This window comes from Haliotis asinina, chromosome 7 (assembly GCF_037392515.1).
Source record: "Haliotis asinina isolate JCU_RB_2024 chromosome 7, JCU_Hal_asi_v2, whole genome shotgun sequence".
Lineage (NCBI taxonomy): Eukaryota > Metazoa > Mollusca > Gastropoda > Lepetellida > Haliotidae > Haliotis > Haliotis asinina.
In genome coordinates this window covers 65809787-65865295 of record NC_090286.1, presented here as the reverse complement: position 1 = coordinate 65865295, position 55509 = coordinate 65809787, and the positions used below count along the sequence as shown (strand labels likewise).

At 41.3% G+C, this 55509-nt stretch overlaps 2 protein-coding genes across 2 annotated transcripts; one reads left to right on the top strand and one right to left on the bottom strand.

Annotated features, from left to right (window-relative positions):
• Positions 1–213: 213 nt before the first annotated feature.
• Positions 214–46413, bottom strand: LOC137291584 (protein FAM110B-like). The gene is made up of 4 exons (XM_067822964.1): positions 46373–46413; positions 37359–37798; positions 18288–18414; positions 214–5460 (listed from the first exon to the last, which is right to left on the bottom strand). Exons 2-4 carry the CDS (start codon positions 37465–37467, stop codon positions 4590–4592), a joined length of 1107 nt encoding a protein of 368 aa, XP_067679065.1. The 5' UTR covers positions 37468–37798; positions 46373–46413; the 3' UTR covers positions 214–4589.
• A 5607-nt stretch (positions 46414–52020) lies between these two features.
• Positions 52021–55089, top strand: LOC137292132 (mucin-19-like). The gene is made up of 2 exons (XM_067823673.1): positions 52021–52105; positions 52478–55089. Exons 1-2 carry the CDS (start codon positions 52021–52023, stop codon positions 55087–55089), a joined length of 2697 nt encoding a protein of 898 aa, XP_067679774.1.
• The last annotated feature ends 420 nt before the right edge of the window (positions 55090–55509 follow it).

Sequence of the window (55509 nt, the reverse complement as noted above, 5' to 3'; positions counted from 1 at the left end):
AGATGATATGACGTATATGTCGGCTACTTTTTATGTTCAGCTGATCGCTTGCAGTCCAGGTGAAAGTGTTCATTACACTCAGGATTGATTAATCAAGGTATGCATTGTGAAGCTTTGTTACCCTGTGGTGATTGCATCAAACTCACTCAAGACAGTTTCTATGTAGTGAAGTGACACAAGAAAGTTAATATTTATGCAGTAATGACAGACACATTTCTTGATTTCCTGATAAATTTATTTTGTGCAGCAAACCATTCAGCATCTCTGGCTAACAACTGAAACAGAACAGTAACGGCATGGTGTCTATAGCATACATGTAAAAGACTTAACGTATATGACCAATTATCTGAAGAATGATCTATACCATAAATGACAAAGGTCTTTACTCCATGAGATGTTTTCATGTCAGGAAATATTTTTGTTTATATAACAGGGGATGTGAAGTTACATCCTTGCCTTTACAGATGAAAATCTAGAATAGCAAATTCATATTTCATCATTGGAAAAAGAATAACATCCTCACTACTCCTTGACTGTGTGTCCAAATATGTACTAGATCCAGTTACAAGACTTGAGATTATAGTCATAGTCTTCCAGACAGTAACCTTTTTCATCTCTCCAAGAATTTAAATGTACTGGCACCTCAGCAATAATCCAGCCATTTAGCAACATTTACCACAAACATAAGACTTCCTGCATATTAAGTTTTAACTGAGACACAAAAGCCCAAAATAATCACTTATGTATACATTAAATTACTTTCAACAGTGTAAGGTAGGAATAATATTTCAATGTAGATTGGGTTGTTTCAATGACTAACATTCCCGTTATGAGTTTGCCACATCCATATTATGTGAACAAGCATGTGAATATACACAAGTTGTACAGAAAATCTTCCTTATTCACAGATTAGTACAGGCACTTCCAACAAATATGAGTTCTTATGTTAGTCTGGATGAATGTAAACTGAAGCCTCATATACTTTAGGCTCATTTCAACTTAAAGATCAAGCACTATAATCAGGCCTTTTTACAGAGTTACCCCAAATTTGTTAGCTGTCACAAAAAGATGACTTCTGTATACGTGGCACTCCATTCATGAAAGTAAAATCTTAAACATTTGTGAGAACATGAAGACTGTATGAGGAATGATTTCAGCAGTCTGTGCACAACCTTACTTGTCTGTAAATCAGTTTTGCATAGGCATTTTGTGCATAACTCTTTATGCTACGCACATAAGGTAAAGATACATCCCAGTCAACTATTTTTTTATGAAGTTGCAGTTTGCAAAAGCAGTGTTGTTTCTCCTAGAAGGTATGTTTGGCTGGTATATTCAAATTGTTTGGATGAATGGGGGAAGAAAGTATGCATCTTTGGTCTTAAATAAATGAACATAATCAAATGCTTCTAAAATGAAGTCATAAAAAATATCATCACAATAAATGTTGTCAATCTAAAGGTCTGTCTGTTGGCTGAAGGAATGTTTTTGGCAACTGATAAACTAGTTCAACTTTCAAAACCATGAAGTGTATACCCAAATGATTTACATGTCATAAACAAAAATATTTATTCTACCACAAATTTGGAAATAATTCTGATTGGTGAGTAAAGTTACCTTCTGTATGTAGTTATGGGATATGACTATATGGATATGTTCACATTCTACAACACTTTTGTCAGTGTGCAAGTGAGTTCAGTTTACTCAGCAACATTCCAGCTATATGATGGTGGTCTGTAAATAATCAAGTCTTGACCCGACAATTCAGTGATCAAGAGCATGAGCAGTGTCAAGAAAGTCAGTAATCCTGACCATCTTGATTCCTTTAGCCACTTCTTACGACAAGATCAGTTCTAACCGTAAACATCATGGGTATGAGACTTAAAGGGTTTAAATTATATCACATAATCCTGTGTTATTGTGAAAATACCATCAGTGTCCTGTGTAAGAATCTCACCATATGGAGGATAAGTACAACTTCAACTTACATTTCACTTGCACCAGTCATAGCAGAAGGGAATAACCATATAAACTGTCAAACCAAACAAGGGAGAGTTGCATTTGTTTCCTGCTAGCCCGGGAAAATGTTACTAGTCTTATGAAATGCAAGATGAATTTCACATCACATAAAAACATTCACATACTAAGACTCAGTCACTGTGCTGGCTTCATGATGCAGGTTTAAGTGAGAAAACAACATTTACATCATGATTCAAAAAAATTATAGTCCATGCAAGATATTACAATGATAGTTTATTAGTCAATGGTAACATCTATTAGCATTAGGGCTGTAGATGAGTGTTACTTTCAGTCCCTGCCATAGAAGTGACCTCTTTATGCTGGTTCAAGGACTTAGCTTGTCGTGTCTGTCCTCAGGCTCTAACAGTCTTCACAGTTACCTGCACAGGAACTATGTATCCCAGACTGCAAGGTATATACAGTCATGCATGTTTTCACTGCAGATTTAGATATATGAACCACAGCAACATGAACACCTAAATAATTGCTCTGAAGCATCCCTGTTTAGGACAAATATTTCATGAACATTTGTAGAGCGTCACAAGTCGATTGAATCTTAGATGACAGTTAGAAATAGAAATTTGGACTAATATGCGGTTTTGAGGTAATTCAACAGGATTATAATGAATGAACAGATTTTACAACTGACTCTTTATGCCAGTAAAAAATATTGAACTGGTATGCAATAAATAAATTATATACATTTCATATATATTTATTAAAAATATCACTTTATTTCATCCACTAACCTTTGCATAATATATGAATTTACAGAATTCAAAATAGCTGAAGAATTGCACTTTTTGTACTGTTTAAAACTGGCAATTAATTCATCAGACCATTTATATAATCCATGCTCAAATAGCCATATTTCATTAAATTGCAACATCATCTCCCTTGGACTATGAACACACAATTCATTGCATATATTATTGCACATTCTTTTAATGTTTGAAAACAAACCACTGTCAAAAGATGATAAATATATCAATAATAATCTGTAAATACAATATGCAGTATTACCACTTTTCTGATGTAATGCTTACATATATCTAAACATTAAATGATAAGAACCTCACCATTCTAGCTTAGTAGCATATTTATTAAATATGCAAACTCTCAGCTTCTGTTAACTGTGAATGGGTTAATCTGGCTTATCTCTGGCTGTTCACTAAATATGTGGAGGAATTGTTAATACAATAATACTTATCATTACTATGAAAAATTAAATAGATATAGGCATTTTGAGATTATCAAATTCACAATCAAACAACACCTAATAGCCTCATGTTTGCCTTTTCCCTCAACACATATCCTCTAACAAGGTCTGACATAGTGAGGTATGTACAGTTTTTCAAGAGTATGGACTATTCATATGTACAGGTTCACAGAAGCAGTTTCAAATACAGCAGACACATAATCTTCAAAAAAGTCCATACTGCATGTCTCATGCTTTTATCTATAACTTGAACAATCATCAGCACTGCATAACATTCAACTCAATATGCACCCAAGCCATGTGTAATAGCAAACACTAACTCTGACAAGTACTCACACCTCACAAACATCTGATACTTCCTGCAAGGCTGCTTCCAGTACACTCAAGTCAAATGTGCTCCCCTACAACTAACATACAAATCTGGAAATTAAATATTCTTGAGTCAAACTTGTAGTAAATGTGCTTAAATCATAATTTCTACAGTGTTGCAGTGTGGTATGAAAGTCCTCTGAGAATGCTGTTAATGGTTTGTCACTATCACAGGTTTGACATCAAGGTGACGCTCCCACTCCTCACACAGACATTCTACATTTAAAGAGTTTAGAACTTCGTTAGGATGGGGACATGAACTGTGACCAGACATCATACAGTACACATACGGATGGACCAAAATTGAAATTCATTTTAAGAGATTCTTTCTTTCATTTTCTGACTTGTGGAAGTGGAAACTGGAAACAACCTTTATGATCTCATTAACTACTACTGCAAGGTATGAATGCAAAAATCACATCTACACTGAAAGCACCTGAGGTGAGTACAGATATGTATAATCCTTCAAGTCCTGCATCCAGCACTGTAGGACCAGGTCTTCTATGGACTGCGGTCACAATGAATTACACTAACAGCTAGTCTCTGAAATGAACATATTTTACTGAAAAAAAAAAAAAAAAACGTTCATAGTGAAAAAAAATAATATAATGAAATGGAGCCCTGAGACTTTCTTCATTTTGAACTGAAGCTATGGAAATCTAGACTTGCCACATTTTCTAGACTTGCATGGGCTTTCTTGGATATATATATTTCAGGATCTGAACGACAGACTAACAATGAATGGGATCTGGCACTCAAAATATCGCACAGATACCATTGCTAATAACACAAAGTGATCATCTGCATTGTGACCATTTTGTTGTCAAAAATGAAAACAAAACAAACTTTTGATTTTAAATGATCACATATGGTCTCCAGAAGGATTTGTTTGTTGCTCTAAGTGGTGTAATGAAGTGGCCCACACACTGGACCTAGCAACACATGAAGCAATACACCAAGCAAGACATCAAGCAACACAACATGGTTATGTATGTCCTGGAACATTTGTCTTTGCCTTCTTTACACTGCACAACCACTTAATAATTCGTGCATTGCGTTCTACTACTGATGTACTGAGTGTCTTGTCTGTTGCCTCAGTGTCAGAGTGGGCTTTCTCACTGCGTGACACTCCACTACATATGCTTCTTGTGTCAGGGGAATCTAGTGAACTCACACTTTCAAACATTTCAAACTCTTTCTTGCCCTGAACTTCTTGCAAACGCAACATGGGGTCTAACACATTTCTCTCAAGTCCCATTTGATTGAAGAATTTTTCTAAATCAGCACTTGCTCTAGAATACCGTGAACTCTTGTCTGAGGCAACAGAGCTATCACGCACATGCCGACAATTTAAATCAGAGTGCGAGCGGTGCACAGGTGTGCATGTGCTCTCCATGTTGACATCAGACTCCACTTCAGCCACATCTGCTGGGAGAGTCCCTGGAGTTGTCACCACCTGAAGCACCTTGTCTCCCGCCATCTCACCCAAGTTCTGACAAGAGAGACTTGTGCGGGTATCCCGGGTATCCCGTGACCTCGACACACCAGAACTACCACATTTACTTGCATTGCTTTCGACACATTGTGCCCTTCGGCGTGGGGAGGCGTTGGAGATTTCAGAGGCTCTCTCAGACATATTGATTTTCACCGGTACTGCTTCAGTGGGTTTGTGTGGTGTGTGTCTGCTTGCTAGCGGATTACACTGTTGCTGCTGCCATGGAGAACCTTCATCAGGATTGGCATCACCATCCACGGTGTCCTTGCCACCATGACTGTTACAGTCATCTATCAGCTGGTGCAGGTTGTACTCTGACTTCGACCGAGGAGGCTGGGTAGTTGTCACCTGACTTGTGCATCTGAAACAAATGAGTTAGAGAATGGATCAATAAAAAGTCAATAAAAGTCAATTAGACAAGCAGTCCAAATACTGTTGGATAAGTAGATCCAGATACCCATCCTTATGAAGTTTGTATTTCGTTTGTCATCAATATTATACTATTCAAGAACTTCAAGAACCAAACCGCAGGTAAAAGTCATTTTACAATTCACAGATGACCAAAAAGTCCTTATATATGTACTGATAATCATAATTTCCAAAATTCAGTTCCCTCTCTTGTTCTGCTTGTCAATATTTATTCTCTTTTCCAGTCATTTATGGTAGAGCTCATTCACCAATAACCAAGCTGACAAGTGTCAGAAGCCCTTAAACAAAACAAACACTTTCAATAAAATTACTGTACGAAATATTCATTGACTCCATTGAAACATGATACAGTGGAAAGGATCCATGTTACTTAACAGGTGATAATATCGTTGATGTAATCACAGGTGCACTCACTCTGTAGGAATCAAAACAGCATCAGAGTCTTGTTTCCCCTCAAAACAGAGGTTTCTTTCTGAACACGTATAACAAAGAATGTCTTTAGAGCAGGGCCCTTTATCCATCCCCCAATCTTCAATACACAGACTCTAATGTAGTAGTGCAAATAAACACAGGCCAAGACCAGCAGTGTATGAAGCACCATTGGCTGTCAGGAATTGAGAGATATTACACTGTGGGATTCCAGGCAGGGAGTATTGGCTTTCTACAGGGAAAACCTATTTGAAAGATTTCATAGAAAATGTTTCACAATGTTAACAGGAACTGATAGATCTATGCTCAGAAGGACAGAAATAGCAAATGTTCAATCAATGGAGGATGACTGCAAGCTTGTACCTTAAACACTATTTACAGATTTGTGCTAACAAAACTATCTGATTAATGGGGCTTGATTTAAGTTTCCTGACAGGAGACATTGCAAAGATGGAGTTTAACGCAGTGCACATCTATATCAGAGCTATGCTTAACTTGTACTTGTTACAAGCACTGAGAAATAATCTGTCAGTTTTTAGTAGAGAACCCACATCTTTGGAGTATCATGACATGTTGATAAAGGCAGGGGAGTAAAGTCCAACAATTGGAAACTCTGCAAGACAGGTATGTCGAGTCCAGCAATTGGTACTCGCCAAGACAGGTGTGTGAAGTCCAGCAGTTGGTAACTCTATACAATCAGTGTGTCTAGTTCATCAGCTGAATCTCTGGTTTGCAAGAACATGTCTCCTTAATCTTTCTGTTCAACAATAAAATAACCAGTGCATTTACTGCGTGCGAAGATAGCGTAAATAATGTCATACTGCACTTAAAAATGCACTCCTCAATCAATCACAACTGATGGAGAGTCTCATGCATAATTGAAACATTATCAATGAAACATTGAGCAATTTCTCTCCCATCAATTATGTGCGATTTGAACGCACTCTGTGTCTATGACCCTAGATTGATTTGAGTCTACTATGTGCATAAATGTGCAGTTGCAACAGATCTACTGGAGGTCACTATTTGATAAAGGTCATCTTAACAAGCCAGACCGAGGTCACATCAGGCATATGAGGGCTGGAAAAGCTGGTATGTTGCATGAAACGACATCAAGCCAGATGTACATGTCACAACAGTCCACTGGAATAAATCATAGAACTCTTTTTCAGACACAACCTCCCTGAAATAGCTTCAGGTTAAACCTCCCAAACACAACCTAAGATACAATATGTGCCACTCCTGAGCATGCACTGGTGTTTCTGTCTCTAATATAAAACTGCAAAGGTTCTAATATTTGTCTCATGATCTTACTGCAGTGCACCTGCACCTGTGGATGTCACACCCTATTACACAAAAAAATATGGTTGAAAACCTAAACATTCATCGTCACCTATCTCAGTACGTATTTTCAACCAACAGGACCTGTCACGTAGCAAATCTACTTTCCAAATCCTCAACTGATGCACCAGGATATCCTTAAATGTTTCTAAATATGATCTTGGGACTGTACCATTCTCTGTGTGCCACGGTCTATCTGTCACATCAGTAATGCCCCTTTTATGGACACGAGAACGTGCCAGGAAGACCGACTGATTGAGTTAATGACTCACTTGCATGTCACACATAAGATCGTCAGAGACTGCCAGACGGGATGAAAAACTTGTTGATACTGTTCATGAGGTGCATTATAGCACAGTATTGAGATCAATAGTAGCACTATCCCACTGTAGTGTGCCCTGATGGAGTTACACCCAGTCACTTCAACTCCCTTCCTTATCACCTCTCCATCACTGGCTCCTCGCAACTCCAAGACAGATTAATTTCACACAGTTGATATTGTGATGGCAAGTGCTTCTTGTAATTTTAACACATGTGGTGGTTTTCAAAGGTGAGGGTGTGGCAACTAGCTGAAATCCTGTGCTAGCAGGTACAGGACAGAAAAAAAATGATCAGGGTCATTTGTATTCACACCCATTATCACTGGGTCCTGGTACGGATAAGGGCTGTAACTCCGATCCTACCCAATTGTACCCCCTACGCTGCAGCAAGTGAGGCACTTTGGTTAGTAATGCAAGAAGGCATACAGATGTGATCAGTTTAGACAATAACTGATTTTCTACGGAAGCATATTAGGGCCACGGTGAAAACATTTTTTGGTGTCAATATCTCCTACGTAGGACAAACTATCTCCTACGTAGGACTTACTATCTGCCACGTAGTACATAATATATCCTTTTATTTAAAGTTTCGGACTATGAAGTGTGGTCATTAAATTGAGAAATGTTTGGTCATGAAGATGTCAGATAGTAGAAATGCATGTCAATGCATATTTATGACACTACCGCAGTGTTACTACACAGTTAGTGTGTGTGTTAGCGTGTGTGTTAGTGTGTGTTACGTTTGGGTGACGTGGACCTTGATCTAATTGCAGTTATGGGTATTCTGAGACTCTCTCACACACAGATACACAAACGTCCTCACACACACACACAGACAGATACACATACGCTCTCACGCGCACACACACAGACAGTAGGGGGGAAAAGTTTCTGATATGAAATTCTTGTTATGTCACGTCCTCGAGGCTAGGTTGGCTCAGATATAACCCTCGTTTGAGGTTTATTTTTTTATAATTGTTTACAAGTTGACTTGACTCATGTGGAAAAGTGTTGAATGTGGCGTAAAGCAATACGGAATTAAAAAAGACAAAAGATTGTCATTATAGTCGTTTGTATAAGTATAAGGATATAAGTACGCATAGATTGCCACACAGATTATGACTAATGTGCAACAACCTCTGAAGTATCCAGCGGCATAATAGAAAAATGTAACAAAGTGCAACATGTAACAGTGAACAGTGAACGCGTAACAATAGGGCAAACTGAACGCGAGGCAGTACAGTCGGTCCAACACATGAATGAAATATGCAACAAGTATACTACCCATCAAGTCTAGACTCACTTAAAACACCCACTATATGCTATATATGTATACATGGTTACAACGAAGATGAATTTCTCCAGCAACTTGGGGGAAACAACTGCAAACCGTATGCAGATTAATTGCATGAGGATGATTCATCAACTTGCTGAAAAGCATGTGCAAATATTGTGCATGCGAACTGCTGCGTTTTGGTGGAAAGTTTTGATAAGAATTTGACAATAATCTTGTCAACACTACGAATTTGTTTTATTATTATGAGTTCATGTGCAAAGAGTACCTTCAAACAGTATGGAATATTTTGCAAAATCTACTTCAGAACAGTTGATTGAAGTATGCAGCTACATTAACACTAGTGAGCCTAAACTTTTGATGGGAAGTATAGTTCAACACTAGAGTCTAATGGTGAAGGAAACAGTAGACTCTTAGAGTAAATGAAACATATGATAGTAGAATCCAGTGGTAAATATAACACATAACTGTAGACTCTAAACGAAAATGAAACACATGTGTTTGGGGGAGCTATGTTGACCATTTCAGATTAATGTATATTAACATATATTGAGCATCTCCAACACGAGATAGGAGCATCTCCCATGTAGGAGATAGTAAGTCCTACGTAGGACTGATATTATGTCCTACATAGGAGATAATGAGACTAAAACAAGTTTTCACCGTGGCCATAATACGTTTCTGTAGATTTCAGCATAAAAAAACAAAAAAATTTAAAAAGTTAATCATTAAAATCATGTAATCAGCTCTATATGAGTCACTTTAATGTATACAGAGAGACAATACAAGTCTGAATGAAGCAGGTTGCTGTCACTGCATTATCCACAATGTGGGAGTGTACATAAGCATATTACCTTGATCCAGGTGTACATAGGATATATAGACACATGTTACCCTGATACAGGTGTACATGGGATACAGATACATATTCACCCTGATCCAGGTGTACATAGGATATATAGACACATGTTACCCTGATCAAGGTGTAAATGGGATATGTACACACATATTACCCTGACCTAGAAGTACATGGGATATATAGACACATATTACCCTGATCCAGGTGTACATAGGATATATAGACACATATTGCCCTGATCCAGGTGTACATGGGTGAGTGAGTGAGTGAGTTTGGTTTTATGCCGCTTTTAGCAATATTCCAGCAATATCACGGCGGTGGACACCAGAAATGGGCCTCACATATGTACCCATGTGGGGAATTGAACCCGGCATGACGAGCAAACGCTCTAACCATTAGGCTACCCCACCACCCCGGTGTACATGGGATATGTAGACACATATTACCCTGACTTAGATGTACATGGGATACATAGACACATATTACCCAGATCCAGGTGTACATGGGATATAGACACATGTTACCCTGACCGGGCATACACAGGGTATATAAACACATATTATCCAGACACATGTGAAAGATATAGTTTTCTTCTGTATTAATTCCACAAGATAAAATTCATAGCCTGATGCCTTGTGATTGCTAATTGGTCATTTGTTCACCGACAAATTTGTAGTTTGTAAAACAGGTTTGAAGGCACTGATAATGACAAATGAAGTTATTCCACCAGCACAGTTGGACACTGGAACTCAAGCAGTATCTTCCACTGGGAGGAACCCAGCCTTCACTGATGTACAGGCAAGTCCTATATTGGTGATTACACAAGAAAAACTATTGTAGCAGTTCAGAAATATCAGGTAACCATGGCAATATAAAACATTTGCCTCCTTCAACATGCATTGCATTTGAATAAGAACGTTAAGGAGAGTTTAAGAACCTCCCATCAAGAAATGGTGAGAGGGTAAAACTAAGACAATTGAATTATTTGCAAGAAAAATGTCTCCATATCTTCATCAAAGTTGGATAATCAGTAGTGATGGCTGCCACAAATCGATATCAGGTCTTATAGCACTGCAGGAGATTAAAGGAATATTCTCTACCGGCGCTACCGAAAATAGCCCTGGGAACTATCACTGCAAGAAAAACACTGAAAGTTTATTTAATTATACATGTGTGGACTCTATTTAGCGGCCATAAAGTCCCACCCATTGTGATCTCAGTATTCTGTTGATAATTGAAAATTTGAAGTGGGAACTCCAGTAGTGCTGCATCAGCTGAACTACCAGCTCATCTGTCTGTTCCCTCATCAACAGGACTTAGGCCTCACCTTTCACTAATCAATGGCGTACAGAGTGATCGGGCTGACCCATACTGAATGGAAACCGGTTTCAGTTGGGTTGTTCCACCTTGTGTTTGGTGGGTCAGTGCAATGGCAGCCGGTCATGTGATCCCACCTATAGCAGCTGCACTACCACTAGACTTGCACAAGTCTCAAACGTAACAAACAGTAAGTTCAATGATAACTTCTAAAAAATAACGCATAAAGAGACTGAGGTCCTTACCGTCCAGTTATCAAGACTTGCCTCTTCAAAGGATAGAATTACTATACGTCCATGGGCTCAGAGCCTTGGAGCAAGGCTATAATACCCCACTACATGTGTAGCCAGTCAAACCTAGCATCATGGCTCTCCATCTCACCTGCATCAACAGCGTATTATGTCCATTAACCAGCAGCTCAACAAGTGTGACAAATATGTCAGGGTCTACATTCATTATGTTTCCAGTATGGGACTAAATACATACATGGAGCGGATTCATAGGGTTCTTCAGAGGCGTTTAGAAGTTGGATGAACGTGAATACTTGACCTGATTTATGGATAACAACTTTGTTTTATACTCTATATGACGTTTCAGGGCCAATTCTTGCCCCTTCATCAATTGAAGTATTATAGGGGTGAAAATTTGGTGTCTTCATGTGTTTTATTACTGATGTAGAGTTCCAGCTTTAGGAGATGTTTACGCAGCCAAAAATGTACTGTGAGAAACTTTGGAAGAATGGTCAAAACAAAATGTACAATATTTTGAAACTTGGAACAGGTGACGAGTCTTGATACAGACAATACATAAACAAAATAAATTTATCATATGAACAAGAAGACAAAGTCACCAATATCCCCCGCAATGGTAAAATACTCTTCATAAATATGTCAACCAGTTATGACTATGTCAAATCTGTTTGATGTACGTCAGTAGTGTTGATATAGAGTGGTACTGTTGATTTATGCCGCTGGATACCTACAAAGTGGAAAACCATATTGAAAGGTTTTCAAGTCCTGCTCAAAGAAGCATCACAACCACCAATGTCAGTAGAAGTCAAATTTGTTGCCACAGAAATGCAATAAATAGTTACATTCAGAAATATAAACCGAAAGTGTGCTGTATCTTAGGTCATCTCTTGTTTTCCCAGAATAACCGCATTTGAGGTTTTGGTTTTGGAGGGACAGGTTTTACTTTTTTGTTAGTAAGACTGCTTCCAAGATTTTACTTTTCCTCACTTTATATGAACGTCAACATTCAAATGATATATGATTGTTTGGAATCAACTGGAAAATATCGTTCAAGGTTAAACTCAGAAGACATATGTTTTCCCAAGGGGGATTGGAAACGCAAGTCTCCGATGCGTAGGCAGACGCTCAACCTCACGGCCACTGGGCCGACAAAGATATTGGGGTTAAATTATCTATTTATAGTTACTGCCATTAAATTGATTTTACACATGCTTCAGTTATCGTTATGTAGCTTCATAAAATGATCATCTACATTGTAATTACCTATCATTGACGGTATATATGTTAGAGAACACACTTCTCATTGTGTTTTGGTAGACAATGTAAAACCATCGGGGTCGGAAAATCCCTACCTGTCCGGTTTTACATTGTCTACCAAAACCTCGGAGGCGTGTTTTCTCCTATACATCCAAAACTTTAAAAAAACCCAGTTCACTGCCAGACCTACCTATGTGCCAAGTTTGATGAAGAAATGATAAATGGTTTTTAAAGTTCTGCCACATAAAAAAGCACCAACACAAAATTCATAGTCAAACTTGTTGCCATGGAAACTTGTCATTGTGGCATTGTCACTGGAAATAACCAAGTGAATATTTACCTACTTTGGTCCAGTGTGTTTTTTTGAGTAGGACCACAGTGTAAAACAGTGAGACTAGTCTAACCAGCTGTCAACCCAGATAAACAGGCAACAACATCAACTGGCACTTGGCTTTCAGTAAGGTGAGCTAAAAACACACAATAAATTGACCCCATAGTTTCTGCATTTTGTTGGCTAGAGGCAGTCAGGATAACCTTTTTAGGAGTCATTTATCACACTCTAGATAACTGGAAGATTGTGTGAAGCTACAGCACTGCTGCTTGCAGTATAAATTCTCTGTAAAGATGATTATAATCAGAGAAAACTAAACTGCAACATGGCTGATTTAGTATGGTCATGCACTTAAGACTGCTTACATTTAGCTCAATAGTTTTCAAGCCCGTCAGACTTCTTGAAAACAATGACAGCACAAGATTTCACATTGCTAGCAAGCCACAGACCATGCAGCTTGCACAAAAACTCACAGGCACCTGTCGGGGTGAGGTGCTGAGAAGAAAATCATACTAAGGCTGTATGTGAATCTGAAATGAGGCTTTACGTAAATACAGTAAATACAGTAATGTGCCCTAACATGGATGTCCTCACCGACACTGTCACATCCAGTAATATCAACACCGACACTGTCACACCCAGTAATATCAACACTGACACTGTCACATCCAGTAATATCAACACTGACGCTATCACATCCAGTATGTCAACACCGACAATATCACACCCAGTATGTCTGCACCAACACTCTGACATTCAGGATGTCTGTATTGACAATGTGACCCCAGTATGTCTGTATCAACACTTCCACACCCAGGGTGTCTGTATCAACACTTCCACACCCAGGATGTCTGTATTGACACTGTGACCCCAGGGTGTCTGTATCAACACTTCAACATCTAGGATGTCTGTATCGACACTGTGACCCCAGGGTGTCTATATCAACACTTCCACACCCAGGATGTCTGTATCGACACTGTGACCCCAGAGTGTCTGTATCAACACTTCCACACCCAGGATGTCTGTATCAACACTTCCACACCCAGGATGTCTGCATCGACACTGTGACCCCAGGGTGTCTGTATCAACACTTCCACATCCAGGATGTCTCTATTGACACTGTGTCCCCCAGGATGTTTATATCCACACTGTGTCCCCCAGGATGTTTATATCCACACTGTGTCCCCCAGGATGTCTGTATTGACACTGTGTCCCCCAGGATGTCTGTATCCACATTGTGACCCCTGCAGGGATGGATAGCACTAATGAAGTTAATTACTCACCTACATGGTACCTAAGTCTAGTCATGTAGGACATTCCAATGAGAATTAATTCAGCTTGAAACACACAATACTGGGAATGATATGGATATTCAAGAGTATTTATTAACAGTCATCAGACTTGACTACATCTGTGTTTAGGGTAGTAAAACCTGTGACCCAGATCACCTCTATCATCTCTCTTTATCTAACAAAATATGACATCATCTTATAAACAATGGTCTACAGTTTTCTCAAATATTTCGATATTGTAGAGGAATAAAAGTATCTTTTCGGTCTTTCTTGCATATGAAACAACAAATAGGACAAGTGAGCAAGTGAGAAAGAGAGAAGACGTGTGAGAGCATGTGACAGGACAACAGCAGCGTGTGAGAGAACATGTGTGCAAGAACATTTGAGAGAAGTTGTGAGGGCATGTAAGAGTGTGAGAGAACATGTGAGAAAGAGTGAGAGCATGTGAGAGGACAGCAGGAATGTGTGAGAGAGCGAGACAATGAACAAGTGTTTGTGAGAGCATGTGAGAGAGTGTGTGAGAGCATGTGAGAGAGTGTGTGTGAAAGTGTGACAGCATATGAGTGTGTGTGAGAGTGTGAGAGTGTGTGAGAGCAGGTGCAGGCAAGCAAGCAACAGCTTACTGTCTTATACTGCTTCATATACCAAAGTTTGGATGAAAACCCCAAATACTTAGCCAGCGTCAGTAATTATTTGGCTACCTCAAAGTACTAGGTAACACTGAACATTACAGATGGGTGGCATAGATAGGATATTCCATGGTACTTGTCAGTCAAGCTGAGCAACATTCTATTAAGGTTTCATTAAATGCAATGCCCTGAAAAGTCATCACAGCAGAGGATGATAGGATGCCCAAGACATACTTGTTTCAATGCTCTTACAAAAGTTACACCTCACTTTTCTCTGTATAGCAGGACAACCACAGCCTGATCAACACAGGTCAGGCTGTAGAATGCAGTCAGCTGTGGACAGTTGTGTGGCTTATTTGTAGAACAGTGTCATACTTCATCCAATGACATAACACTGTACCACTTAACACAAAGTAATTCCATCCCCTATCACCCCCATAGTACACCCAATGTAACACCCCCACCATCACCCCCATAGTACACCCAATGTAACACCCCCATCATCACCCCCATAGTACACCCAATGTAACACCCCCACCATCACCCCCATAGTACACCCAATGTAACACCCCCACCATCACCCCCATAGTACACCCAATGTAACACCCCCACCATCACCCCCATAGTACACCCAATGTAACACCCCCACCATCACCCCCATAGTACACCCAATGTAACACCCCCACCATCACCCCCATAGTACACCCAATGTAACACCCCCCACCATCACCCCCATAGTACACCCAATGTAACACCCCCCACCACAAAGCTCTCTTAGTACAATCACTGTAAAACATCCCACCAAAAAACCCTCTTAGTACACCCAAAGTAACACCTCCCATCATCACCCTCTTAATACACCCAATGTAACAACCCCACCATCACCCTCTTAATACACCCAATGTAACATTCCCCACCAAAAAACACCATCCCCACCCCTCCAATGTAACAGCCCCACCATCTCCTCCTTAGTACAACCAATGTAACAGCCCCACCATCTCCTTAGTACAACTAATGTAACAGCCCCACCATCTCCTCCTTAGTACAACCAATGTAACAGCCCTAACCATCTCCTTAGTACAACCAATGTAACAGCCCTAACCATCTCCTTAGTACAACCAATGTAACAGCCCCACCATCTCCTCCTTAGTACAACCAATGTAACATCCTCACCATCTCCTCCTTAGTACAACCAATGTAACAGCCCCACCATCTCCTCCTTAGTACAACCAATGTAACAGCCCCACCATCACCTCCCTAGTACAACCAATGTAACAGCCCCACCATCTCCTTAGTACAACTAATGTAACAGCCCCACCATCTCCTCCTTAGTACAACCAATGTAACAGCCCTAACCATCTCCTTAGTACAACCAATGTAACAGCCCTAACCATCTCCTTAGTACAACCAATGTAACAGCCCCACCATCTCCTCCTTAGTACAACCAATGTAACATCCTCACCATCTCCTCCTTAGTACAACCAATGTAACAGCCCCACCATCACCTCCCTAGTACAACCAATGTAACAGCCCCACCATCACCTCCTTAGTACAACCAATGTAACAGTCCCATGCACCATGCTACACCTTCAGTGTCAGTGTTCATGTAAGCCTGGAATACTTGGTCCTGTGATAAGGAATGACAAGGCTTGTTTAGCAGCCGCCATATATGTGACAGAGTTGAGGCTACATACATCCATCTGCAACACAAAATGTGAAAATGAGGTTGGTGCCTCATGCTGTCTGTGTTCAGGATTAAACCAACATGGAACCCGAGACGAAACACACACAGACAAAAAGTCAAGTCTGCAGTTGGAGCTGCATGATGCATGTCAAACATTACAGCAGCCAGGCTTACTCAGCTTTCAGGAGTCTATCCCAGGGGATCTGTACAACACTATGTTGCACCTTCCACATCACCACTATCCCAGGGGATCTGTACAACACTATGCTGCACCTTCCACATCACCACTATCCCAGGGGATCTGTACAACACCCTGCAGCACCTTTCACATCACCACTATCCCAGGGGATCTGTACAACACCCTGCTGCACCTTCCCTGCACCTTGCACATCACCACTATCCCAGGGGATCTGTACAACACCCTGCGGCACCTTCCACATCACCACTATCCCAGGGGATCTGCACAACACCCTGCTGCACCTTCCACATCACCACTATCCCAGGGGATCTGTACTACACCCTGCGGCACCTTCCACATCACCACTATCCCAGGTGATCTGAACAACACCCTGCTCTACCTCTCACAGCACCACAGCCTGACCAGCTTTGCCAGCAAACCTCAACTAAGTGAGCGCATTATCCCAGTCCTCTTAAGCTAAGTAAGCAAGTTATCCCAGTCCTCCACACCTAAGTGAGTTATCCCAGTCCTCCTCAGATAAAAGAGCCAGTTATGCCAGTCCTCCTCAACTAAGTGAACAAGTTATCCCAGTCCTCCACACCTAAGTGAGTTATCCCAGTCCTCAGCTAAGTGAGCCAGTTATCCCAGTCCTCCTAAGCTAAGTAAGCCATTTATCCCAGTCCTCCTAAGCTAAGTAAGCCAGTTATCCCAGTCCTCCTAAAGTAAGTGAGCCAGTTATCCAAGTCCTCAACTAAGTGAGTTATCCCAGTCTTCAAGGAAGTGAGCTATCCCAGTCTTCAAGGAAGTGAGTTATCCAAGTCCTCAACTAAATAAGCGAGTTATGCCAGTCCTCCTCAACCCACTTATGTTAACCCATTTTAAACCCAAAACATGGATATTGTGGGATGTTTACACTTAATTACAAACCCAAGGGTCAATATATGGTGCAGTGTCTTCACCTATCTTTTACTGGCTTCCAGCTGCAAACATTTAACTGTATGTTCATAATATTGCAGCAACTTTTATCTGAAAGATCTGTATAGAAAACATGTATGTTTGATTTACAGTTCTGCCTTGGTATTTGTTTGCACTGACAGCCAGGTGTAATGCGAATAGACATGGCTTCCTTGAACCAAACATAATCAAAAATATTTGAAAATGGAAGTACATGTATGCTGGTTTAAATGTTTTTCTTCAACTAACTGATGACACCATAACAAATCAATACACCACTTCTTGCTCATGCATCCATGCTACATAATGACAGCTGTGAAGTATTTCTTCAATGTTCAAATTAACAGCAACAAACTCTTATGCTTCTGGAATTATTTCACTTGGAAAAATAGTTTGAGTAATAAGAAAGAAATGACTGTCACAGGACAGAATTTGCTCACAACATGAGATGAAAATGTTTATCAACTTGACAAAGTGACAAAGTCCATGACACACCTATACATGGAACTGATGAGGACTGAGCTAGTAGATCCAGTGTTGTTAGTAGATCCAGTGTTGTTACATGGTGACAATAACACATACCCTGCAAACAAGGAGGTTATTAATCTGAAAAAGCGTCCTACCTGCCAAAGATGTTGAATGAGTCAGGAAAGTGCAAGCTGGCTGGTCGGTGATCCAGTGAGTTGCTGCTCTTGACATATTGAGGTCTGCTTGCTTCCAGGGTCTCCACCGCGCTCCGCCGCCTCCGAGCTAGAAGAGAGGGCAGAGAACACTCATCACAAGCCATTTAGTTGGCAGAGTAGCAGACAAGGGACTACGTTTGTGAGGACCCCAGCTCCCACATGTGTAGGATGGCTATAGTAGTGACGTCCCGGCAGACTCGACTCCCGGCTGTTTTACCCCCGTCTGTAGATAATCAGATAGATGGTGGACCTGCGACCTCGCGCTGCCTTGTCAAACCAATGCAGCTTAATCATTTTTTCAAATTAATGGATTGTAAATTGCAAGTTCTTGTAATCTAATCTTCAAAAAGCATTTTTACAAAATGAGAGGACCGACAAGTCATGATTCCGATGTTTCTTCAGTGATTCTGAATTCTCCATTAGTGAGATGCCAAATGGCTGTTTGAGGCATTTCTTGAAATATTAACTGTCTTATTAAACAAGACAGACTTTTGAGGCCTTATTATGAAAATTGCCCTAAAGTATGGATGGGTCACCTGCCATGCCTGATCTCAGACCTCGTGCCTGATTACCTCAAAACATACTTCATCACTTCAAGTGTTGCATTAACATTCACAAGATGTGTGTGTGTGTGTGTGTGTGTGTGTGTGTGTGTAGGTTTGAAGGGAGTGTTAGTGTTAGTGAATGTGTGTATGTTGATATGTGTCAGTAGAGTGGAGTGAGTTGAGTGAGAAGGTGTGTGAGTAGAGTGGAGTGAGTTAAGTGAGAGGGCATGTAGTTAGTGCAGTGGTTGAATGAGAGGGTGTGTGGTTGAGTGGAGTGAGTTGAATAAGAGGGTGTGTGGTTGAATGGAGTGAGTAGAATGAGAGGGTGTGCGCTTCAGTAGATTGAGCTGAATGAAAGGGTGTGCGGTGGAGTGAGTTGAGTGAGAGGGTTTGTGAGTGAGTTAGCAGGTTGGCAGGCATAAGAGTGAGTGACATGAGTGAGTGAGAGTGAGTGAGTGGGTGGGTGATACTGTTTCACTTATCTGTAGCTGATGTGGTTTTACACATATTCCTTATTAATAATTTGTGATAAGTTGTACCACAGACTACAGCTTTACTTCTGTCTCACTCTCTCAATGCCCCAGGACAACAAACTCAGTAGACTGATTGGCCAAGCTAACACCTTTTTTTACCTCCATGTTTGTTCATCCTGCAAATCTGCCTGCACCAGAGAGACCTGCTCAGGTCAGCGAAGGGATGAGTTATCAAGGGAGGGTTAAAAAATATTGTAAGTTAAATATCAGTTTTCCAAATCTTGTATGGAAAAATTACAGTATGTTTGCATCGTATGTTTTAGTAAGTTAAATGTCTGCAAGACAAAGAATAAGCTTTTGTATGTGACACAACAGCATGAGATAGTTTTCCTGGTTTCATATGAAATATGAGTTCCCCTGAATTATATACATAAGTTAATCACAAACTCAATAATCAATATACCTTCTTACTCACTCTTCAACAAAGCTATGAGTGCTATTATTTAGTTTATATTTGAGCCTTTACTACTGATTTGTGACACAGACGCTGCTTGTATATGAAGTGTGTTTATTAGTTCATACTTGTCCACAGACACACACACAGTTTCATTTAATCATACATTACTTCAGTTCCATGCTCCCCAAATCCAGCATATTTCTGTGTGACACACTATTCCCATTAATCCAGTGACAGAATCAGGCATCAACAGTGCTGACATTAGTGTAGAAGTGTTCATCTCCTGTGTTTCCCCTGCTTCAACCCTTTATGTGTGAGCTAGATCGTCACCATGTTCAAACATTCCTGCTTACTTTCTTCGCATCTATTGATTAGACAAAAAAGAAAAATCCAAAGAATAATAACACTTTTAAAAATACTTTTTGCAAGATTTTTTTCCCATTAACTGCCGACATTTATTCTTTTTTTCCCTGTATCCTGTTATGTGTAACTGGGGCTGGCGCCTCCATGAATCTGACCAGGTGCACACAACCACCACAGCTTGTCTACAACATCAGAAAATAGCATCCCCAGTTGGGTTTCAGGTTGTAGTTGAACAAGGCCACACACTTCCACAAACAGGCACAAGTACGACATAGAGGAGGAACATACATTAAGTCAGCCAGTTCCTCATTGCGTAGCCATGGTAATAAGGAATACTGTCAGTAATTGTAGCCTTCAGGTCTCTTTGTAAATGTTCTGTGAAGCTGACCATAAGCAAGTTGTGTCAATGATTTTCTAAAGCTCAGGTTGACTGGAGTCTGTATATGACAGGAAGAGTTACATCCCTTGGACATCTGATCGTGAAAATGAAAAATGATTCCCTTTATCAGAACAAGGCATTATGAAATAACATGTTCAGCTCACACACTAAAACAGTGATGTTCACGTTTTCCTGCCTTCCTAAATTATTAATAACCTGACACTGTCATCATGCCACTTTCATCTTCTCCACAGTACTCATACTTTGTCAACTAACTCAAATGGGTTTCATGAATCTACTGCTATGTAACCCATCCCTAATACTGCATCACACTATCCCTACTGCTATGTAACCCACCCCTAATATTGCATCACACTATCCCTACTGCTATGTAACCCACCCCTAATACTGCATCACACTATCCCTACTGCTATGTAACCCACCCCTAATACTGCATCACACTATCCCTACTGCTATGTAACCCACCCCTAATACTGCATCACACTATCCCTACTGCTATGTAACCCACCCCTAATACTGCATCACACTATCCCTACTGCTATGTAACCCACCCCTAATACTGCATCACACTATCCCTACTGCTATGTAACCCATCCCTAATACTGCATCACACTATCCCTACTGCTATGTAACCCACCCCTAATACTGCATCACACTATCCCTAATGCTGTGTGACCCAGGGGGTAGGGATGAGGGTTATTTTAGCCCCAGCTAGGCTGACAGGTAACAACAGCTACCAGCCTTCACACTAGAATCAGAGGCACACACGGAGTACAACCCCAGTTCTATGGAAGATTCCACATCACAGACCCCCGCACAACACAAACAGCGTAATGTTCTAGGAAGATTAATGCTGACCAAAACCTTCAACATAACTTGTTCAGCAAACATTTCAACAGACTATTCTCAATTCCATAAGCAATCACGAACCTATTCAAGGGAGATAACGCCCATACATTAAATCATAACCATGGCAACTATTTCTGTGGTAGTTATCGTTATATATGCTTATTTGCACTTAAGAGGCAACAGGCCTATAGTACATTGAATATACTGACTTATCAGGCAGTAGAGAGGACATGTCTCCTGTGCTGAAAGGCATGATACAAAAACATTGACAACTTTTCCAGATGTTCCTTACTAAAATAGGTTAATAGAGATATAAATTTATTAATATTGTGATGTACAAAGTAATATTTCTTAATGTACTTATTTCTCAAAGTATGGTAGGCTGGACAGACACAAAGGAAATTATATTCATCTTCAATTAGATTCGAATCACACATTTTGCATATTCTATCGTCTCTTTTTATTCCAACAAGTCTACCTGTTTCTATTAACAAATCGTGGGAGGAGCAACAAAATTTGGTAAGTGTGATTCTATATTTCAGAACATTCAAGGATGATAAGTAAGTTTCATTGTATATAGATTGCTTAAACATCCTGTAATAAAAACATTTATTTGACACAGATAATTGATCAAGCCAAGTCTGGAGATATATATCTTGTAACCTTTGTTTGAAGGATATGAGAAAATTTGGATGCGAGTCTATGCACTGTTCAAGCCATACATTGCCGAAACCAGTAGAAAATAGTAAATGTTTAACATCTGTAACCCAATTATGTTTTCCATTTCTATCATACAATATCATCATGTTGTATCTTATGAAGGATTCTGCCCAGAATACTATACGTTTATTTATGGTGGCAGTGAATATTTTACTGAAGATACTTAGAAGAATAATGCCTCTATAGTTTCCAGTTTGATTTTTCTCCCCATGAATAGGTACAATGATACCAATGGACCATGAATGTGGAAAAACCCCATTCTCAAGGATAACGTTAAACAGTAATTCAAGATATGGGAGTTGAACGTCTGATGAGTGTAAGAAAAATTCTGATATGGTAACATCTATTCCTGGTGATTTGTTCAGCTTCAATTGCCTAATGCTATTTAGAATTTCTTATCAAGCTACTGGAGCGTCAAAAATGTCATTCGTCATCTTTGATCATCATTTGTATCACATTGGGTGGGTATGCAGGTGTTTGTGGTATCATTAACTTCCGGTGTAGAAAACAATTCTTTAAAATAAGAATACCATTCGTTGATCTTAATGTGGTTTGTTTGTATAACGTTCCCCTTCAATTGTTTCAGAGAAGACCAAAACTGTTTAGAATTGTTAATGCTATTTTCTAATTGTTGTTGCTTCAGTTTCAAATATTCTATTCGCTCTTGTTTACAAAGTGCATTATACATATTTCTAGTGTAATGGTAATTCTACAACGCTCGAGCATCCTTAAATTTACGGAACTTATTTAAATATTTGCATCTTTCTTTTTTCAGTTTATCACACACTGCATCATGCCAAGTTTGAGCTCTGTTTCTTCTCTTACCACTTCGTTTTTTCTGAGGCAGCAGTACAAATTGCTTGTACAATTAGATCTATGCTTTTGTCAATGTGTGTAAATACGAAATCTACTGACAGTTTCAGTAACTCTTGGGTACTTTCTAAGAACATATTTTGTCTAAAGAGTTCAAGTTTATCATTATCCCAAACAAATCTATATGACAATTTCTCAGTTGTATGATACGTGTAAAGCGCACGTAACTTCATAGTGAGAGGAAGATTGTCAGATTCTGAGTGAGAGGGGATTGCAAAGTCAAGCACACTATCAAAAATTGATGTTGAACTTATCATATAATCTACTACACTTGTTCCGTTATGGCCAATAAATGTAGGCTCACCTTTTTCTGAATCAGATCCACATCGTCCATTCATTATATGAATGTTGAGAACTGAACATAGGTCTAACAAGCCCTTGCCGTACGCATTTACAATTTGGTCAGTTGAAAATCTCTTAATACTGGAACAATCTAAAAGGAGATCCTACATTGAGTGGTCATGTCCTTCTGTATGTTCGATGATATCATCCACAATGAAATCGGGCTCTGTACCTGTACGAGCATTGAAGTCCCCTCCGCACAAAATATGTACATCTGACATGCTTGATAAAATATCTAATAAACTATGTTGGAAAAGACTTATGCCATTTCTGCAGTATAGACCAAGTTCGTTGTAGAACATGGATCCTTCTGGGTGGATATATGTACAACAGTACACTAAATCTAGATTCAAACCAAAAAGTCTTTTATCGAATAGAATGAATATTGCATTTTCTGTTATTTTTGAAGATAAAATGAAATCTTTTAACTGTTTTCTCACCATGACAGATATTCCACCCGAAAGTCGCCCACTCGATGATATCTGCGAGGTCAATGTCTTACATAGACCAATGATATCAAATTTGTTAATATAACTGACGAAATCTTTGTCACTTAACTTTCTGTAAATACCTGATATGTTCCAAAATAAAAAGTCAACAAATTCATGTGTTATTCTCCGAGTGTCAGTGTTAATGTCAGTGTCAGTATCTCTGTGCTGAGGCGTAAAATCACCGCGACCCTGACCCTGACTACCTATCTGCTCTGTCCCCTGTTATGGGGGTAAGAGCTAGACCTTAGCACACGCTCTCTCCGATCCCCTGATGGTGATCTTCTTGACTCAGGGTTCCTGCTTCTATCTTCCATGTTCGAATCGTCTTTGGGCTTTTCAAGTATCTTGCTAACTTTGTAATAGTATCTTATACCTGGATTGTCTGTTCTGAGTCTCTGAAGTGTTTTTTGCTGGTGCTGTGTTAAGTCATTGGCTATGCCAAGTCTCACAAGTCTCACAAGTCTCACAATTCTCACAAGTCTCACAATTCTTACAAGTCTCGCAAGTCTCACAAGTCTCACAATTCTCACAAGTCTCACAATTCTTACAAGTCTCGCAAGTCTCACAAGTCTCACCTGGGGGACACTGGGTGGGTGGCGGAATCATGTCTGGACCCATACGTTCTATCCAAGCTGCTGTAAGGGTGCCTAGAGAAGTTACAGAAAATAGCAGAATCCCACACAACACAAGTCGGTATGCGTCAGCCATACCCTTCGTCCAGTGTGACTGGGGAGTGTAGTGGCGAAGATTTTCTACCTGCCTACAACCCCTTGGATGCAAGAAAATCCCTATTCTTGCCCTCCAGACTTCAATGGGGATCACTCTTGTTCTTGTATAATATATATTTTGTAGCATACAAGTAATAGTATATCAAATTTCGTTCACTTATGTCAGAGATCAAATTGCCACGTGTCTACCTGCCAAGGGAGACAATGCGGTAGTCTCTCATATGAGGTATGCAAGAACTTCTTCAGACGAATCTGAGAGCTTGTGATGAGTTTGGAAAAGAAAGTGATGAAGAAGCAAACGTACACGGTGAAGCATCACGTTACTCACAATAAAAAAGTTGACATCCATAAATCTTGCTGATCATAAAGAAGTGGTTATTCCACACTAAGTGAATAAATCAAAACAAAAATTGGCACTGAAAGATTCATTATCACAGGTACTCCAGCTATGTACTCCAGGTATATTTCTGTACACATGAATGTGCTGTTTTCTTGTATGGAGTTGTATGAGAGGTGACTGCTCATTGCATTACATACAAAACAAGCATACATGGTAGCAAATATTTTGTGATGCACAATACAACTCACTATCAGGCATATGGAGACAACTACTTACTACTTCAGTTTTAGATTGAAGAAAATGGACTTCTCTGCAATTTAGAGCACCTTTCTGCATTTTCCTTTTACTTAGGGTTTATTTTTGTATATAGAAACGTACCTGTATACTATTCCAGTGATGACCCCTTCAGCTATACTGGCTGTGTGATTAACACAGCGTATATAATCCTCTGTCAGGTTATTGTCTGTGTGATTATTGTTATTATATCTTAATTTGTAATTATGAACTATACTTACCTTTGTTCTTCCAAGGTAACAATCCACCTACTAAACCAACTGCCGGACCAGGTTTTGTGTGCGCTGTCTCCTACCTGACTGATACACCTTGGCTACATTACAATAGCACTTATTTGGACTATGTAACAGCCTGATGAGGTCCTGTTGCCAGGTTACTGCCCTGAACTGATACTAAAATCCTTACATCAATATACAGACTCTGTGATGATGTTGAGTTTCCAAATGGGCCCTCTGCGTGCAGCAGCAGGCCGGACACACTGACTATTACCGTATCACTTAGCCTTTAACTAGGACTTGTTCACGATTTGGGCAGAGAGTGGTAATTTATGCAACTTTCTTGCATTTGGACAGTGACTGATGTTGAATGATGGCGATCACATGTAACAGACTGGGCATAAGCTGGCCAGATATTCTGTCAAACAGTCAGTGGATTGGGCATGAGTGAGTGAGTGAGTGAGTGAGTGAGTGAGTGAGTGAGTGAGTGAGTGAGTGAGTGAGTGAGTGAGTGAGTGAGTGAGTGAGTGAGTGAGTGAGTGAGTGTTTGCTACAACATAATCACTTGCAAAATATTCATATTTGGACAAGTAAACAAGTGTTTGATAGTGTGAGCACATGCACTTCACAAGTTAAGTGAGTGAGTGAGTGAGTGAGTGAGCGAGCAAGTGAGCGTTTTGCTTTCAGATCATGAAGAATGACAGGGAACCACAGGGCTCCCCTGCAAACCCTTGGACAAAAACACATTCCTATTCCAAATACTTGAATTGCGAACTGACATCATGTTTTTCCTGGTATGTTTGTTACAGATCCGCAGTAACATTGATACTATAATTTGCCTTCATTTGAATGCACACAAAAGCTTGGCGAGGTCTGCACTAACAGTTCAGTCAGGCAATGGAAACGACTCCTTGCCATGTGGAGGTCTAAGATAACCTGAACCGACCAATCCATGGAAACAGGGAGCATGATCTTTGGAAGTAAATACAAATCAAACAATGTTTTCTCGTAAAATACATCACAGGTGAGTTTAAGCTGACTTTAAATGCCATGTTAAAGTAAATTGACTTTAAATGCCATGTGTGTTTCAGGATTTAGCAATTAGCCCAGAGAGTCAAATGTGAATCTTAAACATCCTGCCCCCACACATCTCGTCTTAGTGAGGTAGGTACTTGTAGTGTGTACTTGGGTTATCTACCTTGGTAGTCATTAAAATTATTTTTAAAATGCTGTTTGTATTAAATTATATTTATTTTGAAATGACATGCCTCTTTTTCATTATCACCCCACTTCCCTGACCCACTGCCTCTGATCCACCTCCTCTGATCTCACAAGCCTGCTGCCTCTGATCCACTTCCTCTGATCTAGTAACCCTGCTGCCTCTTATGCACTTCCCCTGATCTCACAACCCTGCTGCCTCTGATCCACTTCCCCTGATCTCACAACCCTGCTGCCTCTCATCCACTTCCCCTGATCTAGTAACCCTGCTGCCTCTGATCCACTTCCCCTGATCTCACAACCCTGCTGCCTCTGATCCACTTCCTCTGATCTAGTAACCCTGCTGCCTCTGATCCACTTCCCCTGATCTCACAACCCTGCTGCCTCTGATCCACTTCGCCTAATCTCGGAACCCTGCTGCCTCTGATCCACTTCCCCTGATCTAGTAACCCTGCTGCCTCTGATCCACTTCCCCTGATCTCACAACCCTGCTGCCTCTGATCCACTTCCTCTGATCTAGTAACCCTGCTGCCTCTGATCCACTTCCCCTGATCTCACAACCCTGCTGCCTCTGATCCACTTCCCCTAATCTCGGAACCCTGCTGCCTCTGATCCACTTCCCCTGATCTCACAACCCTGCTGCCTCTGATCCACTTCCCCTGATCTAGTAACCCTGCTGCCTCTGATCCACTTCCCCTAATCTTGGAACCCTGCTGCCTCTGATCCACTTCCCCTGATCTCGGAACCCTGCTGCCTCTGATCCACTTCCCCTGATCTCACAACCCTGCTGCCTCTGATCCACTTCCCCTGATCTAGTAACCCTGCTGCCTCTCATCCACTTCCCCTGATCTCACAACCCTGCTGCCTCTCATCCACTTCCCCTGATCTCACAACCCTGCTGCCTCTCATCCACTTCCCCTGATCTCACAACCCTGCTGCCTCTCATCCACTTCCCCTGATCTCACAACCCTGCTGCCTCTGATCCACTTCCCCTAATCTCGGAACCCTGCTGCCTCTCATCCACTTCCCCTGATCTCACAACCCTGCTGCCTCTCATCCACTTCCCCTGATCTAGTAACCCTGCTGCCTCTGATCCACTTCCCCTGATCTAGTAACCCTGCTGCCTCTGATCCACTTCCCCTGATCTCACAACCCTGCTGCCTCTGATATACTTCCTCTGATCTCACAACCCTGCTGCCCCTGATCCACTTCCCCTGATCTAGTAACCCTGCTGCCTCTGATCCACTTCCCCTAATCTCGGAACCCTGCTGCCTCTGATCCACTTCCCCTGATCTCACAACCCTGCTGCCTCTGATCCACTTCCCCTGATCTAGTAACCCTGCTGCCTCTCATCCACTTCCCCTGATCTCACAACCCTGCTGCCTCTGATCCACTTCCCCTAATCTCGGAACCCTGCTGCCTCTCATCCACTTCCCCTGATCTCACAACCCTGCTGCCTCTGATCCACTTCCCCTGATCTAGTAACCCTGCTGCCTCTGATCCACTTCCCCTGATCTAGTAGCCCTGCTGCCTCTGATCCACTTCCCCTGATCTCACAACCCTGCTGCCTCTGATCCACTTCCTCTGATCTAGTAACCCTGCTGCCTCTGATCCACTTCCCCTAATCTCGGAACCCTGCTGCCTCTGATCCACTTCCCCTGATCTCCCAACCTTGCTGCCTCTGATCCACTTCCCCTGATCTAGTAACCCTGCTGCCTCTGATCCACTTCCCCTGATCTCACAACCCTGCTGCCTCTGATCCACTTCCTCTGATCTCGGAACCTTGCTGCCTCTGATCCACTTCCCCTGATCTAGTAACCCTGCTGCCTCTGATCCACTTCCTCTGATCTTACAACCCTGCTGCCTCTCATCCACTTCCCCTGATCTCACAACCCTGCTGCCTCTCATCCACTTCCCCTAATCTCGGAACCCTGCTGCCTCTGATCCACTTCCCCTGATCTAGTAACCCTGCTGCCTCTGATCCATTTCCCCTGATCTCGGAACCCTGCTGCCTCTGATCCACTTTCTCTGATCTAGTAACTCTGCTGCCTCTGATCCACTTTCCCTGATCTAGTAACCCTGCTGCCTCTCATCCACTTCCCCTGATCTCACAACCCTGCTGCCTCTCATCCTCTTCCCCTGATCTCACAACCCTGCTGCCTCTCATCCACTTCCCCATATCTAGTAACCCTGCTGCCTCTCATCCACTTCCCCTGAACTAGTAACCCCTCTACTCCTGGTCCATGTCCTCTGATTTGGTAACCCTGCTATTCCTGATCTACTGCCTTTCATCGAGCTACACAACTGGAACTGGCACAATCAGGGGTCCTTTTTTTGTTCTGTAGTGTATCAAATGCAGAAGTGATCCTGTAATTGTTTTTGTCAACATAACCATAACCTGCCATACTACTTGGGCAGAGCACAGCACTAGAATGACTTTATTTATGTTTCTATTATGGCATGGTTGAATGACCTCATTGTGTTTTGGTGTGACCTTGAAAACAAAGAATGTGAGGTTGTGATGAGTCATGGTAAAAAACTAGCTAGTTGTTAATCTGCTTCACTGGCCACAGATTAACAACAGGCTTCAAGAGGCTGGTTCTCAGTCATCTCACACTGGACATGCTGAGTTCAAGGGTCTGGGTCTCACAACATCTCCCACTGGACACACCAAGTTCAAGGGACGGGCTCTCACACTGGACATGCAGAGTTCAAGGGACAGGCTCTCCCACTGGACATGCAGAGTTCAAGGGACGGGCTCTCCCACTAGACACACCGAGTTCAAGGGGCTAGCTCTCCCACTAGAGACACCAAGTTCAAGGGGCTGGCTCTCTCACTGGACATGCTGAGTTCATGAGGCCGACTCTCATACATCTCACACTGGACATACATGTCCAAGGCAGGTGCATCTCAGGCCAGCATGCTCTACTCCAACCATTAATCATTTCTCTCTACAACTTTCTACACACAACTTGCCTGAAGTGATTTATAGGCACTACAAGTGTGCTACTGATATGTACTGAAGTATACCATCCAGCACCCATCCCATCTCATGATCATCTTTTTGTGTAATAAATAATATTATTGATGTGTAATAAGCAACATTACTAATGTGTAATAAATTACCCAACTTAGGTGTGACATATGTCCTCACTGATGTGTAATGAACTGTAGCAAGTGTCCCTACTGTTCTACAGGTGTGTCTTATACAACATTGATAAGGTGCGGGTAGTGTAGTGTTTTCATTCATCTAACTTTACCAACACGGGACACAACACCATTAAACCTTCGTCATTTTATTTACAGCCACCACATGTGGCTACCGGAATACAGACGCGAGTGCACAACACGCATGAACTGCACGGGCTTTTACAGCATACAGGGATGCTGTGGCCAGGCTACGGGGCCAAGTTGCTACAACAAAACATGGTTGACAGCAGACAGATATAACACAAACAAAAGGTGTATTCTACAGGTAGTAGTCTGATGAATGTGATGACAGAATACTGTCACATGGTCACAACTTGGCATCAATCCTTTTGATCAACTATTCATCATAGCTGACTACTGCACTGACTAACCAATCCTGACTTCAGTACTGTCAAGAGACTTCAAAATAACTACTCTGGATTTCTCTTACTGTCAACTTCCTATAGTTTATTTACTTTCCTCACACCGCCAACATAAAACAGGTGACCAACCATAACAAAAGTGTTCACCATTTGGTTTCCGTATGTGAACTGCTAAGGCACATTTAACCCAGGACGATATGAGTCATGTCTCCCATCTGTAAGTCACTGTGCCATGAGTCACATGTTGTCAATACTTGTAGCTACATGAAACAGCATGCAGAGTCACTCTGTGGTGGCGTCAGCATTGCTTACCTGACAGTTCACATTTACATCCATACAACTGTATCACACATTACATATGTTTCTGTGAGCAATAACTTGCAACTAGCACTATGATCCTGAACAGATCTGCCTGGTTAGCTCTAACACCTAGATCTGACAGATCACCTTTAACACCTGAATCTGTCAATCAACTGTAACACCTGGATCTGTGAAGTTAAATGTAACACCTGGATCTGCCAAATGACCCATAACACCTGCATCAGTCAAATGACCTATCACTCCAGGATCTGCCAAATGACCTATGACACCTGGATCTGTCAAATGACCTATCACACCTGCATCTGCCAAATGACCCATAATACCTGGATCTGCCAGACCATGTGTAACACCTGAATCAGTCAGACCACCTGTAACACCTGGATCTGCCAAATAACCCATAACATCTCGATCTGTCAAATGACATATAAACACCCGCAACTGCCAAATGACCTATGACACCTGGATCTGCCAGACCACCTGTAACACCTGGATCTGCCATATCACACCTGCATCTGCCAAATGACCCATAATACCTGGATCTGCCAGACCACCTGAAACATGTGAATCAGGTCACCTTAAGTACCTGGATCCATCAGGCGAGAAGAGAGAGAAGAGTACTCAGTTTCCAAGTATTACCATCCAGTTATCACCATCAGCTGTGTATAGAACACAAAATATGTCAGCCATCCCAACTGACCCCACCACTTGTCAACCCAGATATCTGAGTAAACTTTGTATCCATAACAGACATAGTATGGTGTTCATATATGCCATCAAAATGGTGGTTACTATCACAAAAGAAAGATATGACAATAAAGGGCCTTCCTTGACCACAGGGACAACCTCCATGACATGCTATAAAAGGGTGCATCACAATTCCACTTCAGAGAACAGTGGGTCTTGCCTCAGGTTCAGTGTACTCATTCGACAATCAGTTTGTCAAATAACAGCTTTAACCTGCTGATCAAGCACAGCGGAGCAGCCGCCCACACAAGATATACAAACCATGCAAAATCAAGTCCATTGCCCTAGCAACAAGCCTTTGTTCCCCAAGGCTTGTATACAGGTGCTGGAGTTATTTTCTCCGAAATATATTTGGTGCCCATCCTACTGTTCTGTTGAGTTGAGACATACCAACTTTCATCATCAAATTCACCTCTGACTTTACTGTAGTTGTGATCATCATTGATCATTGCTTTAGATGGAATAACAACCTCCAAAATTCCAAAATACTATTTCTCAAATGATCAAATTCTTAAACAACATATTACAAAATTGAAAGACTGTTTATTTGACATAAATAATAAACTTTGCCTCAATGATAATGAGAATGGTGTTGTGATATACCACTTCGAGAGCATCATGTATTATGTATCTGACAGTAGGCAATATTTGCTGTGACTGTCACCAAGAAACATGCAATAGATGAGGTCATTTATAGACCTGTAGTTACAATGCAAATGCACCCATAGCAACATACTGTACCACCTAATACACACTATCTTCCAAATAACTTGTTCCATCATTCTCACACTGTCTTCATAAAAAAATTGTACCACCATACAAACACGTTTATATCTTCTGAAGCAAATGTGTATCCCAACACAGACTATTTTCCTAAGAACTTGTACCACCATACACATTATTTTCCTGAGAACCTTTCCAACCATATGCATACAATCTTCCTCAGAAACAAAACCACAACACAGATGCACATAGCAATTCCCCAGCTCTCTAATGAACAAATGTTCCCCAAGCATCATATGATAACAATCAGTCTTAAGGGAAACTATTTTAATATGTAGCTATATCTTCAATTTCCCCTTTATAATATGAGATACCTGGCTGGTTCACAACTCACGACTACTAAAACAGAAGAAAATAAAGACTTCAGGAGCTGCATGACAACAGATGCTGCATGACAACAGATGCTGATGTAGTAGCGGAGTACAGGCCATGTGTTATGAAGACACAGAGGATGGCTATCATCAGCACTAATGGTTGTACTAGGATGATGTAGTAGCGGAGTACAGGCCATGTGTTATGAAGACACAGAGGATGGCTATCATCAGCACTAATGGTTGTACTAGGAGACCTGGGGAACACATTGCTACCTCACATTCACACCTGACCATTCTATTCTGAGCAACATGGCAGGTTTTCCAGTTGCCTCTCACCTCTCTATCTGACCACTGTATGAGAAGTTTACTTCTTCACTTTTGAATATAAAACCACAGGCCCCATTTGGAGGATACTAATAATACCATCCCCTTGTGTGACACAAGATGAAGAGCCCTTCTTCATGACAGTACACAGAATGTTTCCTCCTCTAATTCCAGTTGTATTGGTAATACTTGATGAGAACTGTATAGGTAATACCTGACGAGCACTGTATTGGTAATACCTGATGAAAACTGTATTGGCAATACCTGGAGAGACCTGTATTGGTAATACCTGATGAGAAATGCTATGGATAATACCTGAGGAGAACTGTATTGGTAATACCTGAGGAGAACTGCTGTTGGTAATACCTGATGAGAACTGCTATTGGTAATACCTGACGAGAACTGCTATTGGTAATACCTGACGAGAACAGCTATTTGTGATACCTGACGAGAACTGCTAGTGGTAATACCTGACGAGAACTGCTATTGGTAATACCTGACGAGAAGTGCTATTACCTGACGAGAACAGTTATTGGTAATACCTGACGAGAACAGTTATTGGTAATACCTGACGAGAACTGCTATTGGTAATACCTGACGAGAACTGTATTGGTAATATCTGACGAGAACTGTATTGGTAATATCTGACGAGAACTGCTATTGAAGTTCAATTGTCCTAATCTCATGTCTTGTCAAATGTTTTGTTTCTCTTCCTGTTTAGCTCATGGCATAATAAGTCTGCCTGTATATGGAAACAATATAATTCAATGATTCTTAACAGAAACAGGCTAAATGACTTCCATATTTCAGCATGTTAAATACGCTAGATTTTGGTGGTGTTCTGAATAAAAATCGATCAAAAGAAGGATTAAAAATGATTATCGATTAAGATATTTGCTATGCAGTCAGTTTTAAATCAAATTTAAATTTTGTAATATACCACTGATTTTCCAACAAAGTATGTTCATCTCCTAATTAATTAGAAAAAAAACTGGGGGGGGGGGGGAGATGTTGAAATTCATCATTACATTAAAAATGTATATTTTTATATTAGTTGTTAATCGTTCACTATAAGTCCTCCAATAATTGTTAGTGATTTGGTGTCTGAATCCCAAAACTACTAGACATATTGAAGTAGATTTGCACAAATCTCTAAGGTAATCATGGTAATAATGAATATCTTAAATGAACATTTCTACAAACTATATATATAAGAGAGTGGCCTCCTTAGTTCTGTCCACTTATCTAGACTTGCTTCTTAAAGGATATGGCTACATGCATAAGCTGAGAGTGTACGAAGATCCTAGTTTGTTGAACTTGTTATCACTGTCAGCCAACTTGTTTCTGGATTGACAATATCCGACACCTCTGACTGTAACTCTGACACTTCATCCCTCCACAACTAGAGAATGCATTCCTCTTTCCGGTGACAGAATCTCACAACAAGGTGAACACACACCAAGGACAAAACATGTTCTCATTCCAAGCAGAAGCCAAGTAACTGGTGTCAAAAAGCCACGATACCTGGGTAAACATGAGACGCAACCTGACTAGAGTATTAGAATCTCTACTTTACCTAGACTGTGTGAGTTGGGTTCTACTGTTCTTTAGCAATATTCCAGCAATATGAGGGTGGGAGACACAGAAATGAGCTTTACACATTGTACCCATTTGGGGAATCGAACCTGGGTATACTTTGTGACATGTGAATAAATAAACCACTAGGCTACCCAGCCTCCCTGACTTCATTGACAACAAACACGAGCACGTGATATCTGATACTTGATGACCATCTCTGTGATGCCCTCTACATTTCATTGATGATTTAACTGTGGTGACAGCAACACCCTGCATCATTAACAACAGTGGGGGTCCCACTATCTGAAATAATCAAAGACTGGTCGATGTAACTAAATGACCATGCCATTTTTCTCACAACTGAACACAAATAATTCTGAACACTTGTTAAATCAGTTGTTTGCATTAACAATACATTTTCACAAGGTTGGTTTTGTCTGTCATTACGTTTACATAAGCACTACCACTACCACGTTCCTAATTGAATTTAATGCAAAGATTCCAGGATGTTCCCAAAATAAAATTCATCCTATAAACATCTAAAATTTGCAAAGGTATGTTGTGCAATTTGAAACAGAACTAAACATTTTTAAAATATATTTTGAAAGATTGATAAAATGAAGCTAACCAATTATTTTTAACGACTGATTGGTTGTGATGAACCAATAATCAATTATGAGATTTTAACTAATTCACTAATGAACAAGGAGGATACAAATGTTATGTAATTAGGTCCAAGCTCACAACCCTATCAAACTATGTGTCCTGCTGCAGTGTATCAGTAGACTGTAGTCTTTACTACAGGGACACAACTACAACCTGCCTATAAGTTATGAAAACATGTCAAGTAGATGGAGGTAGTTTTCAAGTCCAATGTGAGGTCAAAAGGTGTTGAAAGATGTTTGTGAACAATTAACTGAAAACCGTTGTTTTGTTATCTCCCTACACAGAACTACTCATTCATGAACAAACAATGGCCTTATATTGACCCTGACAAGCTCAGGTGTGAAACAGCTACTACATAAAGATCAACATACCCCAGTACACGGCAACCGGACACATTCAGATATCTCCTGATCTCATCTCTAAATATTAGTTATATTAATTGCCCTAAAAGCTTCATCTGCTCAAACAACCACAGTTGCATGCTGGCTGTACAGGTTGACACTGATCCTGCCAGCAATCAGCACCTGACTCAGGTACAGATCCACAAGTCCAGTAATTAACTTACTTCATTTTAACCCCAGGGCGGGGAAGCTGGTGGTGCCCCGAGGGAAGGAGGGGGTGAATTATGACCCAGGGGAGCAGGGCCTGCCTACAAGGTCCAAAAGAAGCTATTCAACATGCTCCTTCAACGAGTCAGCTATCTCTCATCCTAACTCACAGTATATCTGAAGAAATCTGACTCTTGATAAATTTAAGAAAGTACTATTTGACTGCTTCCTTGCTTGTAAACAGAGTCTATCCATACAGTGAGGATGTGTATCTTATTATTGACTAATCTGAGAGCACTCATTACACTAATTTACAGCCACAGTTTCAAATGAAATAAATAATTTACCCTGTAAAATGATGTCGCAGTTTATACAACAAATAAAAGATGATTTTTTTTTTGTGATGAATAAATGATGAATTCTTTGGTGGCAAAAATGGTTGGAACTGTGCAGAAATATCAGTAATTTCATCTATTATAAAAATGTTTTACAGGCACTCAAGAATGGAAAATCACTAAAATTATTCATTTGTTTCCTACCTTGAATATTACATACAAAATATCAATGATAAGATTCATATTTATATGTCTGAAGTGGTACATAACTGAAGAAGAATACAGCAGTCGAACACTGTAACAACTGCTCGTAACTTGAAGAAATTAAAAATTTAAAGCCTTCCATTTTGTGACAAGAGACCTTTAAGGGTTAATACAAACACAGACAAAACAGGACATGTTGTAATATCGGCAAAATGATCTTGATAAACAGCAGTTGCTTTGGCTACTGAGTAGAATCAATAAACACCTGACTGGCTACACATGAGGGAGGTGACTGCTGGGCCGCAGTACACTGCTTGATGATATGCCAGTAACCTCCTGCTGTATACTTCTCTCAATGGCGCTTACAGGCACTCCTAAATCATTGCCACATCATATGAGGTAATTCAAATTTACTGCAGAAGGTTTGACAATAAGAGTCACTTTTGAAAACTGCTTAAAATGTGAAACTTATTTCAAATTTACTGACATTTTGAAAAGTGGTGTGAGTCAGATATTAATGTCCATACCCTGTGGGATACAAGGCAAGCTGTGTCTGCCCTTTCACTCTTTTATTTCATCATTTTGTTCTTTAAAACTTTACTTGTAAACCAACTCTCACAGATGATAATGTTTAAAACACATATGACAGAATTTGACCTCCCCCCTTAAATAGTTGAGATTCAGATATCTCATTCCCCACCCAATTAAGATGTGAAGCAAACACTGTAACATAATCAGGCAGTAAGAAGCAAACACTGTAACATAATCAGGAAGTAAGAAGCAAACACTGTAACATAATCAGGAAGTAAGAAGTAAACACTGTAACATAATCAGGCAGTAAGAAGCAAACACTGTAACATAATCAGGCAGTAAGAAGCAAACACTGTAACATAATCAGGCAGTAAGAAGCAAACACTGTAACATAATCAGGAAGTAAGAAGTAAACACTGTAACATAATCAGGAAGTAAGAAGTAAACACTGTAACATAATCAGGAAGTAAGAAGTAAACACTGTAACATAATCAGGCTGGGAACAAGGAACACGATCACATAGAACCACTTACATTTCACATCACACATCACAGAGTCGGGACAGGAAATACAAGTTCAACAATATACTCAATAATCTTTCAAAAATAATTAATAATGTTAAACTTTCAAATTTATAAATGCAACATGTATTCATGACTAGGTAAAGTGTTTTCTTTGATGGAGGTAATCAGTAGCTCCAGTCATGGCATCTGTACATCGCTGAAACCATAGTCTGTAATCACTGCTAACTCGCAACACTTTGTTTACATATGACATACTCACCGAACAGTTTTGTATTGGTGCGAGTGCGGAGGTATGAGGGCCCCTTGTCCAACAGTCGACTTGGCTGTTTCCCCATTGTACATGATGTCACCAAGAGAGCCATTTTCATTTTACAGAATTAACCACAACTTCTAACCCAGTTTAACACAAGTTGACATCTGACATTCAAGGAGAACCACCCAGGCTAGCCAACCACCTTGGCCAACCAGGAACTTGGCCGTCTCTTGCTCTCCTCTCTCCCCTCTCTCTCTCTCTCCAGCCCATGTGAAGCAATAATCTGTGACTATAAATAGCTCCCACAGGTGATCCGGGTCACATGACTGGTGTACAAACACTGAGCAGTACTGGTGTTATTACTGCTGGGGGTAATACACCTCCCTGTGTGTAGGTACAGGGGGGTATTTCCCTCCTTCCCCTAGCTGAAGGTCTTGTATCTGTACCTGGAAGGAGATATTCACAATTGATATTGATAGGCTAAACACTTGAGTGTCTCTAGACGTGTGACTCACAATGGTGACATACTCTCCTCTCTATAACACTGCACCAGGAAGACTTGTATGTTATAATGACTCAGTCAAGCTTAGAGGATTTTAAAGTTTACTAATTATGCACACATTCAACTTGAAATTAAACTACCTTCAATACATGGAAACTACCTACAATATATATTTGTGGGCTGTTTCTTGAAAAGTCATTATTCACTGTCAGGTTGTACATTAATGTCAAGTCAGTATTCACTGTCTGGAAGTACACTGTTGTCAAGCCAGTATTCACTGTCTGGAAGTACACTGTTGTCAAGCCAGTATTCACAGTATGGCTGTACACTGTTGTCAAGTGAGTATTCACTGTCTGGAAGTTTATTGTCAAGTCAGTATTCACTGTCTGGCTGCACATTGTTGTCTAGTCAGTATTCACTGTCTGGAAGTTTATTGTTGTCAAATCAGTATTCACTGTCTGACTGTACATTATTGTCAAGTCAGTATTCACTATCTGGAAGTTTACTGTTGTCAAATCAGCATTCACTGTCTTGCAATACACTGTTGTCAAGCCAGTATTCACTGTTTTGCAATCCATTGTTATCAAGTCAGTATTCACTGTCTCGTAAAACATTGTTGTCAAGTCAGTATTCACTGTCTGGAAGTACGTTGTTGTCAAATCACCATTCACTGTCTTGCAATACACTGTTGTCAAGTCACTATTCACTGTCTGGGAGTACATTGTTGTCAAGTCAGTATTCACTGTCTCGCAATACATTGTTGTCAAGTCAGTATTCACTGTCTCACAATCCATTGTTATCAAGTCAGTATTCACTGTCTCACAATACATTGTTGTCAAGCCAGTATTCACTGTTTTGCAATACCTTGTTGTCAAGTCAGTATTCACTGTCTCGCAATACATTGTTGTCAAGTCAGTATTCACTGTCTCACAATACATTGTTGTCAGGTCAGTATTCACTGTTTGGCAGTACACTGTTGTCAAGTCAGTATTCACTGTCTCGCAATACATTGTTGTCAAGTTAGTATTCACTGTCTGGAAGTTTATTGTTGTCAAATCACCATTCACTGTCTTGCAATACACTGTTGTCAAGTCACTATTCACTGTCTGGGAGTACATTGTTGTCAAGCCAGTATTCACTGTTTCGCAATACATTGTTGTCAAGTCAGTATTCACTGTCTCACAATACATTGTTGTCAAGTCAGTATTCATTGTTTGGAAGTACACTGTTGTCAAGTCAGTATTCACTGTCTCGCAATACATTGTTGTCAAGTCAGTATTCACTGTCTCACAATACATTGTTGTCAGGTCAGTATTCACTGTTTGGCAGTACACTGTTGTCAAGTCAGTATTCACTGTCTCGCAATACATTGTTGTCAAGTTAGTATTCACTGTCTGGAAGTTTATTGTTGTCAAATCACCATTCACTGTCTTGCAATACACTGTTGTCAAGTCACTATTCACTGTCTGGGAGTACATTGTTGTCAAGCCAGTATTCACTGTTTCGCAATACATTGTTGTCAAGTCAGTATTCACTGCCTCACAATACATTGTTGTCAAGTCAGTATTCATTGTTTGGAAGTACACTGTTGTCAAGTCAGTATTCACTGTCTCGCAATACATTGTCAAGTCAGTATTCACTGTTTGGCAGTACACTGTTGTCAAGTCAGTATTCACTGTCTCGCAATACATTGTTGTCAAGTGAGTATTCACTGTTTGGCAGTACACTGTTGTCAAGTGAGTATTCACTGTCTCGCAATACATTGTTGTCAAGCCAGTATTCACTGTTTTGCAATACCTTGTTGTCAAGTCAGTATTCACTGTCTCGCAATACATTGTTGTCAAGTCAGTATTCACTGTCTCACAATACATTGTTGTCAGGTCAGTATTCACTGTTTGGCAGTACACTGTTGTCAAGTCAGTATTCACTGTCTCGCAATACATTGTTGTCAAGTTAGTATTCACTGTCTGGAAGTTTATTGTTGTCAAATCACCATTCACTGTCTTGCAATACACTGTTGTCAAGTCACTATTCACTGTCTGGGAGTACATTGTTGTCAAGCCAGTATTCACTGTTTCGCAATACATTGTTGTCAAGTCAGTATTCACTGTCTCACAATACATTGTTGTCAAGTCAGTATTCATTGTTTGGAAGTACACTGTTGTCAAGTCAGTATTCACTGTCTCGCAATACATTGTTGTCAAGTCAGTATTCACTGTCTCACAATACATTGTTGTCAGGTCAGTATTCACTGTTTGGCAGTACACTGTTGTCAAGTCAGTATTCACTGTCTCGCAATACATTGTTGTCAAGTTAGTATTCACTGTCTGGAAGTTTATTGTTGTCAAATCACCATTCACTGTCTTGCAATACACTGTTGTCAAGTCACTATTCACTGTCTGGGAGTACATTGTTGTCAAGCCAGTATTCACTGTTTCGCAATACATTGTTGTCAAGTCAGTATTCACTGCCTCACAATACATTGTTGTCAAGTCAGTATTCATTGTTTGGAAGTACACTGTTGTCAAGTCAGTATTCACTGTCTCGCAATACATTGTCAAGTCAGTATTCACTGTTTGGCAGTACACTGTTGTCAAGTCAGTATTCACTGTCTCGCAATACATTGTTGTCAAGTCAGTATTCACTGTTTGGCAGTACACTGTTGTCAAGTGAGTATTCACTGTCTCGCAATAAATTGTTGTCAAGTCAGTATTCACTGTGTGGCAGTACATGTTGTCAAGTCAGTATTCACTGTCTCGCAATACATTGCTGTCACGACAATATTCACTGTCTGGAAGAAGTTTGTTAACAGTACCTCATGAGCATCACGATGCGCAGAGGTGTGATCACAGGCATCAACCAAGTTAGCAAGTCACACCACATCAATCGATTCTCACAAGAGGCAAGGAAGGAGACTGGGTCGCTGAACAATCATTGTAACCTGAATTGTCATGGGTTGAGACTGGCATGGGGTGCTGAACGATCACTGTAACCTGTATTGTCATGGGTGGAGAAAGGCATGGGGTGCTGAACAGTCATTGTAACCTGTATTGTCATTGGTGGAGACTGGCATGGATTGCTGAACAGTCATTGTAACCTGTATTGTCATGGGTGGAGAAAGGCATGGGGTGCTGAACAGTCATTGTAACCTGTATTGTCATTGGTGGAGACTGGCATGGGGTGCTGAACGATCATTGTAACCTGTACTGTCATTGGTGGAGACTGGCATGGGGTGCTGAACGATCATTGTAACCTGTATTGTCATGGGTGGAGAAAGGCATGGGGTGCTGAACAATCATTGTAACCTGTATTGTCATTGGTGGAGACTGGCATGGGGTGCTGAACGATCATTGTAACCTGTATTGTCATGGGTGGAGAAAGGCATGGGGTGCTGAACGATCATTGTAGCCTGTATTGTCATGGGTGGAGAAAGGCATGGGGTGCTGAACAATCATTGTAACCTGTATTGTCATGGGTGGAGAAAGGCATGGGGTGCTGAACAATCATTGTAACCTGTATTGTCATGGGTGGAGAAAGGCATGGGGTGCTGAACAATCATTGTAACCTGTATTGTCATGGGTGGAGAAAGGCATGGGGTGCTGAACAATCATTATAATGTGTGTTGTCATGGGTGGAGAAAGGCATTGGGTGCTGAACAATCATTGTAACCTGTATTGTCATGGGTGAGACTGGCATGGGGTGCTGAACATGGAGCTGGCAGTGACATAGCTGCTTACATGGGGTTAGATGAGACACAGCTGCTTACATGGGGTTAAAAGGGACATTGCAGCTTACATGGGGTTGGAAGTGACATTGCTGCTTACATGGGGTTAGATGAGACACAGCTGCTTACATGGGGTTGGAAGGGTCATTGCTGCTTACATGGGGTTGGAAGTGACATTGCTGCTTACATGGGGTTAGATGGGACACAGCTGCTTACATGGGGTTGGAAGTGACATTGCTGCTTACATGGGGCTGGAAGGGACATTGCTCTTTACATGTGGTTGGAAGGGACATTGCTGCTTACATGGGGTTGGAAGGGAAATTGCTGCTTACATGGGGCTGGCAGTGACACAGCTGCTTACACGGGGCTGGCAGTGACACAGCTGCTTACATGGGGCTGGCAGTGACACAGCTGCTTACATGGGGCTGGCAGTGACACAGCTGCTTACTTGGGGTTGGAAGGGACAGTGCTGCTTACATGGGGTTGGAAGGGACAGTGCTGCTTACATGGGGCTGGAAGGGACAGTGCTGCCTACATGGGGCTGGAAGGGACAGTGCTGCCTACATGGGGTTGGAAGGGACAGTGCTGCTTACATGGGGTTGGAAGGGACAGTGCTGCCTACATGGGGCTGGAAGGGACAGTGCTGCCTACATGGGGTTGGAAGGGACAGTGCTGCTTACATGGGGTTGGAAGGGACAGTGCTGCTTACATGGGGTTGGAAGGGACAGTGCTGCCTACATGGGGCTGGAAGGGACAGTGCTGCTTACATGGGGCTGGCAGTGACACAGCTGCCTACATGGGGTTGGAAGGGACAGTGCTGCCTACATGGGGTTGGAAGGGACAGTGCTGCATACATGGGGCTGGCAGTGACACAGCTGCTTACATGGGGCTGGCAGTGACACAGCTGCCTACATGGGGTTGGAAGGGACAGTGCTGCCTACATGGATCCATCCCTTTTCACTTGCACAGTGTCACCAAATTAAGGCTAATCAAGTCATATGTCATTCATGTCAAGACAGTAGTTCCTGGTGAAAAACACAATCAATACATCAATAATCAGATTTCCTCTAGAAATAAAGTACAAGGATATACTGATGATACTAAGTCTCAGACACAGAGAGACACCAACAACAGAAAATGTGCTGTGTTGCAGTTGAGAAGCAGGTAAAGCTGACAGACTTAAGGTAAGGGTGTCAGAGTTATTTCCCCTGAATATGTAAAACAGTGACAGGAAAAATACTTAAAGTGAGTGGGGCCTCATTTGACAGTTTATAAATTTTGTATTGTTTAGAATGTTTTGAAGCAACGTTAAAAACATAACATGTCCTCATGGAGAATGTGAGCATGCAATGAGAAAGACACATAAAATAACTGTCCTCTAATGTTTTATAAGCACGTGGGTACTAGTGCAATTACATTTCAGATACAACCTGTTGCATCAGTATGAAATAGAAACACATTCTGACTGTATGAAAAACATACTTAAACAGTTCCAACTGCTACAGAACATGTGATTGAGCTTCTACTGCAATACGGTTGATACAATACCATGGCACTTCATAAGTTGCACTGTCAAGGGTGAGCAATCACTTCATAAATAACATTCTGTTTGCTACATAGACAGATATTTTGTGTACCTTCAGCTAAGAGACTAGTTCTATATTTAGCATCCATACTAAGATACCAGTTTTACATTTGTTATCCACGCTAAGACACTGGATTTATGTTTAGCATTCCTGATAAGACCCTATTTCTATGTTTAGAATCTACGCTAAGAAACAAGTTCTATGTTTAGTATCTGTGATAAGAAACCAGGAAAGACACTAGTTCTATGTTTAGTGTCTCTGCTAAGACATTGGTTCTATAGTAAGCATCCCTGCAAGACACTAATCCTACGTTCAGTATCCCAGCATGACACTAATCCTATATTTAGTATTACAGCATGACACTAGTCCTATATTTAGCATCACAGCAGGACAAGAATCCTATATTTAGTATCACAGCAAGAAACTAGTTCTACATAAAGTATTCCAGCAAAGGCTACTTCTGTGTTTAGTATCCATGTTACAAAACGAGTCAATACTTAGTATTTCAGAAAGACACTAGTCCCATATTTAGTATACGCATGAAGTCACTTGTTTTAAGTTTAGTATCTATGCAAACTAATTAGTTCTATGTTTACAGCATCCATGCTACTAAGAAATGAGTCCTATTTTTAGTGAGTGAGTGAGTTTAGTTTTACGCCACTCTTAGCATTATTCCAGCAATATCACAGCGAGGGACACCAGAAAATGGGCTTCACACATTGTACCCATGTGGGGAACCGAGTCTGGGTCTCCGGTGTGACGAGCGAATGCTTTAACCACAAGACTACCCCACCGACCCCCTACTATTAGTATACAGCTAAAACACAGTAGTTCTATATTTAATATCTCAGCTGAGAACCTGTACTTCACAGTATCCACAGATGTTCATATGGGCTTATTTTAAGATAAAACGCTTGTCGCCAAACGGGGTACCTATCTGGACAATGTAACCCACAAAAGAGAATCCTGCAAAAGTTTTTATAATAGCATTTATAAATATTCTATAACATTTTTTCTCTCCCAAGAGAAGCAAAAGAATTTCAATTAAATAATTTTTAAAAATAGATTACCATTTTCACATTGTCCCCTGTATATGCGTAACCTATGTTACTGTTGCAGACTTTTGGCATTTCTATTTTCTTTTTGGTTTCCATAGAAACGTTTTGGTCTTAGCCAAATGGAAGGGCTGGGCTTCATTTCCAAAGCATAACTCAAAAGCCGTTCAAAATTTTTTCTGCAAAAGGTGGTAGATATATCAGTCAGAATCTAAGGTGGTGCCTTTTGCTACTTACAGATTTTGGTGACTTATCATTTTCTCGGTTTCAATGGAAACGAATCAGACAGTCTCAAATGGGAGGGATGAGCTTCGTTTCCAGAGCACTACTCAAAAACTTAATATCTTTCAGCTAATCTTGGCAGATACGCAAAGAAGAACTCAAAGTGGTGCCTTTTGCTATCAGCAGATTTTTTGTCATTTTCATTTTTTCCCAATTCGAACTTAGTCTGAACATACATCTAGTAACTGCCAGGTGATATTTTCTTGTGAAGACGTGGGGACCATGGACATATGTCATCTTCTGATATCTCTTGTTATAAGGATGTAAACCATGTGACCTTCATAAATCAGTAGACAACATAAAATGCTGAAAGTGAGGAAGTGCTTGAAGGGGATGCAGCAAATTGTAGTAACATGCCATAGATGGTACACACAGAGAGTCTGTGATATTCAATACACATAAATGTTATCTATGTGACGTAATATACATGATGTGATCCACTTGGCAACTAAAATGCATTCTTTTCATAGACAACCAATACCTATCAAAAATACAATACTTATTATACAAAATCCAGCTAATGTAAAATCAATGAATTTGCTAAGTTATGTTTCAAAGCATTCTTCATACCCTCTAACAAAGCTAATATTGCTATACTTTGTTACTTTTCCACGGCATCTATACGCATTCTTTCATCTATACATGAAGCATGTTGTTTGGGAATAGTTTATGATAATCAGAGCTACTAAATAATGATGGGTACCGCATATGACCAAGAATGTTGTTTTTTTTAAGTTCTTTAGTTTCCTCACCTGGTGCCCTTTCTGAGCAAAAATATTTCATTGGTTTCTGGTCAGTGGTGAAATATATTAGGAACATGACACAATTTTATTACAGATTTGTTTTATCTTACAATATAATGATTGAAACAAATGGTCAGGTAGATTACATATGGTAGTAACACAGACTGCATGATTTCAGTTTTCTACCATACCTCTTTGAGATGTATATTTTTCAGAAGTTAAATGCCGTATCCCACCAACTGTCATTGATGTTGATGCAGAGAAATGTAATTCTTATGTCAACACTATCGTATACATAATTACATTCGTTTTCCCAGTCTGTGTTATTCACTTTGTCACAGAGATCTAGAACGATTACAAAACAAAAAAAGATGCCTGTGTCTTCCAAGGCTGTAAAAGGCCATGGCAGTGTTCCCTATCTCTGGTTTTTGCACACCATATTGCATGAGTTGTTACTTGTTAAAACTTTCTAAAATTTCACAGAAATTAAGTCAAGCCTTCATCTAATTTAAAAAAGCTTTGGCTATTGGCTCCACTTTACAGAGAATTGGTGATGTTACATACGACCGCTTCTTAAATGGCATTGCTTAATCAAAGATTTTCATTTACTGTCATGCAGGTGATAGATACTTGTAGCAGAAATGTATTCGCTTATGTTTGATGATATCTATATGTCAACGCAAATCAATAGACAACTAATTAATTGTCAACAAGTATAGGTTTGAAAAAATGTATTGTTATGAAAATAAGTGAGACTGTCACCATCACTGGCTGGAAGTCGTTGAGGTATCTAGTATACTATGTATGAGACGACTACTGAATGTAGCTGTCAACACACAGAAATGTTACATTGATACCAATGTTTTTAAAGGGTAAGACCATGACACCAGTGTTATATCTGGCCTCTCATACAGAGTCATAGGATGATGACGATGAAATGCCATGTGACGATGCATTGATGTTTTCTGTTCACCTGAACTCGACCAAACAACCCAACAGGTATCGTGATGAGACAAAGTGTCGGCGGCAAGTGCTGAATCCCACCCATTGCTATCTTTCCACTGATACAAACATGAAGGCACTTGCATCAAACCTCATTCTCACGTAGGGTACCCCGTCTCTCCTCACCTAATAACACCAGCGACGAGCGTTTTTTTCAGCGCGCACCTGTCGCCGGAAATAACCTGTACCCTGTACCACGAACAGTAACTCTCGTTGCTTTGTTCTTATTTATATGTGTTTTGTGACGTAGACTTGAGCAAGGAAAATATCTCACCAGTAACGCCAGGAATAATTTTGCGCAGAAATGTATCTCAGTTATCCAATAACGTACCTCTCATGTGTATTTATATTTTACCTTGTTTTGAAAGCGTGGGGTACGTTAAAAGCGGTGAAACGGTTTAAGTATCCATATGTGAAACAGAAGCGTGTTAATGACTGAATGTTTTTAAAGGGGCACTGATGCGGAGCGAATAATGTTTCTCGCCAACGGTCTAATTACGAAACCAAACCGCAAATTGGTCAGCGCCCGCTCCTTCGACCGTGACGGACAAAGGAACTAGGCTCCTGTCCATATTAGCAGAATTTCTTCACCTAAACAGTCGGGAGGCCGGATGCCCATCATATGCCATTTGTTTAAAAATATCCATGGTATTCCTTGTCTGATCGTAACCAAATATCCCAGCAGTGTAGTTCTTTTCGGATGCTTGGATGGTATAGTTACTGATCCAATTTGATCCTATTTTGAATGTTTTTAACCTCGATATTTAATCATTTTACATGAAAATATGATGTCTACAGGCACGTAGCCATTTGTTTCAGTACGGAAGATTGCAAAGCTTTATATTTAGGTAATTCTGAGTGTTGGTTCAGCTGTGAATAGCAAATATCTTACGAAAAATTTGATAGCTATGGTAGGTACAATGGTTTATTATTTATGACAATAAAAACACACAGTTGATTTTTTTGAATTCGTAAACAAACAACGATGATTTTGCCTTTGGTAGAGAAATCTGAAAATTTTCTTACGTAAAAAAACCTTATTTCACCTATTTACCAAAGTACACAGCAAATGCCCGTGTGTATTCCTTATGTAACGAAATTCCGTTGGTATCCTCAAAACAGTTTCGGCCCAATAGTGTTTTCAGGAAGCATGCGACACAGAGATTACATCTTCCTTGCTGTAACTCGCGTTTGATGGTGTAAACCTACACGTGTTATTTGTCATCATTCTCTGGATGGTCAATAAATGAATTTATAACAGGTATAATTAGTAATAACACAACTTCGGTTACTTAACAAAGGTTCCCATTTGGCATTTCTCCTGTCTGGAGTAAATACTCAACATTATAAATTAAGGTCTGTAATGGCAAATGTATTGTATGTTATGTAATATGTGCATGTAAGTGATGCAAGAGGGTTTATCAACTGAGTTACAAAAACAAACACCGATCAAAGGATTAACCGATAACTCACTGATTGATTAATTACTTTTATCTTCTAGAGGATTTGTCAAAAGGCAGTGTGTGTAGATGACTACACCCTGTCTTAAAGTGTAAGTGCAAAAACAACATCCTCCCTTCAAAGAATTAACCACCCTTGCGTCGATTGATTGATTGCTCATTATTGGTTAACTAAATTACTTAGAATAGTGGACATCATACAATTAGTTGCCAGGTGTGCTATCTTGGGAGACCAATGAGAGGTTTATCTGGATTTCACCAACGAAAGAGGTGAAACGATGTGTTACTTTTTCGCAAATGAGACAGTTGTAAGACACGCGACACAGAGCAGGATTATTTACCAGCTGCAGATGAATGGAATACGATTTCTTTTACGTGGATATTGATGGATACATTCCTGAACAAGGTAGTAGCCTGACATCGTTGCTATAAAATTAGTCTGTTTTACATTCATTTTTTGCATTTTGTTTTAATTTATTTGTTGTAGCATTCAGCAGAATCTGTATGATAGAAAAAACACACTAGATCGCGTATGTGTGTGAAATAGGATCCACATTGGCATTCTATACAATGTATAAATGTTGCTGTTATGTTAGAAATTTACTATGAGTATAAGCAGATCGTGTGTTCTTTTATTTATTTTCAGAATCATACAAGTATGACAATAAACTAACTAGGGTTATGTGACAAAATATAGAGACTACATTGGCTTCGTTATTTTTCCGTCCTAATAGTTTTTTATCATTTCTACCACGGGCAGATGATTAACCTTCAAAGTGTTTCATTTGTTTTCATAATACATTTGTAATGAAGTGAAAATGACTTTACCTTAGTTGATCTATCTATAATTAAACTCTCAGTTGCGCCTACGGACTGCGCAGCAGAGGTCACGAACCAGTCACGAATTCTGGGATATCATCCGGGTACTCACGGGAGAAAAACAATAACAAAAGTTTACACCAGTCCACGGAAATTGCTCCGCATCAGTGCCCCTTTAAAGGGGCACTGATGCGGAGCGAATAATGTTTCTCGCCAACGGTCTAATTACGAAACCAAACCGCAAATTGGTCAGCGCCCGCTCCTTCGACCGTGACGGACAAAGGAACTGGGCTCCTGTCCATATTAGCAGAATTTCTTCACCTAAACAGTCGGGAGGCCGGATGCCCATCATATGCCATTTGTTTAAAAATATCCATGGTATTCCTTGTCTGATCGTAACCAAATATCCCAGCAGTGTAGTTCTTTTCGGATGCTTGGATGGTATAGTTACTGATCCAATTTGATCCTATTTTGAATGTTTTTAACCTCGATATTTAATCATTTTACATGAAAATATGATGTCTACAGGCACGTAGCCATTTGTTTCAGTACGGAAGATTGCAAAGCTTTATATTTAGGTAATTCTGAGTGTTGGTTCAGCTGTGAATAGCAAATATCTTACGAAAAATTTGATAGCTATGGTAGGTACAATGGTTTATTATTTATGACAATAAAAACACACAGTTGATTTTTTTGAATTCGTAAACAAACAACGATGATTTTGCCTTTGGTAGAGAAATCTGAAAATTTTCTTACATAAAAAAACCTTATTTCACCTATTTACCAAAGTACACAGCAAATGCCCGTGTGTATTCCTTATGTAACGAAATTCCGTTGGTATCCTCAAAACAGTTTCGGCCCAATAGTGTTTTCAGGAAGCATGCGACACAGAGATTACATCTTCCTTGCTGTAACTCGCGTTTGATGGTGTAAACCTACACGTGTTATTTGTCATCATTCTCTGGATGGTCAATAAATGAATTTATAACAGGTATAATTAGTAGTAACACAACTTCGGTTACTTAACAAAGGTTCCCATTTGGCATTTCTCCTGTCTGGAGTAAATACTCAACATTATAAATTAAGGTCTGTAATGGCAAATGTATTGTATGTTATGTAATATGTGCATGTAAGTGATGCAAGAGGGTTTATCAACTGAGTTACAAAAACAAACACCGATCAAAGGATTAACCGATAACTCACTGATTGATTAATTACTTTTATCTTCTAGAGGATTTGTCAAAAGGCAGTGTGTGTAGATGACTACACCCTGTCGTAAAGTGTAAGTGCAAAAACAACATCCTCCCTTCAAAGAATTAACCACCCTTGCGTCGATTGATTGATTGCTCATTATTGGTTAACTAAATTACTCAGAATAGTGGACATCATACAATTAGTTGCCAGGTGTGCTATCTTGGGAGACCAATGAGAGGTTTATCTGGATTTCACCAACGAAAGAGGTGAAACGATGTGTTACTTTTTCGCAAATGAGACAGTTGTAAGACACGCGACACAGAGCAGGATTATTTACCAGCTGCAGATGAATGGAATACGATTTCTTTTACGTGGATATTGATGGATACATTCCTGAACAAGGTAGTAGCCTGACATCGTTGCTATAAAATTAGTCTGTTTTACATTCATTTTTTGCATTTTGTTTTAATTTATTTGTTGTAGCATTCAGCAGAATCTGTATGATAGAAAAAACACACTAGATCGCGTATGTGTGTGAAATAGGATCCACATTGGCATTCTATACAATGTATAAATGTTGCTGTTATGTTAGAAATTTACTATGAGTATAAGCAGATCGTGTGTTCTTTTATTTATTTTCAGAATCATACAAGTATGACAATAAACTAACTAGGGTTATGTGACAAAATATAGAGACTACATTGGCTTCGTTATTTTTCCGTCCTAATAGTTTTTTACCATTTCTACCACGGGCAGATGATTAACCTTCAAAGTGTTTCATTTGTTTTCATAATACATTTGTAATGAAGTGAAAATGACTTTACCTTAGTTGATCTATCTATAATTAAACTCTCAGTTGCGCCTACGGACTGCGCAGCAGAGGTCACGAACCAGTCACGAATTCTGGGATATCATCCGGGTACTCACGGGAGAAAAACAATAACAAAAGTTTACACCAGTCCACGGAAATTGCTCCGCATCAGTGCCCCTTTAAACTATCAACTCAGGCTCTGCATTGTCGGCATAATACGAGAGGGCACTGTTTTGCCAAAATCCCAATGTGTTGACGTCATTTATCAGCAATGACGCAACTTAATTGGTACGATTGTTTACGTACGTCATAATCCTCCTGTAACAACGCTTCAAGCTCTGATTTCAACATTAGTTTACATCTCGCCATCACAGAGCACAGACAATTGAATATTTCCTGTGTATTTGTTTAATGGGCATTCTAGAAATTGGCGAGTCAAAAATGAAACATACAGCAGCATGAACTACGACTTCTTGTTTATTACGCTGAGCGACGTTTCGATGCAGATTCTTACATCGTTTTCATGCTAAATGTGAATACAACCAAACAGAGAGAAGCTTATATACATTGTATGTTTTGGCAAACAGCGGATTAACATTAACAACAGCTAGCGTTTCAGCGTTTCGGCTTTAACTGTATTTTGAGGGGCATCACATTCCACCATATATCGGGCACTGTATGTTTCATGAAACAGTTTATAGGGTACATTCCACAGTATTTCTGTCCACATTATTAGATACACGCATTGTTATGTAACTGCGGTGAAACCCGTCCTTTATTGTGAGCATGCCACGAATTAAGTGTCATCAAGTGACACGGACTAAAGGCATTAGCGAATGAAACGCACGTAAAATATATGTTTTGTGAAATATGTTTGTTCACAAAGTACGTTTTGACTACCAGATATGAGCTTGGTCTCTGAATATGTAATAATTGTGATAGAAACAACAATTCAGATTGTTAGAAAATGAGCCCCAGTCAGTTCTCAGCGGTGATGAAGAAGCTGAATGTGAGGCAATCTAGATTTGTTTCATAGGTGCTGTAGCATCGCAGAAAGGGCTTGGCGGATGGGGCAAAAATAATGTGGTTCAGGGATTGTGAGTGAGTTGGGTTTTACGCCTCTTTTAGCAATAGTCCAGCGATAGTACGGCGGGAAACGCCAGAAATTGGTTTTACACATTGTACCCATGTGGGGACTCGAACCCGTGTCTTGCGCGTGACGAAAGAAAGCTTTAACCATTGGGCTACCCCACCGCCCTCAAGGACAGTGGTAATCATCCGGTTTCTTAGGTGTCCTCATGTTTGGCGTGACTTAGCAGGAGCGACTATAGGTCGGCGTGACTTAGCAGGAGCGACTATAGATCGGCATGACTTAGCAGGAGCGACTATAGATCGGCGTGACTTAGCAGGAGCGACCATAGGTGGGCGTGACTGAGCTGTGCTGACTGCAGATCGGTGTGACGTAGCTGTGCCGACTATAGGTCGGTGTGATGCAGCAGGACCGACTACAGATCCGTGTGATGCAGCAGGGCCGACTACAGGTTGGTGTGATGCAGCAGGACCGACTACAGGTCGGTATGATGCAGCAGGGCCGACTACAGATCGGCGTGACTGAGCTGTGCCTACTATAGCTCGGTGTGATGCAGCAGGGCCGACTATAGGTCGGCGTGACTGAGCAGGAGGGACTATTGTTCGGTGTGACTTAGCAGGAGCGACCATAGGTGGGCGTGACTGAGCTGTGCTGACTACAGGTCGGTGTGACGTAGCTGTGCCGACTATAGGTCGGTGTGATGCAGCAGGACCGACTACAGATCGGTGTGATGCAGCAGGGCCGACTACATGTTGGTGTGATGCAGCAGGGCCAACTATAGGTCGGTGTGATGCAGCAGAACCGGATATAGGTCGGTGTAACTTCGCATCGGTGTGACGTAGCTGTGCCGACTATAGGTCGGTGTGACGTAGCTGTGCCGACTATAGGTCGGTGTGATGCAGCAGGGCCAACTACAGGTCGGTGTAACTTAGCTGTGCCAACTATAGGTCGGTGTGACTTAGCTGTGCCAACTATAGGTCGGTGTGACGTAGCTGTGCCGCCTATAGGTCGGTGTGACGTAGCTGTGCCGACTATAGGTCCGTGTGACGTAGCTGTGCCGACTATAGGTCCGTGTGACTTAGCAGGACCGACTATAGGTCCGTGTGACGTAGCTGTGCCGACTATAGGTCGGTGTGACTTAGCAGGACCGACTTCACATCAGTGTGACCTAGCTGTGCCGACTATAGGTCGGTGTGACGTAGCTGTGCTGACTATAGGTCGGTGTGACGTAACTGTGCCGACTATAGGTCGGTGTGATGCAGCAGGACCAACTATAGGTCGGTGTGATGCAGCAGGACCGACTACAGATCGGTGTGACGTAGCTGTGACGACTATAGGTCGGTGTGACGTAGCTGTGCCGACTATAGGTCGGTGTGATGCAGCAGGGCCAACTACAGGTCGGTCTAACTTAGCTGTGCCGACTATAGGTCGGTGTGACTTAGCTGTGCCAACTATAGGTCGGTGTGACGTAGCTGTGCCGCCTATAGGTCGGTGTGACGTAGCTGTGCCGACTATAGGTCCGTGTGACGTAGCTGTGCCGACTATAGGTCCGTGTGACTTAGCAGGACCGACTATAGGTCCGTGTGACGTAGCTCTGCCGACTATAGGTCGGTGTGACTTAGCAGGACCGACTATAGGTCGGTGTGACTTAGCAGGACCGACTTCACATCAGTGTGACCTAGCTGTGCCGACTATAGGTCGGTGTGACGTAACTGTGCCAACTATAGGTCGGTGTGATGCAGCAGGACCAACTATAGGTCGGTGTGATGCAGCAGGACCGACTACAGATCGGTGTGACATAGCTGTGCCGACTATAGGTCGGTGTGACGTAACTGTGCCGACTCAAGGTCGGTGTGACGTAGCTGTGCCAACTATAGGTCGGTGTGATGCAGCAGGACCGACTATAGGTCGGCGTGACGTAGCTGTGCCGACTATAGGTCGGTGTGATGCAGCAGGGCCAACTACAGGTCGGTGTGACTTAGCTGTGCCAACTATAGGTCGGTGTGACGTAACTGTGACGACTATAGGTCGGTGTGATGCAGCAGGACCAACTATAGGTCGGTGTGATGCAGCAGGACCGACTACAGATCGGTGTGACGTAGCTGTGACGACTATAGGTCGGTGTGACGTAGCTGTACCGACTGTAGGTCGGTGTGACGTAGCTGCAGCAGGACCGACTACAGATCGGTGTGACGTAGCTGTGCCGACTACAGGTCGGTGTGACGTAGCTGTGCCGAGTACAGATCGGTGTGACTTAGCACGACTAACTATAGGTCGGTGTGATGCAGCAGGACCGACTATATGTCGGTGTGACGTAGCTGTGACGACTATAGGTCGGTGTGACGTAACTGTGCCGACTATAGGTCCGTGTGACGTAGCTGTGCCGATTATAGGTCGGTGTGATGCAGCAGGACCGACTACAGATCGGTGTGACGTAGCTGTGACGACTATAGGTCGGTGTGACGTAGCTGTACCGACTATAGGTCGGTGTGACGTAGCTGCAGGAGGACCGACTACAGATCGGTGTGACGTAGCTGTGCCGACTACAGGTCGGTGTGACGTAGCTGTGCCGAGTACAGATCGGTGTGACTTAGCACGACTAACTATAGGTCGGTGTGATGCAGCAGGACCGACTACAGATCGGTGTGACGTAGCTGTGCCGACTATATGTCGGTGTGACGTAACTGTGCCGACTATAGGTCCTTGTGACGTAACTGTGCCAACTATAGGTCGGTGTGACGTAGCTGTGCCGACTGTAGGTCGGTGTGACGTAACTGTGACGACTATAGATCGGTGTGATGCAGCAGGACCAACTATAGGTCGGTGTGATGCAGCAGGACCGACTACAGATCGGTGTGACGTAGCTGTGACGACTATAGGTCGGTGTGACGTAGCTGTGCCGACTATAGGTCGGTGTGACGTAGCTGCAGCTGGACCGACTACAGATCGGTGTGACGTAGCTGTGCCGACTACAGGTCGGTGTGACGTAGCTGTGCCGAGTACAGATCGGTGTGACTTAGCACGACTAACTATAGGTCGGTGTGATGCAGCAGGACCGACTATATGTCGGTGTGACGTAACTGTGCCGACTATAGGTCCGTGTGACGTAGCTGTGCCGATTATAGGTCGGTGCGATGCAGCAGGGCCAACTACAGGTCGGTGTGACTTAACTGTGCCAACTATAGGTCGGTGTGACGTATCTGTGCCGACTATAGGTCGGTGTGATGCAGCAGGGCCAACTACAGGTCGGTGTGACTTAGCTGTGCCAACTATAGGTCGGTGTGACGTAGCTGTGCCGACTATAGGTCGGTGCGATGCAGCAGGGCCAACTACAGGTCGGTGTGACTTAACTGTGCCAACTATAGGTCGGTGTGACGTATCTGTGCCGCCTATAGGTCGGTGTGACTTAGCAGAACCGACAATAAACACATTCCTGATGCATGTCCCTTGGGTGATATTGCTGATGTAACCTGGGTGATATTGCTGACGTCCCCTGGGTAATAGTGCTGCACTATTGCTAGGTCGGTGTGACGTAGCTGTGCCGACTATAGGTCGGTGTGACTTAGCAGAACCGACAATTGGTCGGTGCGATGCAGCAGGACCGACAATAGGTCGGTGTGATGCAGCAGGACCGACAATAGGTCGGTGTGATGCAGCAGGACCGACTACAGATCGGTGTGACGTAGCTGTGCCAACTGTAGGTCGGTGTGACGTAGCTGTGTCGACTACAGGTCGGTGTGACTTAGCAGAACCGACAATTGGTCGGTGCGATGCAGCAGGACCGACAATAGGTCGGTGTGATCCAGCAGGACCGACAATAGGTCGGTGTGATGCAGCAGAACCGACAATATGTCGGTGTGATGCAGCAGGACCGACTACAGATCGGTGT

Excerpts from the sequence above, each read along its gene's own strand:
- LOC137291584 (XM_067822964.1), bottom strand. The coding sequence starts at position 37,467 with ATGAAAATGGCTCTCTTGGTGACATCATGTACAATGGGGAAACAGCCA. Across the intron at positions 18,415-37,358 it reads CACCAATACAAAACTGTTCG|CTCGGAGGCGGCGGAGCGCG; the intron begins GTGAGTATGTCA and ends CCTCTCTTCTAG. Across the intron at positions 5,461-18,287 it reads TCATTCAACATCTTTGGCAG|ATGCACAAGTCAGGTGACAA; the intron begins GTAGGACGCTTT and ends CATTTGTTTCAG.
- LOC137292132 (XM_067823673.1), top strand. The coding sequence starts at position 52,021 with ATGCAGCAGGACCGACTACAGATCCGTGTGATGCAGCAGGGCCGACTA. Across the intron at positions 52,106-52,477 it reads GCAGGACCGACTACAGGTCG|GTCGGTGTGACGTAGCTGTG; the intron begins GTATGATGCAGC and ends TGCCGACTATAG.